We start from the raw sequence: 70367 nt of genomic DNA on the forward strand, positions 1-70367 counted from the left end.
TCCCTTCCCGGGACTGAAAAAAAAGTTTTGTATAGACTTGAGTGTGCACACACAGGCACATGCATGTACATAGACATGTGTGTCCACAGACATCCACATAAGAACACAGACATGTCCACTATGCAAGCAGAGATACCTGCAGAATTGCAACACACACAGATATGCGCATACGCTCAGATGCATATGCAGCTATGCCGACACATTTATATGCAGTCAGCCCCAGAAAGTCCCACACATGAGCAAGTAGGGTATCCCATGGGATTGGGCTCGGTGCCCTCACCCCAGATGGCATCGCCACGAGGTAATCAACGCTGCTAATCGCCACCAGCTGCCCTGGAGCCTGCTTGCCGCTGCCGGGTGGGGCTACCGCAGCCTCCTGGGCCTAGGGTAATGTGCACAGATGTTGGCAAAGCTCAAGGGCCTTTCCATTACCCCAGCTTGCCACTGGGGCTCCCCACCTGGCAGGGACTCCCCACCTGGCAGGGGAACCCCTGGGGCTGGGGGAAGGGTTAAGAGCCAAGATAGAGCTTGGTCCCAGGACAGACCCAGGAGCCCCCAGACATCTAAGCAGAAGTGACCCAGATGTCTTAGGCTTGCTCAGGGATCCTGAGTCACACACGTGCACACCCAGACTTTGGCATAGATGAACACAGATGCATACATGCCCTGAGACATATCACACCTGATGGATTGCTCACGAGAGATCTGCTTCTGCTTCTTCCTCCCAGTAAATGCCACCATAATTCATTTTGATGCTCAGGCAGCAGTCTATAGCTGGGCTCCTGCCTTCCATTCTGCCTCCCCCACCCCTGCCTGTCACCTCTATCCCCACAGTACAGGTCACATCCAACACTTCCACTGATACCACCCTGGCCCAAGCCACTAGCACTTTTTACCAGAGTCAATGCATAAACTTGTGAAGCCTCCAGCCTGATGCTCTCGGCCCACTAACCCTACCCAGGCCCCTAGGCCAGCCAACAAGGAGCTCCTTCCCAGCCTCTATCAGCGGCTGCTCAGCTTCATGAATAAAACCCCAATCTTGGGGGCCGGAAAGAGGACGGCTCAGCAGTTAAGCGCACTGGCTGCCCTCCCAGAGGACCTGGGTTTAATTCCTGGCACCCACATGGTGGCTCACAACCATCAGTAACTATAGTTCCAGGGGATCAAATGTCCTCTTCTGGCCTCCATGGGAACCAGGCAAACAGACATATATGCAGGGAGAACACTCACACACATAAAATAATAATAAATAGTTTTTAGAAAATTAAAGGCCCAGTTTTCCCCTCTAGCTGTTCCAAGTGCTTCATGATGTAGCCTCTACTTCTGGCCCTCCACCTTAACCCACAGGCTGTCTCCCACTTTCTTCTCCAACCATGAACCCCTACATTGGCTTGGCTCAGGGATTTTTATACTGTTGCTCTTTCTTCTTGGAGGGGTCTGCCCTACTCTTTACAGACTGGCCCTTTGATACCCAGGTCTCCACTGAATGCCCTCAGTGTGGAAGAGTCCCAGTGGGACTTTGTCACATGGCCCCTGTGGGAAGCTCTGCAAGGCTTCAGTATATGTCCACATATTATCTTTCTGACTGACCATGTCTGCCATTTCTAGCACACAATGGCTGAACCCAGTGCCTTATAGACACACATGAGTGATTGAATGGGCTATACTTGTACCCTGTCCACCCTGCACTCAGACAGACTGCACTTTCATGAGGCATCACATACACACACAACCACACACACACACATACACGGAGTGTGCCATGTGCTGACACACGCACACACAAATGCACACACACAGCTTCTGAATCAGGGAGAAGAGATTGTGAACAAGACAGGTCTCTAGCCGGGCGTGGTGGCGCACACCTTTAATCCCAGCACTCGGGAGGCAGAGGCAGGCGGATTTCTGAGTTCGAGGCCAGCCTGGTCTACAAAGTGAGTGCCAGGACAGCCAGAGCTACACAGAAACCCTGTCTCAAAAAACCAAAAAAAAAAAAAAAAGACAGGTCTCTTTTCTTTGTCCTCGCATGTCTCTGGTGTCCCTGTCTGTCTCACGGTGTCTGTCATCTCTTTCCCCCTTCACAGTGACTTGGTTCCTGTCTTCCTTCACTGTCACCTCTTCTTCAAACTCTCCCGTGTGCCTCTGCCTTGAGATCTGTGTCTCTGAATCTGCACTTCTCTCTGTCTTTTTCTCATAATCCTGGAGTTTATGTCCCCTCCTGTCCCTGTTGCTGACGTTCATGCTAGTGTTTCTCTGCCTCTTGCGCTCTGTCTGTCTGTCTTTCTCCATCCTGTCTCTCTCACCTTTCATTTCTCTCTAGCACCAATATACCTGTCTGCAGTGTTCTCCCCAAGCCCACCTTCACCAGGGTCTTCCTCTGTAGCCACGCCAATCCTTGAACTCACAATCCTCCTGCCTCAGTCTGCCTACTACCGCACTCCCATGTGCGGCTGTAACTGTTTCTAGGTCTGGCTTTCTATCTTTGACTGTTTTCTGTCTTTCATTCTCCATGCTCCTCCCAGTCCTAAATCAGCAACAGCTCTGCTGTCCCCACAGCTGCCTGCATTCCTGTCTTTCACTGCTGGCTGTCAGCTTTGTTATGGTCCTGGTGGGAGGGCCAGTGCTCTGTGCCCTCCAGCCCTACAAGACCACACCAAACTAAAGTCACCCACCACCCAGGCCTGGCAACTAAGGACTGGTAAAAGTCACCCACCACCAGGGCCTGGTCAGAGCATTGAGCACATGACCATCCTTTTGCTCGATATGGCTACCTTGGATCTTCTGGAAAAGAGAGCCCAGGTCCCAGGAAGCTAAGTTGTAGACATTCTAGCTCGAGCAAGACCCTTGTGGTTGCCTGGGCCCCAGCCCTGCTGGCTCTTTGAGCTCTTCCTACTCCATGAATGAACCACGGAGAAATGGCAGGTGCGAAAATCTCACCTCTACCTTTTCTGCAACTCCAGCCCTAGGCTCCCATTGTAACAGAAGGTAAACTGTTGGTCACACCTTGCCTGGTGTGAAAGCAAGCCACGAGAGAGCTTTACCTAACTGCTCTCAGCCTGTGGGTCCCAGTGGAGGAGGAATTTCACACAGCCCCTCCAGACACACATGGACAATGTATGGAGACATTGCCACAGGAGAAGAAAAAAGCGACACTGGCATCTAGAGTAGAGGCCAGAGCTGTTAGTAAACACGCTCCTGGGTCCAGGACATTCTTCCCAATAAAGACGCGTCTGGCCCCAACGTCACGAGTGGAAAACTATGAAATCCTCCCTGCCTCCCAGGGCTAATGTAGCGCTGCAGAGTCCCATGACCTCCTTTAAACTCTGACCAGGGATGGGAGTCATTAGAAGACCCAAGACTCTAGAAGAGTTTGACCCGACTTCTGCCTTTAATAACCTCCACTAACATTTATTGAACCCATATCAAGCACTGGCTGGTACTGTCTATGGAAAACTCAATTTAGTCTCACAACACCACGGGAAGCCCCAGTGCTATTACCAGCTCCATTCTAAAGGTGAGGAAGCAGGCAGAGAGAAAGAAAGTGATCAGCACAAAGTTTCACAAAGGACACAGACGGAACGTGGATTTGAACTGGTCACTGGGGACAAGTCCAAAGGACAGAGTGCTATCCAAGGAAGAGCCCGTATGACAGGAGTCCCAGCAAATCCTTCCTTCCTTCTACTCCTTCGTCAAAAGGGATGCGGTACATCATTGAGCGCTAAGTACGGTAGTTCTAGGCAGTGTGGTATTACCACCGCTGCTACATCAGGACGGCGGGATTCGGAGATTTAACTCTCAGAGTGAAGAAGGGCTGAGAGCTCACCTTTGCTCACAACTTCTGTGTATCAGGCCATCACAGCCTCTGTGAAGGAGGTGCTGTTGTCACATGGGAAAGGCTGGGTACACAGAGTGCTGGGCTTCTAAGTTCCCAGGTGACATGACCCAGAGAACCACACTGAGCAGCCTGGGTGGGCAGGCAAGATGTCAAGTCTGGGCCTGGGCTTACACTCCGCTCTGTCTCTTCCTGAGTGTAACTTGGGGCTATCGCATGACTCTTCTTCTCAAAGCACAGCCTCGTCTGTCACTCATGGTTACTGTTAAAGGAGGGCAAGATGGCAGGGGCCTGGGCTCCCAGACACTTGGGAGGTGAAGGGGGTCATAAGTTCAAGGCTAGCTTGGGCTACACAGTGAGACTCTGGGTGTTTGTTTGGTTTTGTTTCTTTGTTTAAAAAAGTTTGCTCATGCTGGGCAGTGGTGGTGGCTCACGCCTTTAATCCCAGCACTTGGGAGGCAGGGGCAGGTGGATTTCTGAGTTCGAGGACAGCCTGGTCTACAGAGTGAGTTCCAGGACAGCCAGGACTACACAGAGAAACCCTGTCTCAAAAAAATAAATAAATTAATTAATTAAAAACAAAACAAAACAAAACAAAACCAAAACCAAAAGTTTACTCACCTATAAAAATCAAGTAAGACTTGACCCTGGGATAAATAAGGGTTGGATTCCACCCCTACCATTTATTTATCAATGAGTTTTGACAACGTATTCCCCCCATCATGGAGTGGGTATCCTCCTTTTGTTGGCAAAATAGAATTGTCGTCCACACTTCACAAGAAGGGTTGCTTAGGGAGTGCCCATAAAAGACTGAGTGTAGTTCCTGGAACCCAATAAACATTAGCCATTCCAGACATACAGTGAGTGTTTGCAAGCTCAGCACCACAGTACACATGTGCTCCCGGCTGCCTTCCCTCTCCCTCTTCTGCTTCCCACTCAACATTAACTTTAGATTTGTTTTTCTTCCTTCTCAACTTGTGGATAGGGGAAGAAGGCAATTGGGACTAGTCTCCCAGATGGGTATATCTGAGCAGATGCTTGGAGGAAAGAGGACAAAGAAGAGATCCAGGAGAGATGCCTGGTACCCAGGAAGCAGCCATCACTGATTGGTTAGAGCATCCAGTGTCCTGCTGGACACCAGGCCTAGAAGGACCTGGCTTGGGTACCATTTTCCCAAAGCCAGTGGCAGAGCCTAAGTGTTTTTGTTTGTCTTTATGTAAAGGAGGCCCACCTCCTGCTGAGGACCAGAGTAAACCAGTCAGTGTCTTGGTGAGGTGCAAGAGGATGGGAGGAGCCAGAGACTCTTCCCACATTCTTTCTTCGCATGCGATGGCCTCAGACTGTTGAGACATCGAGTCACAAACTGGTACAATCCTGGAATTTCTGGGTAGAAAGAAGCTCTGGCTGACATTGGCCTTTACCTCCTTCCAATGGCGCCCGCCCATGGCTAGGCTGTGGAGGCCTGACAACTTGGCTAGCAAGGCAAGCTGCAGCAGTGAGGCAGGCAGGCATCCAGCTTTTCCATCAAGAAAGAAAATAAAAGATCAGAAAGGGTCTGCCCCTGGTTCTGCAATTTCCTGGCTTTGTTCTCTAGGCCAGCTGTTCTCACCCTTCCTGATGCTGCAACCCTTTAATACAGCTCCTCCTGTTGTGGGGACCCCAAAACCATAAAGTTAGTTCATTACTACTTCATAACTACAATTTCGCTGCTGTTATGAATCATAAAGTAAAGATCTGATAAACGGGATATCTAATATGCAACCCCGAAGGGCTCATGAGCCACAAGTTGAGAACTGCAGTCCTAGGTTAAATCTTTCAATTCTGTGAGCCACAACCTCCAACTCTGTTGAATGGGATGATCTGTTGAGAGGATTAAATGAGGCCGTTTATGGAGGGGGCTGGTCATGTGCTGAGGACTCCAGTCCTGTACCTCACAGCCAGGGTCATCTGACATCTCCTCTGAGCCCCACTTCTGTCTCACTTTATTATTTACCTGACAGCCTTTATTAAGAAGCCAATGGTATTTCTGACCAGTATGATAGCTTTTTCTGTGGAATGGTCTAAATAACACATAAAGAAATAAAAATTGACTTTGGGGTTTGTTGGCCTTGACCTTCAGTTAAGGCCTGACACCAGCATTTGGGGTCAGAGGAGACAGTGGTTGGAGTGGTAGTGTGTGTTGGGTTCAAGGCTAGGTCGGCTTGGGTACATTTGGCTTTAGGTGGCTCCGTGTTCTTTGGCCAAAAAGGGAAAGCTGAATTTGGGGACTCAGCCTATCCATCTCTGAGTCTGGAATCTTTTTTTTTTAATTCAATCATGTTTGTGTCCAGATTTACTTATTAGTTTTTAAAAGATTTGTTTATTTTATGTATGTGAGTACATTGTCGCTGTCTTCAGACACACCAGAAGAGGGCATAGGATCCCATTGCAGATGGTTGTGAGCCAATATGTGTGTTGCTAGGACTTGAACTCAGGACCTCTGGAAGAGCAAGCAGCCAGCATCAGTGCTCTTAACCGCTGAGCTATCTCTCCAGTCCCCCCCACCCCCACCCCGACTCTCAAGTCTGAAATCTTAAGGTCCCAAACATGTTCACCACTCAGGATGGAGAATGGGCTGAGGACTCAGATCTGTGTGAGTCCCAGCGTTCCTCTACTGTCATTCATTTCCAGGATGAGCCTCAGTGTGCCAGCCACTCCATAGCCATCCAAGGTCTCCACGCCACTGTAGCCCCCGCCACACAGAGGAGAAAAGAGACATAAATGACAGACATGGCAGCTAGCTGGCTGTGCTGCGAGCACACAGAGCTCTGCTCCCAATCTGTCACAGCTACTTAACAATTTTCATTTATTACTGTGTGTGATGGAAGGGCAGATGCTCATAGTTCAGCACTCATAGGAGGTCACAGGACATTGGTTGTGGAGACAGTTCTGCCACTTTGACAGGGGCCTGGGGTTCGAACTCAGGCCGTCAGTCCTGCGCAGCAAGTGCTGTCCCAGCTGAGCCATCTCGCCAGCCCCTACTACTACTTTTTTTAAAAAATTATTTTCAGGAGCAGCATATCCTAAGTAAGTTTTTCCTTGTTCTTCTCTTACAGGTGAACAAGCTGCCAGTCTGTGGTCATCCGCAGAGGGACGCATTACTGGACAGGTCCTACAAGAAGCCAGGCAAGTCATTAGCTGAGAGCAGAACAAAGATTTGAATATCGGGCTATCACTCACTGGTGCTGGTCCCCTCTTGCCCTTGTGACTCAGTTTTCTCATCTGTATAATGGGCAGTGTTTGCTCCAGAACCTCTAAGATCTCAAGTAGGCCATTTGTCTAGACCAGGTCCACACCCAGAATACCAGAACAGCCTAATGAACTTGGGTGGTGAGGGGCAGGTGCAGACGTGACTGTCCAGCCAGGGATGGGCGCATCAGCCAGATGCACAAAAACAACCAAATAAATCAGGCCAAGGAACTCCTAATCCTTCCCAGCTGTGGCTGCTACTGCTCACAGGGCCTGGAAGCAGGGCACTGCTTGGCCAAAAGCAGAGTCTGGCCAAGAGACTCCGAGTGATGCCTGGCCATCAAGACTGACTCTGCTCCCGCGGGGGATGTGAGAAGAGGCCCTCCGGACTGGTGACTCAGACCTCCCTGACCCCCTCCTGGGTGGGCACTTTCCAGCGCCTACGTCTATTTTTAGACCTGGCTCCAGGTCTGAGCACAGAATAGCAGGAAGGAGGACGGAGGAAGCTTGAGACGCCCGCGCCTGAGTAGCTCCTCCTCTAGGGCTCAAGCCTTGAGGCCCTCCAGCTGTCCACCTAGAAATGAATAGAAGCACGAGGGTGAGAGCGTCATCTCCTACGTAGGGGGTGCATCGCAGGCACCCCCTCCCACCAGGCCTGGCAGTTCTAGAGAGCTGGGTGTGGCCTCTGTTAAGTGAAGCCAGGAGCCTCCCGTTGCTGAAGTGTTTGTCTATTGGACTGAAGGCCAGGAGGGGCCCTGACTACTGAGCGGGCGAGATTGAGAGCTGAGAGAGCTGCCAGATTCAGGAATCCAGCTCCCACCTAGCTGTCTGTCACGCCCCCAGGACTCCCTATAGCCACACCCTCACTGACCACGCCCTGAACTACTGTTGCCCTCCTTTATGGAAAGCGAGCCCTCCTCCCCACCCCACCCTACCCCTGTTTCCAACTTTGCCCTGCTCACCCATGACCAACTATCCACACTGTCCCAAGGTTTAGAGGGCCTGGATGTTGGGGCATGGGGCAGATGTGAGAGAATTGAGCACCCACCTTTAACCCCCGCCCCAACCCCTCCTCTCTGGCATTAGATCAGAGAGGAAAGGCATCGGGGGGGGGGGGCTGGGGGATAGGAAGTCAGCAGTGGTGAGGCCTTTGGATACCTAAGGTGTAGGAAGCATCTGCTTGAGGCAGAGAAGCTAGAAGGGCTGAGACAGCTCTGAGCACCGGAACAAGCTTGTAGAGACAGACCCGGGGCCTCACGATGGCTCTTAGGTAGAGAGAGGCCCTTAGGCCAATAACCCACCACTAAGCCCCAGAGGGTGAGGTCACATTTCTGAGGGATGAAGGGAGAGCAACACATGTGGGCTTTTGGGAAGTCCGGGTCGAGGACCATCCTTCTGTGGTGAGGGGCGGATGATGGGAGGTAGAGCCCGTTCTCCCGGCACCCTCTAGTGGGAAGCTGAGGAATTGCGGAGACCAGATGGCGGAGGGGGGGGGGGGACGCTAAGCCTCCTCCCTCTCTCTGTTCCTCCAGGACCTGCACACCACCCTTCTGGGGAATATCCACAGGGTTTCCCTCACTGGAAACAGGAGCCATTCTAGGGGCGATATTCCAGCCCCAAGCCCTGCCTGTCTCTTGTTGCTTAGGATCACTTCCAAGCTGCATTCTGTCTGTCCCAGCCACTGGTCCCTGAAGCACCTGCCAGCTGCTGCTTCCTGTCTTTCTCTTGCCCCATCTATTCCTGATGGACAGGCAGTGTTTCTACAACAGATATCTAGCAGTATAACTCTCATGATTAAAATATCCCCGTAGCGTCTCAGGGTCCAGAGAAACTTCACACTTGGGACTTGAAGTGGTCTCTTCATCATTAGCCTCACCTTCTGTGGACTTCATCCCACTGGAGGCTCCTTCTGTCTTTCCATCCCATTTTGAGCCCTCCCTGACATTGACCTAATCCTTACCATTGGGGGGCGTGGGTAGCTTCCATGGCCCCCAGAACACCTCTACTACGTACAGACCGGTCTCTGCCTAGGACTCTAGCTGCCGGTCGTTCTGCAGGACAGCATATCGAGTTAGTAATTGCTTTCCTCTTCCTCTCTCTCCTCCCATTTCCAAGCCAAGGCCTTTGATTTTCCTAGCCTGGGGGAACTGTGCTGGGTAGCACACAGGAGCTGCTTGAAGTCTGATGGCTCCTGCCTACTTTTGAAAAAAGGAACCTTCTGGAAGCAACTGTGCCAGGTGTTCTCAAGGGAGGAGCTGAATAGGACAAAGGGGGAAGAGGTTGGTGACTGGTTGCTGGGGAGCGGCAGTGGGGGCTACCGAGGGTGGAGACTGTCCTTAATAGATGACAGGCTCCACAGGGGTGGGGGGTGACGCAGCTGGGGAAACCGGAACCTAGGTATTGAGATACTGGCGCTGTCCCCAAGCAACAGAGGAAGAGCTGGCTCGGTGGCTCTCAAGACTCCCATGGGGTCTGCAACCCTATAGATGGAACCACAATATGAACTAACCAGTACCCCCGGAGCTCGTGTCTCTAGCTGCATATGTAGCAGAAGATGGCCTAGTCGGCCATCATTGGGAAGAGAGACCCCTTGGTCGTGCAAACTTTATATGCCCCAGTACAGGAGAATGCCAGGGCCAAGAAGTGAGAGTTGGTGGGTAGGGGAGCAGGGCGGTAGGAGGGTATAGGGGACTTTCTGGATAGCATTTGAAATGTAAATGAAGAAAATATCTAATAAAAGAAAAAAGACTCCCGTGGGGCCCAGCACAGCGGGCCTCTCCCCGGGGGTAAGGTGGACCACGACGGGAGGCAGCTCTTCTATGGTGTAGGAAGGAGCACTGGATCCTTGCATGGAAGAAGAAAGAGTGAGTCCAGGAATGGGTGAGATGGAATTTTCTGCAAACTCACAGCAAAGAGCGTAGAGTGGATCAGATTGGAGGAGGTCTTCAGACACAGGGTCTTTCTTGGGCCAAGATCCCTACCTGCTGCACCAGCCTGTGTGCATCTCAGATACAGAGCTAAGAGCATGCGTTTGTTCCAGAATCACTGCCTCGGGGTCCAGCGTGGGGTCTGGCTCGGAATAAGCGTTCAAAAAATGTTTGCGGGTTTTATTTTTGTTATTGTTGTTGAATTCACTTTTCCTGGAACAGGAGTCAAAAAGTCAAGTCTGTTTCAGCGCTATACACAAGGGCGTCCCTATAGCCTTGCAAATAAACTAACACTTAATCCCCTCTCCTAGCTCACAAAGTTCCCTCACCCTCACAGCCTTGTCTCTGCAACCCACCCTCCGTGTGGGCTCCTCTCCAGCAAACAGCGTTATTTGTAATTCTCCCAAGCTGCCAGGTTGCTTCATGCCTCCATGCCTTTGCTTATGCCGCACCTCCGCCTCTGGTGCCCTTTCCCCTCTCTCTGCCTGCTGAGCTTTCAATTAGTGTAAGTTCAGCGCAAGTCTTCCCTTCCTGGTCTTGTCTGACACTCTCCCCTTCCCTGCGAGGCAGAACAGACCCCTCCTGCTCTAGAACCGATTGCTCCTAGCTACATTTGTCTTCTCCCCAGGCTGTATCCCAGACTCCTCCGGTGTAGCAAGACACCTGTGCCCAGCATCATAAAAATGGCTTTCTGCCCCCCCCCCAACACACACACCTTGGATTAGTGGGTGTGACCTCAGCATTCCTTCCAGCCTCCGTTTCCCTCTCTCTCACAAAGGAGGAATGGAACTCAATGGTCCCCGGGTTCCCTCCTTCTGTCATTGAGTTTGTCAGTGATGGCACATAAAACACAATTCGCCTGTATCCCTGCACACCAACTGAAAACAGTGCATGTTCAGACATGTACATGCTCATGGCAAAGCACACAGCCACCAGGAGCAAGCCCCGGCTAAGCAGTTGCATGTGACCCACACGTAAAAGTGTGTAGCCTTCTGGATGCAGATGCTTGGCCCTCCCAACCCATCCCCAGTCAGCCCCTGGCCTTGACAGTGAAAAATTCAGAAGCAGTCAGGGCTGCCGGTCCAGCATCCAGTTAATATTCAAGGAACGAACCTTCTGCAATATGCATGCCCTGAGGCTGGTGTCCTGTGGGGCTCTCCCTTTCTCAGGCCTGCACAGGCTCAGCCTCCTATCCCACCCACCCCAGCTGTAGGCACAGACACAGCCTGCCTGTAGCAGACCGGCCACCAAGACCCAGACCCTCCGTTCTGTTTGTTTTCTGGGTATTTCCCTCCCAGTGTCTCTTCATCCCTTCATTCGGTATTATCTCTGAAGTCACTATGGTGTGCCAGGCAACCAACATGCATGGCAGTAACGATGACCCTGTTCTGCACTCAGAAGCTCACAAGCCAGTGGCGGAGACATACTAGATATATAATTTCACATAAAAATATATAGCACTATGGAAAGATTAATATGATGTGATTTCAGGAAAAAAATGATTCGGGACCAGTGAAATGGCTCGGTGGGTAAGGCATCCATTACGAAACCTGAATACCTGGTTCAATCCTGGTAACCATATGGGGAAAGAGAGAAATGGCTACCACAAGTTGTTCTCTGACCTCCACATACACATAAATAATATGTGCATGTTCATACATGTGTGTGCATGCTCACACACACAAAACATGTTCTATATATGCATATATATATATATACATATATATATATATATATTGTTTAATGATTCAAAGATGGCAAGATATAACCATGGCCCTTCTGGGGTTCACTATAACAGTCATTAAGAGTAAGTTAGGGAGCTGGGGAAATGGCACAGTAGTTAAGAAAAACATTTTTTGTTTTTGTTTTTGTTTTTTTGAGGCAGGGTTTCTCTATGCAGTCCTGGCCTTTCTGGAACTCACTCTGCAGACCAAGGTAGCCTCAAATTCAGAGATCAACCTGCCTCTGCCTCTGCCTCTGCCTCTGCCTCTGCCTCTGCCTCTGCCTCTGCCTCTGCCTCTGCCTCTGCCTCTGCCTCTGCCTCTGCCTCTCTGCCTCTGCCTCTCTGCCTCTGCCTCTGCCTCTGCCTCTGCCTCTGCCTCTGCCTCTGCCTCTGCCTCTGCCTCTGCCTCTGCCTCTGCCTCTGCCTCTGCCTCTGCCTCTGCCTCTGCCTCTGCCTCTGCCTCTGCCTCTGCCTCTGCCTCTTGATTAAAGGCATTTGCCACTACACCTGGCAACTTATTCTTACAGAGGATCCTGGTTTGGTTCCCAGTACCGCATGGTGGTTCATAACTATCTTTAACTCCAGTTCCAGGGTATCCAGTGCCCTCTTCTGACCTCCGTGTATACCAGGCATGCATATAACACACACACACACAAGCAAAAAAATGATCACATTTCCCTTCCCCCAATTCCTCCCAGATCTCCGCACTTCCCTATCCACCTGACTTATGTTCTTTTTTTCTTTAAAAACAAACAAAAGCAAAACAACAGCAAAATAAAAATAAGAAACCCCAAAAAGACCTGCAAAAAATGAAAATAAAGACAAATAAGCAAGAGACCAATGAGACAATAATGATGATGATGTCTGTAAAAAATACCACAGAGTTTGTTTTGTGTTTGCCAACTACTCTGGGCATGAGGACTGACCAGGAGTGTGGTTGATATACCCACTGAACCTCCACAGGGTATACCCATCAGTGGAAGACACTGTTTCCCTGGAGTCAACCACAACATCACCTCTGGCTTCTGCAAGCTTTTCACCTCCTCTTCCACACAGATCCCAGAGTCTTGAGGGAAGGGCTTTAATGACGACATCCCATTTAGGACCGAGTGCTTCAAAGTCTCTCAGTCTCTGTCCAGTGTCCAGTGACAGGCCTCCATGTTAATCCCCATCTACTGCAGAGGCCGCTTCCCCGATGAGAGCTCAGTGAGGCACTGATTGGTGGGTGTAGCAAAATGTCACCTGGAATAATTTAATTGTTCCATTCCTTTAGCAGAATAACAGCCTTCAGTTTTACCCTGGGCCTAGGACATATCTAGTCTCAGATTCTCAGCCACTTTAGCAGTGTCAGGCATGGGGTCAGTTTCACGGAACAGGCCTTAAAGCCAACCAAAAAGTGGTTGGTTACTCCACCATGTGTGTGCCACTACAGCGCCTGTGTGTCCTGTAGGCAGGTCAGTTATAGACGGGAGGAACTGTGTATACACGAGTATGATGATTAAATTTCTCTTCTGAGAGTACGATGAACACTGGTCAGTCAGGGTGATGCTTCTGGTTAGACACCAGCTTGACTTCTCCATGTTCAATGGCGTGTGTGTGTGTGTGTGTGTGTGTGTGTGTGTGTATGTGTGTGTGTTGTCTTCAGTAACAGGACTTTATCATCAGGTTATAGAGAGTAACCAATAGTCTTGGCCATCATCTGTGATGCTTGAGGTTTTCATGGAGTCCTTTGACCAATGACTCACCAAGAAAGAATTCATTCCTGGCATTGGAAGTTTTACTTGATGGCAAACGATGTCAGGGGGAACATTTTCTGCTCTGTTATTTGATGACTTCATTTAGATTCCTTTCATAGACGCATGTATTTTAGGAACCTGCTACAGCAGTAGAAGTGCATTGTTTCTCAGATGCCCTTCACTGTTAATTGTCCCTCCCCATCCCCTCTCACTTACCATCCTCAGCCTCCCCCTCCCCTACGCAATCCTCCTACTCCAGTTTCCCCTTTGCCTGTCCATGACAATGTAGTCTATCTCCCCTTACTTGGGAGATCTTCTTCTGTAGTTCTTACTGGTAACTAACCTCTTGGTTACTCAAATTATAGGACACCGATGGAAATGCCTGAAAGTTAGCATCCACAGATAAGAGAAAACATTAAAGATTCCTTTTTTTTAGGGTCTTGGTTACCTCACTCAGGACTTTTTCCCTAGTTCTATCCACGTACCTGAGAGTTTCACGATTTCATTTTTCTTCACAGTTGGATAATATTCCATTGTGTTCTAGAGACTGCCATATCCAGGGATCCATCCCATAATCAGCTTCCAAACGCTGACACCATTGCATACACTAGCAAGATTTTGCTGAAAGGACCCAGATATAGCTGTCTCTTGTGAGACTATGCTGGGGCCTAGCAAACACAGAAGTGGATGCTCACAGTCAGCTATCGGATGGATCACAGGGCTCCCAATGGAGAAGCTAGAGAAAGTACCCAAGGAGTTAAAGGGATCTGCAACCCTATAGGGGGAACAACATGATGTACTAACCAGTACCCTGGAGCTCTTGTCTCTAGCTGCATATGTATCGAAAGATGGCCTAGTCGGCCATCACTGGAAAGAGAGGCCCATTGGACTTGCAAACTTTATATGCCCCAATACAGGGGAATGCCAGGGCCAAAAGAATGGGAATGGGTGGGTAGGGAAGTGGGGGGGGGTATGGGGGACTTTTGGGATAGCATTGGAAATGTAATTGAGGAAAATACGTAATAAAAAAATATTGAAAATTAAAAAAAAGAAATAAAAATGCAAAAAAAATATTCCATTGTGTGAGTGTATCACATTTTCATTACCATTCATCAGTTGATGAACTCCTAGGCTGTTTCCAATTTCTGGTTTTTATGAATACAGCAGCAGTGAACGTGATTGGGCAAGTGTCTCTGTGGTAGAACGTAGAACCCTTTGGGTTTATGCCCAAGAGTGGTGGTATGTTGCGGTAATTTCTTACCCCAATAAGCCCATATAAAAACCATACAACCCAGTTACATTTATAAACTCTATGCCTAGATTGGGCAGATCTTATCATTACACTAATTTATTCCCCAGCTATGAGACCCCTTGCTACTTGCAGCTTCTCCAGGCCATGTGGTTCTGCTCCATATTGGCTTCCACCTCATCTTCCTCCATCCTCTCTCCTTCCTCTCCCTCTGACACCTCCAGTCCCACCTTTCCCTTCCACTGCCCAGTCATAGACTCTAGCCTATTTGATGAGTTAGAATGGGAAGACAACCCCTCTTGAGAAGACAGAATTAACATCAAAATACAAACAGCACCAAGGCAACCCACAACAGTGGTATAGCTGGATCTTGAGCTACATCAATTCCCAGCTCCCTAAAAAACTGGTACACTGATTCCCATCGTGGCTGTACCAGACTACACTCCCACCAGCAATAAGCACTCCCCTTTCCCTTCATCCTTGCCAGCATGAACTGTCATTTATTATAGATGTTTTCAAAAGTGACTTGAGCATGGTAATACACACCTGTAATTACAGAATTTGGAGGGGAGGGCTGAGGCAGGAGGATCACGACGGAGTACAAGTCCAGCCAGGGCTATATAGTAGGACCTGTCTCTAAAACCACAACAAACTAGCAGGTACCGGGAAAAGGAGGGCTGGGGAGTCTTTAGAGGAGAGCACAGAGCAAGTTCAAAGGTCCTCGAAGGAGACAAACCCTGGAGCCAGTTTCAGAAGCAATCGAGGTAGCCTCAGCTGAGTCTGAGAACTATAGCAACGGTGGCAACAAAGTGGACAAAGTGGCAACCAGCTTGTGCTGTGTCTCTTGAACCATGAGAGAAGATTTACATTCATTCAAAGAGCCGCCAGAGGCCCCCGGACAAAATATCTATGGCTTTTGCCAGCTTCCCCACCTTGGTAACCTTAGAGACTATATCTTCCTCATTTTCTAGGTATCTCTGCCCCACTTGCAGCCCAGAGAAATGTTTCGCAAATGGCCAAATCATGCTCTCCTAGCCCCAGGTTTGACTCAGAGGCCCAGAGTAGATCATCTGGGTTATCGAGGACCCCTTGGATAGCTCAGGACAGGGGTCATCTGGGCCAGGTGAGCGCATGTAAATGTCCTTTAGGAGAGTCTGCCCTTTCCATTCAGATCCACAATGGAAGCCACACTAGTCCTTGACATGTCACAATTTGCCCATCTAAAATAAAAATAACCTCTTATTTGGAGTTTCAGTATCAACATTCTGGATATGTTGTTCATCAGAGCAGAATTTTATGTACATTGTGGCTGCATGCATGATAGATATATTTCAAGTTGGACATAGACTGCCCACCAAGTCACTCAGAGCTAGGTGTCAGGGCTTGCCCAACAATGCCATCCGTGATACAGCATTGGTCTGAGAGACATAGCACACTGTCTGATCCACAGAATGGACAACAACAAACTGGAGGGGCTGGTAATGCAGCTCAGGTGGCAGAGGGGTCTAGCATGCAAGAAGCCCTGGGTTTGAACCCCCAGCATCACATGGTAGCGCATGCCTATACTCTTACTTTCCAGAGGCAAAGGCAGGAAGATCAGAAGTTCAAGGTCATCTTCTGCTGCTAGGGAACAGACAGGCATGGGCATGAGCAATTAGTTCCAAGGCAGGAGGGGTCTGTGTAGTAAGATCAAAGCCTGTCTGGGCTACATAAAAGCCTGTGTTGGTTAGGAGGTGGGGGGAGACCAGCCCAGCCTCGAAGGGAGCCCTGCCCTTGCCCCAGCCTCCTCCTCCTTCTCCCCCCCCCCTTTTTGCTGCTGGGCTGGGTTCTGAGACTCTACACTCAATACCCCGCCCAGTCTCCCCTCTAGGATCTAGAAAGAGCTTCATTGCAGGATCCTCAACTGGGTTCCACAGCATCTTGTACTCTATACATAGACTCTAAGAGAATTAGACCCAGGCCTCAGCCAGGAGAAGAGTTGACCCTACCCACAATCTTCATCCCCCAAACTCATTGTCCTCTCGGGGAAACTCAGAGCAGAGCTGATTCTCAATGGGGATGAGAAGCAGGGTGTCTCAGAACAGCACTCCTATACAGGCCAGCCTCTCAGAGCAACTCCAAGCTCAACTGTGCCTCCATTGGGTTCGAGCATCCCACCCCAGAACATACTGTGAGTAGGAAGAGGCAAACAAGCCCGAGGAAGTGGGGGTGGAAGGGGGCTGCCGATCGATGGCATTAACATGGTGCCCAAATTAAATATTGACTTTCCTGGTTGACTCTAGGGACTCCTGGATTGATGTCTGGAGCTGTGCAGTGCCACCATAGCAGAAGGGGACATACCAGCCTGGAGCAGGCACTAAGGGACACTGAGAGCTGGGGGGTGGGGGGGAAGGATTTCCCCTGCTCTTGCCTGCTTAGAGGGAGCAGGAGCTGGGGCCGCAAGGTGTTGGACTTCCTTTTTTTCCTCGTGCCTGGGAGCTTTCTCCTGGAGCCCAGCATCCTCCTCCCAGAAACCTTGGACTCTCAGATGTTATCAGATGTCCACCCCCAGAACTCCCTTCCTCTCATCTCCAGGGACTGTCGCTGGCCTACAGCCCAACGAATGAGCTTAAATCGATCTCTGTGATGAGCCCCAATTACTGGTCTCAGGACCCTGCCTCAGCATGGTAGGGCTGCTTATTTCTCATTATATAGGAACTTGGCAGGGAGGAGGTGGGAGTAACCCTCTCCAGAGAATTCACCTTCAGCGTCTACAGCAGGCCCTGAGTTTTCTTTTCAAAGCTTTGTGTCAGAACCTGTCTCCACCACTTTCATTTCTTCCCCTCCCACTTGCTCAACAGCCCCACTCCGATCCAGCTCCCTGCTGCCATGTCGCTGACTCTAGCCAGTTTCCTCCTGAGTTCCAGCCCTGTGTCCAACCGCCTACCTTCTCCCAATGTCTCCCCTTCAGTATCTGAAAGTTAACATGCCCAAAGCCAAATTCACAACTGTCTTTCCCGAAGTAGCTCTTCTGGTGCTAAGCCAACTGCATGGTCATCTCTCCAGGGGGCCAAGAGAGATGCTCAGGGACCACCGCTCTTTTCCTCACGCCAGTCACAGGAAGGGGCAGAGTTCTGCCTGTGCATGCACACAGACCACATTTCTTCTCAGTGAAGGTCCCCACAAAGACTCCTTCCTGTGGATAGCTTCTTTGTTAGTCTCTCCGCAGCTACCCCCCACTCTTTAGTGTCCCCCAACTTATTTCTCAGTCATGCAGAGAAACCCTGTGAATACCAAAATGCCTTCATGCTGAGCCTCTGCTGGCATACACCTCCCCCCCCCCCGACCCCGCCCTTGGCTTCCCACTGACAACCCAAACCCTCAGCTGGGTTGCTCTTGCCCTACACATTTTGTATGTATCTTTGGGGACTAAGGGGTTAATAGTCTTACTGAAGCAGGTGGCCATAAGCGAGTTAAATGAGAAATATGGAGGCACTGAAGAATGGCTTCAGCACACCCTAACATGGCCCCCATGAAGTGGAGAGTGTGGGCATGAGGAAGCCCAGAGCAAAGTGAGTCCTGAGGCAGAAGTCAGCAGTGACTGCCACAGGTCTTCCCTCAGGCCACCTAATTCCTTTTTAATTGGTACCTAATGAAAGAAAATTAAACCCAATTGAGTTTTAATGTGTGCGTTCACACACCAGCCCCAACTTGATTTCATTCTTTCAGGGTCTGGGGTTCCAGAAGAAAGAAGATAGGACAGTCATACACCAGCCTTTTCCCTCAGGTATCCTCAGGACTTTTTCCTACTTTCCCACACCACCTCTGTCCCTACCAGGGTCCCCAAGACAGCAGATGCCATGAGAAACTTGGGACCGCCTCTATACTGGCACTGTGTTAGGAACTTATCCTACACCACTCCCTGGGACCCTCCCTGGTCCTAGTGGGACATGTCACAGTGAGGTTTCTCCTTTTCAAAGGACACTGTGTGGACTTGCCAGGAGATGCTGCCGCTGATCTACCTAAGTTGGGCTGTGCCACGGGAGCTCCAGCCATGAGCACACTGAGCTGTGGGACACATACACATGAGAATTTAGGTGGGAAAAATAATACCTGAGGCAGAGGATCGTGAATTCAAGGTCAGTCTGAGTTACTTGCAAGACCCTGCTGTGATAGATAGATAGATAGATAGATAGATAGATAGATAGATAGATAGATAGATAGATGATAGATAGATAGATAAAAGCTTTCTTGACAATTTTTATATTGATCATACATTTAAAAAATAACCATGTTTATGCAAGTTATAGAGGCATGTACCTGTAGTTCTAGCACTTGGAAGATGGAGACAGAAGAATTAGGAGTTCAAAGCCAGTCTCAGCCTGGCTAAAATTTTAGCAATTTTAAGGCCAGCCTAGCCAGCTACCTGAAATCATGTTTCAAAAAATTATAATTTAAATATATTGTGTTACATATATAGTTACAGTTAATCTCAACTTCTTAAATGTTGTATTTTCAGATAGAGTCTCCCTTTTTATTCCAGGCTGGCCTGGAACTATGTAGCCTAGGTTGGTCTCAAACTCATAGCAATCTTGTCTCAGCCTCCTCTGTGAGCCACCATGCCTGGTTTAACTTTATAAATCATTTGAAAAAAAAAAAAGCTATCTGAAAATTGTCAACAGGATGTATAATTTCCAGGTGCTTCCCTCAGTGGAGGAAAGCCTGGTGTGCCCATCCAAGGAGCACCACACCTGCAAGGCCAGGGGAGTGGCAGGTGAGCTCAATGGTCATGGAGTCGCGTTTGTTGTGTCCTGGCATAGGGAATCCTTTCAGCACCACGGGCAGCACCCGACTTGGGTAGATCCTACAGAGGCCCCTGGACAGCTACAGAAGCACCTATTGCCTACAAGCCCTTCCCCACCGCTACCTCCCACCACTCACCACTGAGCTACAGCCCCAGCTGGGTAGAATGCCTGCCTAGTATACACGGGCTTTGGGTTTAATCCCGTTCAAAAACTGTAGGAATTATTTTTACCTACCCTGCGGTGCAAAGGAGGAAACCAAGGCTCACCAAACTATAAATTCTCTTTGGTTGGTTGGTTTTGATTCTTTTGGTTTTGAAGACAGGGTTTCTCTGCATAGCTGTGCATGTCTTAGACCTTACTCTGTAGACCAGGCTGGCCTCTTAGAAGTCTGCTGAGGTCTGCTTTCTGCTCCCTGATTGAGCGCACATGCCTGGACCAGGTGGATGTACATGGCAGCCATTCTGTATGATCATGCAACCGTTGACGATGCACCCAGGCTGGAGAGACCCAGTGAGTGCTACCTGCTGAGCCAGAGGCTCAGGAACAGCATCACAAACACGGCTTCCTAAGCTGCAAGAACATTATTCGCCAATTTCAATGGGCAAGAATATAGATGGAAAGAAAGGCACGGAGGTGAGAGAAAGGTCAGGAGAGGCAGACAGCCATGTCCCTGAAGGTCTTGCCTTCTAGACTGATCCTCAACCACACATGGCATGTGCTCTGGGCAATGGGCTAACCGATTGGTGATTTAGAAAGATCATATATGGGCCATGTATGTGAAGAGCTGGGGACCAGAGACAAAGAACATGAGGCTAATGAAGGGATGTTCAAGCCTAGGAAAGAAATGCAGGGTGTTAGAAATCAGTGCACACAGAATGGCTATCAGGTCAAGGATGGAAGCCCAAGTCTGGCTGAGCAATTGGTTGAGTGGCGACCTGCTTAAAAGCTTTGGGGTTGATCTCCAAGCTCTCTCTTCATTCAAAACAAATGAAATTAAGGTCAGACAATGTCCAGTGACCTGCCCAAGATCATGAGGCAGGTGAGTGAGTGCCTATGAAAGTAGGAACTGGGGGTCAGGCAGGGGCACAAACCTGCCCTAGCAAAGCTCAGCCCCTCACCATGGACCTGATAGATCTCAAAGCTGTCAGGAGGAGCCTCTGCTGTGAGCAGCAGCTGCCGGCTGCCTGCCTAGGGAGCAGAGTCAGCAAGGTGGACCCAATTTCCATGAGAAGAAAGTGGGGGCAGGGTAGGGAGGATTCTACCTCAAAGCTCAGCCCCAGAGAGCCCACAAGGGGTGCAGCCCAGGGCTGGAAAGGAACAGGAGTAGGGAAAAAGGCAGTAAGAAATCCATTAAAGATGCAGGGGCAGCTCTGAGGGAGACCTGGCAAGGATGGGCAGTGGGGTCTGCTGGCACCCAAGCAGGGATTTGTTTGTGCAACCCATCACCCCCTCCTAGGAATAGAATAAGCACCCCCTCCCTGTGACTTTGAGACTGGTTTCCCTCACCAGGACTCCTAAAGAGGCTGCCAATCACAGAGCTGGGGACCAATCAGGATTTTCCCTTCCTTGGACATTTTCTAATTGGAATTCAAGAGAAAAAATGTCGTCCCCTTTGGGGCCAAGGCAGAGTGATGGCAGGGGAGCCTTGTTTGGCCCAGGAGGTAAGGAAGGCTGCCTAGCAGAATGTAGCAAGCAGGGAGGGAATGAGACACTTTGAGACTCAGCCCATCACCCACGGCCAGCCGCATACACCCACGTCTGTCCTTGCCCTGGGTGTGCATTCCTGAGTGAGCAAAGTTCCCCTGTGCTTGCCGGCTGTTACCAGGTTCTGCCTCCTCTCCAAACACGGCCCAATTAGTCACTCACAAGCTATGAGAGATTGGTTCCTTCTTCTTCTTCCTCCTCCTCCTCTTCCTCCTCCCACCTCCCATGGTGGCCAGGGGTCAGACCCTGTGCCCCTCATACACTAGGGGAGTTGGGTAAAGTCACATCCCTCCCCTGGGTCTCAATTTCTTCATCTGTAAAACAAGGGACTTAAATACACGCCTGGAACTTGATAAATCAGTGTCCCAGTAAACACTGTATAACTAAACACTAGGGAGTGGGCGGAATACATAGGCTGGGAGCACAGTCCTGGGAGGACTCTAATCTACTCTAACCAGGACCCACCTCAGGCAGGATTGCAATGGGACTGAGAAGCCTGTGCCAAAGGCTGCAGAATAAATAAATTTAAAAAACAAAAAACAAACACCCGGCCCACGCCCTTCTTCCAGCCAGCCTGAGCCTGTCATCAGCTGTGACAGCCCGCCCTAGTGGCCTGTCCCTTCTTCTATTCCCATTCCTCAGCAGCTCCCTCAAGGGCCTGGATTTGTGTCTCCAGAGTCCCTGCAGGTCCAGAGATGGTCGTGTTACTAAATGACCAGGCTAGCAAGCGATGCCTGTGGCGGCTGCTGCATCTCTAGCTCCTGCCTGCTTGGAAGAACTACAGCACGCACCACGAGACCTTCCACAGGCCGCTCCCATGCCCCCTTGTCCTGGTGCCCAGGAACTCAGACGTGTGAAGAATACAAGCCAGCAAAGAGCCCTGCCCTCCAACACAGAGCCAGCTTTGCCTCTCCACCCTCAGCCCCATACTACACCAGAGGCTCCACCACAATCCAGCAGCTCCTCACCTGATGAAGGTCAGGTTCCAGAGGGCTGAGCTGAAACGCTTAGCTACCTCCACCGAGCCTGGGTGTGTGAACCCAGGCCCTGCCTTTGACCATGGCCCTGATCGCCTCACTTTCAATCTCTGTAACCACAAAATGTGGAATTTCCCAGCACGGATGCTGTGAGGAATTGGAGTGATGTGTAGTGTTCCTAACACTCACCTGAGATCCTGTTCCCTGACAGCAACTCAGCGTAAGCGACCCGGGCCCATGCCCTGGTGAAGGGTAGCCATGACCAGGATAGTCACAGGACGTCCTACCTCACATTTCCAGCTTCTTATCCCAGCCCAGATCATGTAAGGGGTATATACTAAGGGGGTCAGGACCAAAGACAGGGTCAGCATGCAGCTAGGCCCTTTCAGTCAGGCTTGGCCTGACGCCATTATACAACTAAGGAGCTAGAGGAACAGAACTGGGGTCCCAGGGCTGGGCTCTGCCTAGGGGCAGCAAACAATCCGGCAGCCAAATCCACAGAGTGAAGTTTATTCCCAACAAAGTTTCCCTCCCCCCTCCCCAGCCCAGGACAGGGACAGACAGGCTGGGGCAAAGATGAGGCTCTGGTGGGTGGCTAAGGGACCTCTGAGAACAAGGAGGGGCCCTGGCCCCCAGGCCCTGCCAGTCTGGCTGCCCCCAGCCAGGCTGAGTCCTCTGCACCTCCTGCCCAGCCTCGGGAGGGGGAGGGGCGCTGGCTCCTGGTAGTTCCAAAGTGGAGTGTGAAAATAGATATATATTTCTGTGCAGTGGGCAGTCCGGCGTGGCACTCACACCTCTGTCTGGAAGTCGCCGTCTGGCGGTTCTGTGGGCTCCCAGGCTGCTGTCCGGTGCAGGGCCAGCCGTTCTCGGGGCTTGGGGGGCAGTGAGCCCAGTGTCATAGATTTGAAGGTGCTCCAGCTTTGATGCCTCCTGTGCTGGGACAAGCCAGGGCGTCCCCCGGGGGGGCTGGGTTTCTCCTGTGAAAGGAGCAGGGCGAGCCTGTGGCACCCTCTCATCCACCGTACAGAGCAAACCAAGGATGTCCCAGGAGGGTCAAGACTGCCCAGTGTCCGTGAATGATCAGGCATGAGGCACAGTCGAATACAGTTAATTTGCCAGACCCTTATTGACAGCTACTGCAGTGGTGACCCCTGAGGTCATGTCTCCTGTCTGCCCGCCCTTCTTCCTGTTAGTGTCTGTGCTCTGGGGCACCTTCCTACCCCCCATGCAACCCTGAAACTGCTGTTCATGCAGGCAGGCCCTTGGTGAGGCTGAAGTTATCCAGGCAAGTGAACTGAGCAGGAGGAGGACAGGCGGTCCTCAGAGCCTCATCCAGGAGGACCTCAGGAATATATGCACCACACTACCCACATCTCCAAGTGAGAGGGCCACCCCTCAGGTACCATGCACATGGTGGGGTGGTCCGGGGCAGCAACAGAAGAGCCCTCACCTTGGCTGAGGACTGGCTACGGTAGCGGTCGAAAGTGTGGAACTTCTGGTTGAGTTCGTGGTAGAGTTCCGAGTGCCGTTTCCGAGTGTGCATCACCTTCTAGGGGCCACTTGGGTGTCAGAGGAGTGCTCCCTGCCCTCTGCCATGCGCCTGTTGATTCCCCCTGGGGCAAGGCTTGGGCTTCTCTTGCTCTCCTCTGCTAGCCTCCCCCTCCATCCTCTCTCTGTCTCTGTCTCTCTCACTCCCCGCCTCTATCTCTGCCTCACAGTAATGGGTGTGAACCAGACAGTTGGGGAGATCCCAGGGAATCCAGAGGCTTGGTGGCCCAGGACTGGGCTCTGCAATAGGGCTTGGGATAATTTTAGGAATTGACCTTGTAGAACATACCCTCCCGGTACCGGCACTCACCTCAAAGTCCAAGTCCGAATACCGAAGCTTCTTTCGCTATGGAGCAACAAGCAGGCCATGAGAGAGGAGCTTGTCACAGGCAACCTTGGCCTCAGGACTCTATGGCACCTGCCCCCACCCAGACCCTGGAGTTGAGAATCCTTATCTTATGGGCTAGCCCTTGGGGTCACAGCACAGTAGCTGAGGTCTGCCATGCATATATGTGGATGCAGACACGGCTCAGCTGTGAAGAGGCAGGGTTCCCACCATGTCGGATCATACAGCCCATGCTTATTCACTGTGCCCTGGATTCTAGCATCCTCCCCTGCTCCATGCTCCCCCTCCAGCCCCCCACCCACCATCTCCCTGGAATCCTGCACTTGCCCTGAAAAACAAATTGGGGCTTTTCACACCTAGCCTATGTGTCCCCACCTTGCCACTTTTGACTGCCTGCTTCTTTGTGCTCTTCTGACCCTCGCCTGGCCAAGGTCACCTTCAAGGCCCCAACAAGCTCAGTGACATCCAATGCCACTCAAGGAGACTTCAGTCTTAGAACGCTGGCATGGAGAGAACTCACAAGACCAAGGCCACCTGTCCCATCTAGGTGGGGAAACTGAGACCCAGGGAGGGAAGGAGAAGGGACTTGCCACTTGGCCCCAGGCCCGCAGAGGTGATGTTAAGAGCATGTGCGTGGATTTTGTTAAGACCCAACCTGACTCCACTCTCTCGGTTCTCCTTCTGCCTTCCAGCCTGGTCTGCCTCTAGACTTCTTTCCCATCACTACGCTTTGCCCATCCCTAACTTCGTCTCTATTTTCTACAGGCAACACTGTGGCCATTCTTACCCATTAGTGTTCAGGGGCTCAGCAGATCCACACCTGTGCCTCCACTGCGCCTGTCCTATTCTAGACACTATCCTTGACCCCTCAGGCTTCTGCCATTGATGACTACTTCCCACACAAGAAGCCAAGCACTGGCCCCTCCCCTGTGGTCTGGCCACGGGCAGGTGCCACAGAACCAAGCCTACCCCGACGCTAAGCACACTGCCTCCCCGTCACTGACGCCATCTCTGTCTCTGTCGTCTTTTCTGTCTTTGGGGACGCCTCTCTGTTTTATTGCCATCTGTGTGGCAGGAGCAGGCACCAAATGTTCGAGGAACATTTTAGGCACAAAGCTAAACTGTGTGACCTCTCTAGCTGCTAACTTAATTGTCTTTGTGCAGAGAACAGGGGGCAACTTTTCCAGGCTAGACACAAGCAGCTAATTGTGTAGACGCTGGGACTCCCAACCTCTTTCCTTAACCACATCCCCCTCATCCCTCCAATTAGATTTCTAGAATACCCTGGAGTTCTACTTTGGGCTTCTACTAATCTATGTGTCCCCAGCAATGATCTGTAAGGGACAGGACAGAGGAGACAGAGGGGCTTCCATTTTCCCACCGGAGGCCAAGGGCATCACCCTGAGTCAATATCTGTGATAATGGCATCTTCCAATTTTCTGGCACTGTCTACTTATTCCACACAGGAATCAAAGGCCTATATCACCCCGTTCTGCAGGCTATTCCCACTTACACACAAGGAAGCCGAGGCTCAGAGAGACGGTGCAGTGTGGTCAGCAGCTCATTGCTGGTCAGAAACTCCAGACCTGACTCAGAGCCACAGGCTGCAGAGGCTGAAGAGGCTCCGCCTCTTCCTTATCAACTGGGCACCTGAGCCATGGTTGCAGTAATGGAGGACTCACCCTGACCAGTCACCCCAGAGTGGGTACCAGAACTCTAAGTGAATGGACTCATGAGGCTTCACTCATTTGAAGCATTCAGACAATCCAGACTTTCCTGGGAGCTGAGCTCTGTGAGCCCCGGCAGAAGGAAGGATACACACTGGTATGAGAGCCCCCAGCACTGCTCTGGGGGAGACTGATAGCCGTCCCTTCCTGACTGCAGCCCACGACTTAGACATGATGTCAGGTACACAGTAGGTAGATTCCCCTCCCTACTTTCCATAGCCCCTCACCTCAAGGGAGCCCAGCTTCATGGTGGAACCAGGCACTGTACGGGGCATGGTCCGGCTACGTTCTCCTGGCTCTGGTACTTGGCGGGCGCTGGGTGTTGGTGGTGGCGGTTGGAAGGTCATTCCATACGGGTTCTGGAGAGACCCATAGGCAGGGCCCAGCCCTAGACCCGAGTGCTCCACAGACAGGAAGCTAGGGTAGCCTTCAGTGTGGGCCACTGTTTTGGCAGCCCGCCGGGGGGTGCCCTCAGGCCGGGCCCTTGGGGCCTCCTCACTCCCTGTACCCCCACCGCCAGGCTGCAGGCTCAAAGTCCGCCGGGGCAGAACCATGTAGTCCCCCTCAGAGCCTGGTTCACTCTGCCGTATCCATGTAAGGTCCAACTGCCGCAGGCCACCCTCCCCACACATGTACACAGGGTTGGTCTCCTGGGGTGGTGGTGGCTCCCCTAGACCTGGTGAGGCTGCCATGGGTACCAGGATGTTCCCAGGCAGTGGTGAGAAGCTGAGGCCACCCTCAGGACCCACGAGACAGGACTTGGGCTCCTCGTCCTCATCCAGAGACAGGCGGGACAGAGTGCCGGTGATGGTGGATGGGTTGCAGGTGTTGACCTCCTTGAACAGAACTGGGGACAGAAGTGGGAGGAAAGGGTAAGCCCTAAGGAAGGGAGACCCTGTGGTGAGACTCTCTTGTCCAGGTTTGACTGGGGCCTTAGCTTCTGAGCTTGGGCAGTGAGGGAAACAGTTCTGAGGAGGTGGTTGGTACTCTTCCCATATACCAAAGGGACCAGAAAGACAACTGGCTCATGGCTCCAAAAGATGCAGAGTAGGAAAACCAAAGCTCAGCCCTGGTACACGTCCTAACTTCTTCCCCACAGTCCTGAGACTATGGAAGGAAGCACTGCTGCTCTCTGTTCCCTAGGGAAGGATATACCTTAGAGAAAAGATGGCAGGCAACACCTGAAAAGTGAAAACCTCTGGACTGATGGAAGAATGCAGCAGTCAACATACACCGAGGCCCCTGCTGTAAACTCTATGTCTACTAATTTATGTTAGCCCTGGGCCTCCCTCCTGACCCGAGACGATGCTATTTTCTCCCTTACAGGTGGGTAGCTGAGGCTTAGAGAGGGATTTTTTTTTTGCCCGGAGGCAAGTGATAATTGGCCTTCCCAGATGTAAATCTAACCTGTTCCTGTCTAATGTCAAGACAGGACACTAGCAGTCTGGTCCCCATCAGGGTTACTATGACAGCGTACGGGGCGTCTTGTCTTGCCCACGCCTACAGCTTCTTAAATCAGTCCAACAGACTCACCTGTCTGACAAGCCAGATCCACGTCCTTTTCAAAGTCTGACTATAGGTCGAGAGGGAGAGAGCAGGTTGGCAGAGGGAGGAGAGATGTGTCAGGGTGGGAAAGGCTTAGGTTCTTCCTCCCCAGCCCCTCAGTTCTCCCACCTGAGAGGTAGCACCCAACATGGCCTCACACTGTAGGGAGGAAACTGAATGGGGCGAGCCTTTGCCCAGAGCCTCCCCGCAGTCAGAAGCTGAGCAACTTGAACCCAGTCTCTGTCTCAGATGGGATGGGGGAAGGTAAGAACTTATGGCAGAAGGGATCTGCTTGGGCCTCCTCGCTCACCAGGATCTGCAACTGCCCGTTCTTGCACGAGTCTGGGGAGTCTTCACTCTCATCAGCCCGACACACACCCATCTGACACTTTACCACATCCTGGACCTAGGGGCAGGAAATGCCAGCTGAGCCTGAAGCCCCCATAGTACCACCACAATAGTGGGCAGGGTTTCCCACCCTAGGTGTCCAGACTAGAGGTAGAAGGAGAGACAGGGATAGGCTGGGATGTCAGGCAGGAGGAGCTGAAGGAGACCCAGGCCTTGAGGGCTATCTGATCAATAAGCGCCCTCACCAAGAGCCTGAAGCACCCTGGTCACCCTGTACCACACAGTGGGGGAGAAGCCAGAGCCCAGCATGGCGAGGGGGGGGAGGGTGTGGCAAACAAGAAGAGCCTAGCCACCTCTCGGCGCAGGAAGCAGTGCACAGCGGTGATGACAAAGCCTTGCGCAGAGTTGAAAACGGCAAAGAGTGCCTGGAAGAGGACGGAGCGGCGATCTGTCATGGCCAGGACGGCAGACATCCAGGTAAGCGCCAGGAGAGGCAGTACCACGCAGGAACTCCAGAGTGAAGCCCTGAGAGGGACAGCAGCAGAAGGTCTGTCAGCGGGACACTCTGTGGGACAGGATGGTGGGAGCCTGGGTCTCCACTCAGCTTGGGGACTGGCAGGGCCCCAGACTCGAGGACCTCAGGAGTGTTTCCAAGCAGAGAGAGGCCAAGGAACTTGGGGGTGGGGGGTGGGAGGAAACAGAGGACAAAGATGGAACTACAGGGCCAGAGCAGGGGCCATGAGAGGTAGGAGGGGTGGACACACAGACACAGTGGGACTCGGCAGGCACAGATGTGACACTGGGACGCAGAGGTGAGGAAGGCGGAAACAGGAGGGAAGCAAGGGCAGACAGTAGCAAACGGGGGTGTGGGGGGGGAACGTCAGGCCCAACGTGCACCTTGGAAGCTTTGGAAAAAGACACAGTTCAGAGCCATATCCCCAGAGATTCCAAGACAGTAGGCTGGGAAGAGAAGGAGCAGTAGACCAAAGAAAGATGACCACCACAGTAAGAGGAGCATGAGACAGACAGACGCCCCAGACAGCAAGACCGAACAGGCAGAGCATGTGGAGAACACCACAGCACAAATCCTTGCAGAGAAGATGGGGCCAAGCCCAGCCAGGTGGAGGCGTGGAGGAGCCGCTGGCTCCTGATGGTTGCTCAGAACCCAGGGCAAAAGGGTCGTAGCCGGGGTCAGAACCAAGCCCACGAATCCCTGGCCTCCTTACAGAGAAAAAAAGGCAGGCAGGCAGTGGCCAACAGACTGGTCTCCATCCCCAGCAACTACTATAGCCCACGAGGAACAGGAGATAGAAGGAGCCACACCCAGCCCACTCTACCACACCCGAAGCACCCCCTGTGGAGAGTCAGGCACAGCTCCAGACAGGGCAGGGTGGCACCATTCTGCAGAGACAGCCAGAGGCTGAGGCAGAAAGATGGGCGGGCAGGGGGCCAAGGCCTGTCCTGTGAAGAGAGGTTCAGGGCTGTTGAGCCAGGCAAGGTTGGGGTGGAGGAGGCACAGTGTCTGTCAAGCCCTGGAGGCGGAGCCAAGAACCAGAGATGCTCTAATCACAGTAATAAGAGTTGCCATTGATTAACCAGCAATTCTCTGCCAGGCCCTCCACTGAACACTTTACATAGATTATTTCAAATTGTGATCAAAACAACTCCAACAAACAGGCCGGGGGACCAGTATCCCAAATGACAGATGAGGAGACTGGAGTGTGCCCAGCTGGACGGGGAGAGGAGAGCTGGGACCAAAATCCAGCTTGGCAGCAGACTCTGAGGCCCACTCTTTGATCTGCTAGTTCAGCAGACTGGGCATAGGGATGTGGTAGCCCAAAGGAGAGGGATGTCACGCTCCGTGAGCATCACGGAGCTCCACAGCACTAGACGCCTCCACAGGACCCCTGGGGAGTGGGACAAAGGTGTCCCCCACTGGTTGGGGTGACTCAGGTGGACTTCCAGCCCTGGTAGGAGGAGTGAACCTTTGTAATCATCTTGCATAGCTGAGGTTTTAAGATTCTTAGCTGCTAGGTTGGGGTGTCTCAGTGAAATGATTGTCTCCCTCTGTGATTCTGCCTGTGATTGTGAGGGCCGAGGCCTCTGAAATTCAAGTCAGATTCTATGACAGATAAGTGTGTTTCAGTCATTCGAACACTCTGAAGTGTCTGATTGTCTTAGTCGAAGATTCTCCCGTTCTAATTTGAAAGTTTTAATAGCTCAAAAATTCTAAGGGACTATGATTCTCAGGGCCTTGAGGTTGGTGGGAGGAGGAGGGGTCTGCAGCTGTGCCTGTGTAGTAAGTAAATTAAGCCAGAGCCGGGGCAGGGACCAGAGGGGAGGGTGAGCAGGGCACCACAGTGCCCTATGGAGGCGGGGGGGGGGGGTCCCATTGTCCTCAGCCACCTCATCCCTGAGCTCCAGGGAGCATACAGCAGTTCGGGGGGCAGGGGCAAGGCAAGCTCTCCAAGGCACCGGGCTGATGATATGCCTCCCAATCCCCACCATGGGCACTGCCCTCCCATTCCTTAGCCCCTGCCCGCCCCCACCGCCCCCCAGGGGGCACAACTAACATGGCATTCCTGGCCGAGGCTGAGCTGAGCAGGGGGCTGGGGACCGCTCCACACGCTGAGCAGGGAAGGAGCAGGCTGGCCCAGGGGCACCGCTCCGACCTCGGGGGGCGGCACAGACACGGGAGAAGGGGGAAACACATGGGAAGCCGGGAGATGGGGCAGAATGAGCCCCGAGAAGGGTGGGAGGGGAGGGCAGACGAGAGAGAGAGAGCTGGGTTAGGGTGGGCGAGGGTCTGCCGCCGAGCACTCCGGGTGCCCACCTTGCCTGCACCCTTGATGTCCCAAGGTTGGGGAGCCTGGGTTGGCATCAGCAAGCCCTGAGTCTCCGAGGTGTCCTCGGCTCCCCCTCCCCACACGCCGCCCAGGAAGGCTGAGTGACTGAGACCCTCCCCTTACCCGGCCCTCTGCTTCTTAGATTTGTCTGAGACGCCATCTCGAGCCATGAGCTTGTTGAAGACGATAATCCCGATGAGCATGTTCACCTGGGGGTCCGGGGGAGGCAAAAGGGAAAGACGGTCACCAGGTGCCCTCAGGGCAAGCACACCCGCAGGGGGAGCTGGAAGTTGGGGAGAAGGCAAAAGGAGACGATGACCTTCTGGGGCCACATCCCTCCCTGGATGCTGAAAGGAGCATGCACATACCAGGACGATGACTGCTGCTGGACCCACGAAGGCATAGAGCAGGCCACCCTCTAGGGACAGCCAGCAGCTGGAGTAGGGGAGAAAAGAAGAAATCAGACTCCCAGCAAGTCCTTCCTCCCTGCATCCTCACTCCCTGGACAGCCATGCCCACATCACCAGTAGACACTAAGCCTCTGGGCGTGGAGAAACACAGCCATGTCTTGATAAGTCTGTTTCCTCTCCCACAGAGATTCACATCGGGCCCCCACAGAAATACAAGTGGGCTGACCCCTAAGTGCAGTGATGCTTAGAAATGACCAAATCCCAACATGTCCTTTTACAGCCAGGGAAACTGAGGCTCAGTGCGAAGGGAGTTTACCCAAAGATCTGCCACAATAAGTATAGGTGAAGACCTCAGCCTGAGAAGACCTAAAGCCCAGTTCAATTCCGCCCAACAGACCCACAAACCTCTCCACCCCCACCCTCACCAATGGAGGCGCACGTACTAGCTGGATGTACCATATCCTTTGGTGCGAGTAAAGCCAACAGACACAGCCACCACCAGGGCAGGTAGACCTGGGGACAGAGTTACAGGTGAGAAGGCTGCAGGTGCTCAGGTGACACCTCCCTATCATTCTCCAACCCAACTGACCCCCATCCCCAGAGAGCTGGGCCAGAGTCCAGGCAGCACATCATGGCTTTCCCTGCCACTCCAGGCCCAACAGCAGAGTTCAGCACTGGCCTTGCTCACCCCAGCCCAGGCAGAGGAAGCGCTTGCGAACCAGGCGGGTGCGCATCCGCCCGATGACAGCCAGATAGGATTGCCAGGCCTCTGTAAGCACCCAGCAAAAGGAGGACAGAAAGAAGAAGTGTAGGAAGGCAGCCGTCATGGTGCATACGCCCTGCAGGGAGAGGTAATAGGAGGGAGTGGCCCTGAGCAGTGGCCAGGGTGGAAGCTGTCAGCTTCCCACAATGACTGCTAGGCCTAGGCACTGCATGGCCAGCCGCCTACCTGAGTCCCCCTCCCCCACCAGAGCCCTGCCAGGCACCCCCACCTTCCTGCACCCACACACAGCACGACACAGGCCTGGTGACATGCATACAGCACTAGGCATCCGGGGAGGCGGGCAGGCAGGCCACCCACGCACAGACAGGAGCACTTGCTACGTCATGGCCGAGCAGAACCCCACACCTGGCTCTCACAGTGCTCAAACTGTGCAGGGAAGGCCAAATCAGGTAGGAGGGACAGTCAGCATGGAGCATCCACAGGCAGATGGAGAACTCACAGACAAGAGGTGGCATCCGATGCCTCCCGCCAAACACACATGCACCTAGGCACTCATGCACACACTAACTGATGTATACAAACACTCATTACTCAGCACACACACACACACACACACACACACACACACACACACACACAGAGCAACACCTTCAAGTACGCCTGCACCTGACTTCACACACGCCTTCTCCACCATAGGGTCTGAATGAAAGCCTGCAAACATCTACTCGCAGGATAGCTCAGTGGTTAAGAGAGAGCACTGGCTGCTCTTCTAGAGGACTCAGGTTCAATTCCCAGCACCCATGGCAGCTCACAACTGTCTGCAAGTTCAGTCGCAGGGGAACTGATTCCCTCATACAGACATGCATGCAGGCAAGACACCAATGCACATAAAATGAAAAGAAAAATAATTAAAAAATAATAACCACCTCCCCTCACTTGCAGGCACCCTCCTCCTCCTCCCCTTCCTCCCCCTCCTCTTTCTCCTCCTCCTCCTCCCCCTCCTCCCTTTTAGGCCCCTTCCCACACACCCCCAGGAGCCTGCACCTGCCTTGCTCAGCACCCGGGACTGGCCCACCAGGATCAGAATGTTGGAAGCCAGGATGGACAGGCAGAAGTTCAGCAAGATGATGGAGCGTTCTGATTTTATAAACCTGACAGGGCACAGTGGGCAGAGGCAGAGGCATTGGCTGCCTGCCTAACCCTGGAGAGCCAGCCACCTCCCATCCTGCTCAGCTTCCAACTTACCTCCAGAAGGCTGCATAGATGGCCAGCAGTGTGAGCAGAGCCATGCAGGACACCGCACAGCCGATCACCAGGGGGACAGAGGGAGCACCTGCCAGCTCCAGGGTCTGTGGGAGACGGGTTGCTGGGAGAGGGTAAAGGTTGGGCACCCAGTCTCCCTGTCGGATGCAAGCAGGCATGCTCCTCACGTGCAGGAGGGCACACATACACAGATGTATTTACACTCATTCATCCACACGCTTCCAGACACAACCAGCTGCACACATGTGCACACAAGCTCACACTCACCTACTGCCACATGCTCTGGAGCAGGTGTCATAACTTCGAGCAACTGCCCCCCCCCTCCCATGTGCAGGCCCAGGTACATCTGTCCAGGGCTGCATTTGGGGTCACCCGGATGCCTCGAGCAGCCCAGGCCTCTCTCCCACTCACCAGGTCCTTGGGTGGCTGGGCCAGGACGGCAAAGGTGGACAGGTGCTGGCACTGGCAGCGGGTGTGAGCCGCCTGGGTCTCCAAGGTCTGGCAGCTCTCAGTGTTCCAGTCCCCCGAGTTGGTATCTCTTGGAGGAGGGAGAGGTGGCATGAACCCAGAGCCCAGCTCTGTAATCCCAAAGCTACAGCAGGGAGCCCCAAGATGTGCTCTTGACCCCCTCAGACCAAGGATGGCACCGAGGAACCCTTTGACCTTCTAGATGGGAGACCATTTCTGATGAGAGGGTCTAGGGTTGCCCCAACTCACGCTCTGGAGTAGTCCCAGCTGGCACAGTGGGGATCAGTGGTGCCCTGGAGAACAAAGAGATGCGTGCATACCATCCCCGGCCATCATCAGGCTCGCCACAGCAGCTCTCACACAAGCCACGCCCACCGTCCAACACAGACCACCTCCCTGAGATAGGCCTCACGGCCTGTGTGGGCAGATAGCTCGGGTCCCCATCCGGGCCCTCACTCACATTGATGATGTACGAGAGTTCCACTGTAATGAGGGGCTCAGCTGGAGGCTGGGTGGGGGGACGCACAGTCACTGTCATCACCCGGGAGGTGACAGCAAGTGGAGGCCTGGGGGGACAGATACTGAGGTCAGCTCCTGACAGCAGGTGCCCAGACTTAGAAACTTTAACTGTCATAGCTGGGGACTGCCAGGGCCATGGTCCGAGGATGGGCACAGCCTCTGGGAACTACCTAGGTGTTTTGGCTTTGTGGATCTGTGTCTGCACACACATGTGCATATATGCAAGTGCATATACATGTGTGTTCATGAAGACTACCTTAGCTGTCCTTCCTCAGGCACCGTCCAGCTTTTTAAGACAGCCTCTCTTATTGGCCTACAACTTTCAAAGCCGGCTAGGCTGACTAGCCTGTAAGCCCCAGGGAGCTACCTCAGTCTCCTTCCTAGCAGCAAAAAAATGCAAATACATTGCAAACAAGCCAGGTTGGTGTGTATGGGTTCGTGGTTCTCAACCTGTGGGTCTCGACCCCCAAGCCCATTGGTTATATTACGACTCATAACCACAGCAGGATTACAGTTCTGAAGTAGCAACAAAAAAAAGATTTTATGGCTGGGGCGTGGGGTGGTCACTGCAACGTAAGAAGCTGTATTAAAAGGTCGCACGCAGCATTAGGAAGGTCGAGAACCGCTGACATTGGTCCTGGGGTCCTCATGCTTGTCTCTCATGGTTCTGAGAAGTGACTATGTCCACAGCCAGACAAGGGGCCTCCAGGTATACGGCTGCAGGAGGAGACGCTCTTTGGTGGACTCACCTGGGGGGTGGCAGGATGAGGCCAAGGGTGCGGTAGAGCACAGCACCGATCACAAAGTAGGAGGAGGACTCTTCGGGGTCAGCTGGGAGAAGGCGCTGGTGGGCGTGGCCTGGGCCAGGGGGCACCGTTCCTGGGCCCCTCCCCCTGCCCGGGCTGCCTGCTGTGGCTGCCCCAGGTGTGGCTGGCTTCCCTGGGGAGGACAGGCTGAGCACCTCCTTGGGTAGAAAGAGGCGATCCTCTGAGTGTCGCACCCAGTCCTTCATGCCCCTGCGGCCCCGCATGGGAAACGTGATGTCACTGGACACGGCGGAGATAGGCTCTCTCTGAATGCTGATCACTGCAGCAGAGGGAGGGCGGGCAGGGAGTGCCAAAGACAGATGCAGGGAGATGCAGACCGGGGAAGACACACGGGACACGGGACGTCGGAAGCAACGCAGAACACAGAGCCGGTGGAGGGAGACACACAGACAGACAGAAGCATGGGGTTAAGCGGAGGGAAAGACAAAACTTGTAAATGAAAGAGCAAACCCAAAGTGTCCCTCAGGACTATCCCTCACCCAGGGAAGTGGGGTGCTAATGTTCTAGTCGGATCCAGCACCCCCTCCCCCGCCTGCATCCTTTTACCCAGATTGTCCGTGACGATGAGAGAGCTCTGGAAGGCCTTGAGAGCGTCGCCCACGAGATGAATGAAATCTTCCACAACACGCAGCAGGTGCACAGAGCCGGGTGACACCTAGGAGCAGAGAGGGTGTGAGGGAGGGTCTGAGGCAGAATCTGAGGTGGGTCCTGAGAGGAGATGGCTGGAGGCTGAGCCCTCACCCAGGGTGACCCCTCACCTGCTGAGCATCATCCCATTTGTCCTTGTTTTCTGAATCCACCATGAAGCTCACCACCTGGAAGAAACGCTGGGGAAAGAGGGATGGGTGAGGAGGTGTGAGCCTCCACGCTGCCCCAGCAGACCCCGCTGCTGTGGAGCAGTACCTGCACGTCATCGGCAGAAGGGACATAGGTGGCCCTCTTGAAGGTGTCAGTGACGTTCCTTAGGATGTCCACAGAGAAGAGGAGGTCCCCGCTGTAGTAAGTGCGCCGTGCCAGGAGCTCCTGCAGGCTCCGCACCACCTGTGACATGCCCTCACCTGCCAGCATGCGCTGGCCCTTAGCCAGGTGTTCCCGAAGCTGCGGGTGACAGGTGTGGCCCTGTCATTGTAGCATCAGAAACTGGGAGCAGCCCTTGGCCTGGCCTCCCCTCTACCCGCTACGCGCATCCAGGAAGAGAGAAGGCATACAGGATCAAAGAGAGGCTCCCCGGAGACACAGTCTGAGAAGGAGGCAGAGGTGATTTTGGAGACAGAAGGATTCAGATGTCCAAATGCAGAATAATATGCTGATTTGGGGACTGTGCACTTCCCTGTCCCTAAGTGGCTTTGAACATTCTGAAGCAACACACACACAGGGTCTCTCAAATGCAAGCTTTTAGTGCAAGCACAACAGCAATGCCCACTTTGGTCAAAAGCATGTACACACGGCCACGTTTGTTGACACCGCCCTTACCCCCATGCAAGCCCTGGGCTGGGAACTAGGGACTCAAAGATAAAGTCAACGTTTTCCCTGCCTTCAAAGAGCTCCCAGTGTTGCAGAGAACACTTAAATGCATTCTTTGTTTGTGTTTTGGTTTCCTGAGACAGGGTCTCTCTATGTAGCTGATAGTCCTAAAGCTTGCTATGGAGACCAGGCTGGTCTCGAACTCAAGAGACTGACTCTGCCCCTCCAATGCTGGGTTAAAGGTGTATGCCCATGTCCAGCTTTAAGGCATCCATAACTCTCCATATCTAAGAAGTTCAGGATGGGGCATTGTGGGTAGGAACACAGAGGTATGTACCAGACATAGAGGAAGATACCTAAGAGGCCCTGACGCAGGAGTAGGAGTTTGCCAGACAAAGATACACAGTTTATACCAAGGCATGTGGGAATGAATGAGCCTTAAGCTCCTGCCAGGGCTTGAGACACACCGTATGCCCCGCCCCACACCCAACCATGCACACTCACTGACAGGTACAGGTAGCGGTATTCATGGGATATGCAACGAGCAAAGCTGGGCAGTCCCCAGTATGCCACGCCCTGGGCACTGAGGAGACAGCGGCGGCTAGCAGAACCTGCAGAGATAAAACAGTGACAGGCATTAGGGCTGAGATCTAGCCTACTCCCCCTCCACATCTTGGGATGCAGACCCAGGGCTTGGGCCCAGAGGCGGGCAGCAGGGATGGTGGGGGAAGGGTCTGTGGGCACAGCCACCTGCCCTTACCCGAGGCATTAGGGGGACACTTGTTGTAAATGATCTCGCCAGCTGCCGCCCTCTTCCATGTCATCAACATCACGTACTCATCCCTGCACATCTCATGGAAGGCTGTTGGGATAGGGCGGGGGCGGGTGGGGGAGGGGTTTAGCTGGGCTCATATCCGGCCCCCAGCCCCCAGCCCCCAGCCCCCAGCCCCCAGCCCCAGGGTTGTATAAGCAATACCTGGACACCTCTTCTCACTGCAGGGTTTCACTTCCTCTCCTGTGCCCTCGCAAGGGTAGCCCTGTGTGCCAGAAGCCTGGCACATGCGGAAGCGGCGTTGCCAGCCCGTGTCACACGTCTTGGAGCACAGGCTCCATGCGTTCCACGGCCCCCACTTGCCGTCAGTGGCTATGAGAGAAGGGAAGTGTGAGAGGCCACACAAGTCTCCAAGGCCAGGGCTACCCCCTGCTACCCTCACACCAAGCACTCACCCGGGCAATCGAGATTGCTGCACTCACGGGTATCCGTGAGGGCACCGGCGCACGTGGCCCAGGCTGGACCCGCCACACTGCATTTCCGGCTGCGCTGCTGGGTCCCATTGGCACAAGATGATGAGCATGGGCCCCAGGGACCCCATTCTAGCCACTGGCCTTCCACTGCATGGGGAGACACAAGCGGGGGTGGCCGTTGAGCAGAACGTGGGTGAGCTAGTGTGTGTGTGGGCGGGAGGGGGAAGTTCCACAGGGAGATGGCAGAACCTGTTGGCCACTTAGACCTGCGCCAGGCCAGACCATCTGAGCTGGGCATATGAAAGGGTCTGAAGAGAGTGGGTGGTGACTGGGCCGCTTTCTGCCTGCCCCTCACCAGCTCCATGATACCTCTCCACGCAGCACCAAGGGCAAACCCCAGCGGTGAGAGGTTTTTTTGTTTGTGTGAGGATGTAGGTTGTAATGGCACCTTCTGATCTTTGCCTACACGTAAGCCCAGCTTTGTGTCCGTGGTGCCATGGACACCAAAGTGCTATTTACAGCAAGGGCAGCTGAGGGCATCGAGGAATGGGCACCGGAAAGCAGGTCCCTTCTGATGGGGTCACAGTACACCAACTAACTCCAAGACAGGGCTGGGTTTCACCTCCCATTGATTGCTGGCAGCTATACTTCTCCAGTCTCCCCATGCGTGGTCAAAGCTATAGGAACCCACCCCTCCAAGGACAGGGCACGGAACCTGACTGTCTCCCCTAGGTCTTCCGATTCCCCCCACCCGGCTGGGCAGCGCCTGCCTAGAAGCCCCTTGGCGCTACTGACCCGGGCAGGCGGCCATACTGCAGAGTTTAGTCTGCAGCTCGGGACCCTCGCAGGCCTTGCCGCCGTGCTGGGGGGGCACGCAGGTCCGCATCCGGCTCCGAGACCCCCGCCCGCAGCTGCGGGAGCACAGGCTCCAGGACCCCCACTCCTCCCACACGCCGTGCACTGCAAGGAAGCACGTGGCCGGTGGCTGGGCGGCACCTTGGCTCCGCCCACAGCCAGCGCCTACCCATCCGCCCACCAATCAGGAGTTCCGCAATTTTACGACCACTCCTTATTGGCTCTTCCCTGGATTCTGTTGCCAGGGCAAGAAGGTTTAGGGTCCCAGGATAGCCACCCTTTGTGGGGATGTGGTCCCAAATCATACAGGACAGGTTCTGTGGACACCAAGATAAGGTGACCAGGACCAGCCTGAGGAGCCATGGTCTTCCTTTCCTGAGGGGCACAGGAAAACCCAGGAAAGGATCCAAGATCCATCCTTCTCGCCCCTTCCCACCCCCAGGCCCAGGGCCTGAATTCAACAGGGCAAGCCTGGGGCAACAGAAGTGCCCCCTCCCAGCCCCAATCGCAGAGACACACAGACAGACATGAACCTCTACATAGACGCTGACAGACACAATGAACTCACAAGAGAGAACAAAGCTTTGTCCCTGTGCTCCACAATGTCCTGCTACACCCCCAAGCTCAGAGAGCCTCCCCCAGTAGGCCCTAATCTAAATCTGCTGCCAGCACTTCACCCCAGGGGAAACAAAGAGCAGAACTGGTTGACACTGGCCTTTCTCTCAGTCACCAACTGACCCAAGCAGACACATGCATTTCCTCGGTACCTGCGTGCAGTTCCTGCCTGCTCAACTGCTTTAAGCATAATGGTCTCTCAAGGGAGGCAATCAAGGGAGTGGAAGGGGAGCCCAGAGCAAAGTGGGGACCCTAAGGGAGGGTATCATTTTAAAATAGAGTGGTCTACATCTTAGATCTAAGGGCGGGCTGAATATTTTAGCCAGTGTGGGGGAGGGGAGGAGCAAGAATAAGCAAATGCAGAGAGCTGAGATGCCGCAAGGGGTGCTGGTGAGGTCAGGACTATGGGGGGAAAGGGGCGGGGCGATGTGCAGAGAACAGCCTTGACTACCAAGATGGAGGCACCTGGGGTGTGACGTGCCCAAAGTGGGCCCCAGATGTATGTTCGGATTCTATCGTAACCGGAGTGATTCATGCCAGGCTGGCGTAGTGCCTGGGTAAAGTATATGGAGGACAGGCAAATTTGCTGAGGGATGAGGTAACCAATCATTGGGGGTTGTGGGGGAGCTGTGTTATGTCCTGTCACAAACAGGACCTGACTCTGCTGGCAGATAGGGCAGGAAGGAGGACGCCTACCTGGGCAGGTGGCTGAATTGTTGCAAGGCCGGGTCTCCCGAAGGGGCCCGCTGCACAGGGTCCCATAGGGGGAGGACACGCAGGAGCGGGTCCGCACCTGCAGACCCTGCCCACACGTCAGGGAACACACGCTCCACGGGGACCACTCCTCAGCTGCTGGGTCGCCTACGAGAGAGGGACAGCGTCGCGGCAAGGGACACCTCCCAGAGAGTTGCATGGGAGCATGGAAGGACCAGAAAGATGGGGGCGTAGGCACCAAAGGGGCCCTCCTACCCTGACCCCGAGTGGCAGGCTCTTTAAAAGGCAACCCATCCCTGCCCACAGTCCTCACGTGGCAACATAACTGAGCTCCAGGACATAGACACAGACAGGCACACGCCAGCACACATGCCACCAGACGCCACAGTCGGGCCCCCGCCACGGGAAGAGAGGCGGGCCCGAGTTACCTGTCTGCGCCATGTATAGCCCAGGCTCATCTGCAGACCTTGGCCACTGGGTTTTCACCTTCGGTTCCTCTTCCGGCTCCTCACCTGGAACACGGAGGTGGTGGCAAGGGGCTTAGCAAAAGCCAGCTGAGCGCTGCCACAGTGATACAGAGGGCGGCCTCTGGTCCTTGGCCCAAGGGCCTGGAACCAACTGTGGGTGATGCAGAGAGAGCATCGTATTCTGCCCCCTACCCCACCACCACCATTTTACAGATAAGGAAACTGAGGCTCAGAAGGCCATCTGGGACTCATAGCCACCTTGTCCACCTTTTGCCTCAGCCGGGTGGGACTGGAGGGCAATGGTCAACATGTTGAGCTCTGAGGAGGTGTCTGTACTATCCCAAGCCATGCCTAACACCTATCACCTTTAACCCGCTCTCTGGCTGTCATCTCTGTTGAGGCGCGAAGCTAAATGACTTATCCAGAAGCGCACAACCCATCGAGCCTGCCGCTTGGCTCTTTCTCCTCCTAAATGATACACAAAGGAGCCTGCGACCCCAGACCCGCTCCTGGGTCATGATTTGCATGGGGTGAACCACAGTGGTCTTGAGCTTCAACGTAAAACAGTAACAGACCATGCTGGTCTGAGCCCCAGGGGAAGGGAGCCCAGACCCCTATACCCAACCGACCCTCCCCGCACTGAGTCTGGAAGCTTGGACCCGCCCTGCTGCAGACAGCACTTCCTACAGCTGCAGAGTCCTCCAAAGGCCTGTGTGTTTAAGGTTTTGTCCTCAGTTCGGCCCTACTGGGAGGTGGCACTATTGGGCAGAGCTTAGTAGGTCTTGTGGTTACTGAAGACAGGCAGAGGATAGGCAGACCTTGTCCTTTCTTTGTCTCCTTTTCATTCCTAGATGAGATGGCTTCCTGATATATATTTCACACTGCTGGGTTCTCTCACAGGAGCAACCTCCAAGCTGTGAGCGAAATAACCTTTCCCACATAGTAAGTACATAACCTTTCTGCTTTATAAGCTGACCGCTCAGGCCTTTGTTACAGTAAAGGCAAAGCTAACAGCCTCAAACTGGGTGATCGGGTGAGGACAAGCAAGATTGCACACGGGAAGGAGGCCACACCCATAGTGGGGTCATGGGGCAGATGAATGGAAGAGCATTTAAGGGCAGGGCTCCTTCTCCCCTAGATCTCTCTCCTCTGGTTCAAAAAGCTGGGTCAGCACCAAGCTGGGGCCACCAAGGACTGTGTTCCTTTACCCCCACCCCCCACTACTCAGTCAAGCCTCTGCACCTGAGGAAAGCTGCCAACCAAGCCAGTAGCCAACTCCAGAGAACCTACTGCCCAGGTCTGAACTGCCCCCTGCACAGTATCCAGGGCTTGCCATCTCCATCAGCCTCAAGGCCTGCACCACTTCCTGTAATTTCCACTCGACATTAGAAGCTTGGACACCACCCGGCATCACTGGGCCTCCCCTGGAACACGGGCCCTGGGGGCCAACACTAGCCAGCTATGTAGCTCTGGGCAGCCCCTTCCTATCTCCGATCCTGGCGTCTCTGGAGAACAGCGCTCATAACATCCCATCCTCGGGACTATTAACCTTAAGATCCCCGAGGGAAGACAACAGGAATTATGTGAAATGTCTTCTCTCCTGCCACCCTTCAGCCTCTGTGCTTCCTTGAGCCCACGCACAGTCTCGGCCGATGCTGGTTGGTTTTGGTCACCTTAACATAAGCCTCCCAGATACAGAAGAGGAAACCTTAACTGAGAAAACGTCCTCATCAGATGGGCCCGTAGGCAAGTCTACAGTGCATTTTTTTTATTAATAATTGATATGGGAGGGCCAGGGCCCTGCCCATTGTGGGTGCACCTGGTTGATAAGAAAGCAGGCTGAAGGCGGATTTCTGAGTTTGAGGCCAGTCTGGTCTACAAAGTGAGTTCCAGGACAGCCAGGGCAATACAGAGAAACCCTGTCTCAAAAAACCAAAAGAAAGAAAGAAAGAAAGAAAGAAAGAAAGAAAGAAAGAAAGAAAGAAAGAAAGAAAGAAAGAAAGCAGGCTGAGCTGGGCGAGGCCATGCATGCCTTTAATCCCAGCACTTGGGAGACAGAGGCAGGAGGATCTCTATGAGTTCTAAGAGAGTCTGGTCTACATAATGAGTTCCAGACCAGCCAGGGAGATGCAGAGAGATCCTGTCTCAAAAAGAAAGAGGGGGTGGGGAGGGAGGGAGGGAGGGAGGGAGAGAGAGAGAAAGAGAGAGAGAGAAGGGAGAGGAAGGAGGGGAGGGGAGGGGAGGGGAGGGGAGGGGAGGGGAGGGGAGGGGAGGGGAGGGGAGCAGGATGAGTAAGGCATGAGTAGGCGCACACCAGTACAGTAAGCAGTGCTTCTCCACGGCCTGTGCCTGAGTTCCTGCCTTCAGTTCCTGGCTTCCTTGGTTGATGGACAAACTGTAAGATGAAATAACCCCTTTACTCCTTGAGTTGATTTTGGCCATGAGGTTTTACCACAGCGACAGAAACACTAACTAAGACAGGTCCCTAGCAGACCTCAGATGTTGGAGCCCGGCCAGCAGCTCTCCTCAGCCCCCTTCACCCAGCTCTTCTGTCACGCCTGCTCAGCCATCCCAGCCTAGAGCCGTGTGACAGCCACTTTCTCCACACCCACTCCCAGGCTGCTGAAGGCCCTAGAGCGAAGCCAGCTGGCCCTGTGACAGGCTGGGGGCTCTGTGTCTGCTAGGCACCCATGTTTCTCAGAGGCCTTTGTGGGCTTCATTCCTCCTCCTAACCCCCTCTGTGGACCCACTGGCCCTTACCTGCTCCTCAAGCCTACCTCACCCACTCCTGTAGCTGAAACCTCCTTTCCAGCAAAGGGCGAAGCTAGGGTCTCCTTCTCTCAAGCCCTGACTTGTGGCCACCCCTCGTCCATTTTCCCAGAAGGCCCCATCCATCCTGTCCTCTTTCTGAGAGCATTCCCTCAGCAGCCCCTCCTGTAGCCAGTGACTGACCTAGGCTTCCTCTGTTCTGGGGTGCTCTCCCTGCCCACCCCCCACACACATACTTCCTCCTGGCGCTGTTGCCCTTGGCTTCCATCCAATACCACTGAATGGTCCTCAGCTGACACTCCACTTTCTCACCTGCCACTCACTTCCTGGCTGGAATGTCACCTCCCCCGTTGATCCACTGCAGTCTCGCGGCTGCCCCCATCTTTCTCCTGAAACTGGTCCTGACAAAGCCATCAGCTCTCGCTCTCTCTCTCTCTCTCTCTCTCTCTCTCTCTCTCTCTCTCTCTCTTCTTCTGCTGCTGCTGCTAAAACCTGGGGACACTTTGCAGGTCTCATCTCACTTGACCGTCAACATCGTTGGTCCTGTGAATCTTTCCTGACTGCTGCCTCCTTCTGCCTTTCTAAAGGGGTTCCTGCCTCCCTTGACAGTCTACCTACCTGTCCCTTCTACAGCTTAATAAATCCCTTGAGCCAGCCCTCCAATTATCCTGCCCAGACCCTGCCTGTCCCATGTGCCACAGCTAGGTGACCTCCTGAACAGGTGCCCATCAGACCCTATTCAACACATCACCTCAAACCTCTCCTCTTGGGTCCTCACCTCCTTTACCTAGAAAACTCCTACTCAACCTTAAACGCCCATCTCCAATAACCTCTCATCTCATTGGCCATTCCCAGGCCGGAGCTGCTCCCTTTCCTATGTCCCTTTCATTATAGATGGATCCGTTTCCTTTTTTTAATAATTTATTTTTATGTATATGGGTATTTTGCCTGTATATATGTCTGAACACTGTGTGCATGCAGTGCCTCTGGAGGCTAGACAAGGTTGTCAGGTCCCCTGATACTGGAGTTTAAGACAACTGTGAGTGGCCACGTGGGTGCTAGGAAGCAAACCCAGGTCTTCTGGAAAAGCAGCCAGTGCTCTTAGACACTGATATGTCTCAAGCCCCTGGTTCTACCTTCTGGCTGCAATGCTGGCCTCTCCCATTGAGTGCTTTGAAGTTGTTTGTAATACATACACACACACACACACACACACACACACACACACACACACACACGCACCCTGAGCCTCCAGAACACCAACCCCACCCTTAAGCCCAGCATCAATCACAGTTCACATTCTGGAGACACTGAGCAATGGTTCCTAAGTGCAGTAGATGCTCTGGGTGCTGCTCTGATTAGACCGTGTACACATCCCTCGGTCTGGAGGGCATCCTCCCAGCCCGGCATGCAGTAAACCACAACTCAGGACAAGTCAGAGACCATCTGACCTGTGTGCATATTGTGGGCTTGCCTTGCTCCCTGTAGACCTCACATCCTCTAACCAAGCCCTGTGCAGGCTAGCCTCATAGTATAATCAGAAGACTTCCCAAGCCTGGCTTTGGGGGTCCCCCCCTCAGTCTCCTGAGCTGGACCAGGTGGAGGAACAAGCCTGAAGCTGCACAGCTGGGACCCACTCCCGCAGCCTCCCTCATCTCCGCACCCCCCCCACACCCCCTCAGGAGTAAGCAGCAATTCACATCCTCACTTGGGAAAGCCAGTTGTCCCTGAAGGGGACGAGACAGATAAGGCCACCTGGCATTCACTACCAGGAACATTTATTCAGTATGCATGCACTGCCCTGAATAAGGCACGCCTATGGTGAGGCTAAGGCAGATGGCTTCCAAGAGGACAAAGAGGACCCAGGAAGGGAGTGAGTGTCCCCTATAATTCCCAAGTGCCCTACCTATGTAAGTGTGCGTATGTGTGTGTGTGTGTGTGTGTGTGTGCGCACATGCGCGTGCATGTTGGCATGTGTGAGTGTGGGTCTGTGCATGCCACAGCACACATGTGGAGGTCAGAAGACAACCAACCACAAGTGTAAGCCCTCACCTTCCACCTTGCTTGAGACAGAGACAGTATCTCTTTCCGGTGTTCACCACCGGAAAGGCCAGGCTAGCTGACCAGCAAGCTTCTGGAATCTTCTAGATCACAGGAATCACAGACATGTACTACCATGTCAGCTTTTACACAGATTCTCGGGAGCTGGACTCCGATGGAAAACACTCTCCCCACTGGGCCATCTCCCCAGCCCTAAGATGTCATCTATTAAACAGCTCTGAGTGCTCAGTATCATGGACTCTCCAGGACCTCAGTCCCCTTGGGTCAGTTCGCCCTGCCTGACTCGGATTTCCTCTACAGAACTGCACTGCTCTGACAGGATGGAGCTTAGCCAGAGCCTTCTCGGATGTCTCTTACTGACGCCCATGGGGGCCTCCCACAAACGCTGGTCCTTACCTGTTACTCGGATCACGCTGCCTAATCGTCCCCACCCCACCCCTGTACCTCTGCTTCCCTTCCCAACACTGCCTCCTGCCACCATACGGGCCTAGCTCTCCTCTGTGGCCTCCAGTGATCCTTTGGGAGCCCAGCTCTGGCCATGCGACTCCCCTCCTAAGGGGGCCACACACACACACACACACACACACACTATTATAACTGCACTGTCCCGCTCTGCTCTCCCCTTCCCATCAGAAAGTTAAACATACAGCAAGACTGCCATGGTTCCAGAGCTGAACCGGTAATGGGTGTGACTTCCAGCTCTGCCACCATCTTGCTGTATGCTCTCAGCCAAGGAACCTGAACTGCTCTGAGCTTCAACGTCTTTAACTGGAAGTGAAGGGTCACGCCTACCACGTGTCTCCATAGCAGGAATAGGGCTATGGACTGTCTGGAGCATGATAAAAGGGGGGGGGCTGTACCCCTCCTCATCACTCAGTCAGACAGACATTTTATTCTCTCGATGTTTTCTGTTCCCCTCTTGCAGAACTCCCTTCCCTCTGCCAAGTACACGGTAAATGTGGCTTCTTCCAAGAAGCCCTCCTAGACTGGCTACACAAGAATTTGAGAGTGATGACCCCCTCTCTCTGTGGCCTCATTCTTAGATCAAATCTTACACTAGCTGTCAGTCTCCTGCTCCCACAGCTCCCATGACACCATCAGTCCTCCGTGTCCTGTGGCACCCAGAAAGCCAGGTTCAAGAAGATCATCCAGTAACAGGGAAATAAGGAAATAGGCCAGATCATCCTAGGGTCCCTCCACCCCAGTCACCAGGGACTGCCCTCTGCCTCTAGTCCATAACTGCAGATACCTGCCATACTTGCTCCCTAAATCCTGGACGGTTCAGCATCCAAGACCTCTATGTCACGAATGTGCTAAGGACAGCCACAACAATCACCCTTTCCTGTGACTTCCAAAGCAACTGTCCTCCCCAGGGGTCTCTGTGCCCTTCCTCACACTGGCCCTAGAGCCCTCCACTGTGCTCTTCCATGCCTTCCTGACTCCAGCAGTGCATGCAAATTTCAGGGGTGCAGAGAGAGAAGCAGCTCTTGTAAACTTCAGGCTCTCCTCTGCAGTCCGGTGTATCTAGCCCCTAAAACACCAAGAGCCAGGATGCCAGATTCCCTTAGGAATTCCCTTCCTATCAGCCTACCAACCTGGCCTTCCACCTGAGTTTGATCCCTGTTGCTTCCTCATGTGGCCATATCCTCCAAGAAAGCCAGGACCACCGCTGACTCTGCCCACCTCCTCCACAATGTCCCACTTCTTGCTCCCACCAAGCCACCGGCTAACAGGATGAAGTTCCCAAGCAAGGCATGCATCTTGTTGGGACAGCAGTCAGAGCCCTGGCCCTGTCTCCCTTCACAGCCAGCAGCTCTCCTCCTTTTAGCTCCTTCCTCCACGTGATATTTCACACTTGCCGCCCTTGCGCAGGCTGTTCCCTAGGCTAACAAGGCCCTTCCTCAGGCTTCCACCGAGTGCCAACGGATGACTGTGGTGGCTGGCTCTGAAAGAGCGAGGACGGGAAGTCGCCCTTTTACAGGTCTCTTCTTGTTGGGAGCAATCCTGTTGGTGCCTGTTGTCCTGCTGAAACAGGGCACAACTTCTCCCCAGTACCGTCAAATGCCCTGAGAAAGCAAACGTCACACGAGCCCCAGACTTTCACACAAACCCACCCGGTGCTAATTTCTCTTTCTGACAAATGGCGAAGCCGGAGAGCAGCAGGCTGAAGTGTAATGCCGCAGCTTTGTTTTCTCGGAGCTTGTTGCCTTTGTTATCGTCTATTTCAGATAAGTGATAACTCTTTCCATTTATGATACTAAGTCTCCTTTTAATATATTAAATTTAAAAGGCAATTCAACTTAAGGAGAAATTTCACAGGCTAGTGAATTCCTATTCATTCCTCAAAACCCACCTCAGTCACCTCCTTCCCGCTCCTTCACAGTTCAATCCCCCACTCTCCCTCCTCGCCCTCTGTGACACGCAGAACACTACACTATGATAACACACCAAGTGTTTATTGTCCAGCACTGCAGTTTAGACATGGCTTCAGTGTGGGTCCCAAGGATTCCTATATAGGAATTTAATCCCCATGGTGAGATATGAAGAGAGTAGAAATTTGGGGTCAGGTATGTTGACCTAATCCTGTAATCCTGGGGAGATGAAAGCAGGAGGATCAGAAGTTCAAAGTCAGCCCCAGCTACATTGAGAGTCTGAGGCCAGCCTGGGCTACATGAGACCCTGATTTAAAAAAAAAAAAAAAAAAAAAAAAAAAACGACAAAAAAATGGTGCTTAGGAATGTAACTAAGTTGGTAGAGTACTTTCCCAGCATGCATGAAGCCCTGACTTCAATCCCCGGCAGTGCATAAAACTGGACATAGTAAGGCCAAAGCTCAGGCAACAGAGGCAGGAAGACTGGAAGTTCAAGGTCTTGATCAGCTACTTAGCAAGTTTGAAGCCAGCCTGGTATATTAGAAAGAGTGGGGAGGAGAGAAGGAGGAGGAAGAGGAGGAGGAGGAGGAGAAGGAGGAGAGGAAGAGGAAGAGGAAGAAACTTGGATATAGGAAGAAGCTAGGGGGTGGGGCATGGTGACATGACTTTAATCCCAGCAGACAGCCTGGTCTACAGAGCAAGTTCCAGAACAGCCAGGGCTATATACTGAGAAAGGAAGGAAAGAAAGGAAAGGAAAGGAAAGGAAAGGAAAGGAAAGGAAAGGAAAGGAAAGGAAAAGGAAAAGGAAAAGGAAAAGGAAAAGGAAAAGGAAAAGGAAAAGGAAAAGGAAAGGGAAAGGGAAAGGGAAAGGGAAAAGGAAAAGGAAAAGGAAAAGGAAAAGGAAAAGGAAAAGGAAAAGGAAAAGGAAAAGGAAAAGGAAAAGGAAAAGGAAAAGGAAAAGGAAAAAAGGAAAGGAAAGGAAAGGAAAGACGCATGTACACATGGTCTCTCTTGCCGTGTGATAGATACTATACACCACCTAGGAACATTGCCAGCAAGGAGGTCATCACCAGACACAGGCCCTTGACTTTGGAGCAGAATCATGAGGCAAAGTCAGCCTCTTTTCTTGAGAACATACCCAGGCTGTGGTACTGTGATGTTGCTAACAGGAAAGCTGCTTAACATGGTTGGGTACCACAGTGAGCCCTCAGAGTACTGCAGGGCCCAGCTCTCCTGGCCTCTCTTCAGGGATGACAAGATAGCTGTGAAGTCGTTTGTCCTCGGTCACATGGCTCAGGGCTGAGTGACTTCAGCCTATGGCCCTGACTATCCCTGTATACCAGCAGTCACTCGGAGATTCAAGAGTACTGAAAGTGTCCCTCACTCTCCCCTGGTCTCACTCAGAGCTGGACCAAGGTTTGGGAAGAACTCCGAAGATAAAGACACAGTAATGTGTCTGAGGGGGACTGGCAGGCCATGCTGAGAGGCCTGAAAATTCTATACTGACAGGACCCCAGGGAACACTGTGGGCTAAGTCTCTCCCACTTTGCAGAGAGAGAGAGAGGAACTGCCTCCTTACCATGGGGCCTTGGGGAAGTAGATGAGGCACCATTTCCTGCCATCAGAAGGTTGACCAACACAGAAGACCTGGGCTTGAGCCAGAGGGAGAAAACTTACTCTCAGGCCCAGGTGGGGCTGTTCTTCCTAGCAGCTACAGGGTGGTAGCATACATGTCTATGAGGCTTAGAAGAATAGGAGGGTTCTGGTCACCCAGGGTGAAAGGCATCCCTAGGAAGGAAAAAGCCCTAGCAGGGGCAGAAAGCAGGGGCTCTAAGGTCAACGAGGGGCGTCAGTGGGCAGGCAGGAGGGAGATGGAGTGGAGGTGGTAGAGTAGACAGCTGTGCCCAGGAGAGGGTCCCAAGTACACCAGGATAGGGTGCTCTGGTAGAGCTATGGGCTCATGCACTGAGTTGGGAGTGTGACACACAGAGATCTTGGGTCCCTGAGGCATTCCAGGAGAGACTGGCAACTTATCCAAGTGACACGGTGGCAGGGGCAGCCTCCCCCGATGGCTATGCCTCAGACATGGAGGGCAGATGAAGGGGAGAGGAGACTGAGAACATCTGGCCCTTGAGAGAAAGGGCCCTGAGGGGAAGAGAGTCGGGAAGCAAAGAAGAGAGGAAGCCGGCCTGGAAAGGGAGCTCTCCAGGTATCACGAGACACAGCCATTTCTGTGCACAGTGCCCCCTAGCTCAGGGGGATTAGTGGGCAGGGGCCGGACCCATCCTCAGTGCTGCAGTGGGCACCACTTCTGTGACTCACCTCCCAGCTCTGGCCTCAGCCAGCCTCTGTGCCAGTCTTCTGAGAGCTCCTTCCTGCCTGCCTTCTCTTTCTTCCTCTCCCCACACTTAACAGATTGCGGCAGCAAGATGGCACAAATTTATGGCTCAACTCACCAAAAATAACAAGAGATCTATCAAAGGCAGTTTGCGTGAAATTAACAGGCGCCTGTACCCTCTTGTCAAACGCACTCAGCTCTGAGGAGGGCCAAGGCACCCCACTGCCCCTGGCCTCCTTATCGTCTGGTATCATCCTGGGTCCATCCTGCTTTGTCTTCTGCTGACTTCTCTCAAGGATGCCCCAAAGTGGGTGAACCTAGCTCCCTGACCTGCCCCAGTTCCTGGCAAAGGATCCCTTCCTGCTTGTCCCCACCCCCCACAAACCTTGCCCTCTGTCTGGTAGCTCGGTGCCAGCCTATTCTTTATTCTAGGGTGTGGCACGGAGAGTGGTGTGGAGGAAGCCCAAGGTCTTGGTGAGAAGAGCAGTGTGTTCTGGGCCCTGTCAATGCCTCTGGCCAACAGATACACCCTACCCTGATACATGAAATGAACTGAGTCAGGTACCCGCCGTCTCTCACATCAGAAAGGCTGGGCAGGAGGGAGGAGGTGGCAGAGCCTCCTGCCTGCTTGGGGGAGAGGAAGGGGTTGTGCCAGCCAGTTCTGGATGCCAGTGTGCTGGGTAGGTTCAGCTTGCTTATGTCAGCTGATACCACATCCCTCGTACCAGCTCCCAACAGGAGTCCTCCCTACAGAGCATCCACAAGAAGGAGTGCTAGACTGAAAGGGGGCAGCATAAAGGTCATGCCTGAAGATGGCCAGGCCCTTTAGCTCAGTGATCTCTGCTCCAAGAACCACAAGAACAACCAGCCACCCAACCACCATCTGTCTCACACTCAAGGGCCCTCCTGCAGGCTCTGACAATAGTACTCTTCCGGTCACCGGCCCTCTCTGACTCCTGAAGATGCTCTAGCTACCAACCAGATCCCGCTTCCGGCTTCAACCAACCCCAGCTGGCTGCTTCTGGCTCTGCGCTCCACATGGCAGCCTGCCCAGCCAGTGCCCATCCAGGAGGGCAAAGCTTGCTCCATCTACTCAAAACCACTGGGGCTGGTGGACCTCGGGGAAAGCCAAACAAAAGAACTTGCCCTTAGCTGAGCAGAATAGGGGAGGTCCTACAGAGAGACAGTACTGGCGGCCACTGAGGAAGAGCCATAAACCTCCTGATATACGCCTGGCGCTCTCCGCTGATGTTCGACAAAGAAGCGAAATTCAATTTCTTCCTGCAGGCACTAAATCCCAGGCCAGCCTCCAGGGCCCGTAACCTGCCCACGGCCTGGCTGTCATATGGACGGCTTCATCGACCGTGGTTAGAGGCCAAGCTGGCTTGGGAGAGAGGCCACAGCAAGGCCACTGGGTGCTCACTGTGCACACTGTGGGCATGATGCCAGATGTTTCATGGGGGAGGGCAAAAAATTCCCCCTGCATTGGGAGAGGCCAGTGCCATAACTCCCCTTCAGACTAATTCAGGGACACCTCCCAGTTTCAGAGAAACCGTGTCCTTTGTTAATGACACAAATTCTCAAAGACAGCACCCAGCTCCTGCCTGGGCTCTAGTCTTCAAAACAGGAAGAGGGAAAGGTTCTGCCCTCTTCTAGTCCCTCCGGTGCCCTCACGTGAGCCTCCTTGACTCTTTGTAAACACGCGACGAGACCTAAATGCATCCCCTCTCCGGGGTAGGCCAGCATTTGGGGAAACTGAGGCCCAGAGAAGCAAAGGGCCTCCCAATCCATGGGCCAGCTCCCAGAACCTGCTCTCTCTCCCATCTATCTCTGGTGTCTCATCCCGCTGGCCCCTAAGTCGGTTCTTTGGCTCAGCATGGTCACCAAGCATGGAGGGTCCAGCTGGCGGGTGAGAGCTGGGACTAGAAGCTACAGGAAGCGGGTCAGTGGAAGGTGGCCATGACTGTGAAGCCGGGGTGGGTGTGGGAGCAGGCAGGCGCAAGGACTCGAAGAGCTTTTGCCCAGTCAGCAAGAAGTGCCAGCAGCTGGCAGCCTGGGTCCCAGAAGACATGGGCCCAGTGGGGGAGATGGGACGCTGGGAGCTGAGCCAGCCTAGGCCTCAGCGGCATCCTCAGAGCTCAGGCCTCTCCACCCAGGCACACTCTCCCTCACCCCCTTCTGCCCTGACCCTGGGGTCCTGCCAAAAGTCATTGACCTGTGTGGGCAGGAATCCATCTCAGCGCCCTGTCTACTGCAGCTTCCAGGCAAATCTGTCAGCTCACAGCGCCAGGGTCTGCCACGGCCACTCGCTCCAGCTTTGGGCTTCAGTGCCCTTTAGCTCCATCTGCCTGAGATGCCCTCCTGGCTCCTGGGCTCTGTCTCCTTCCCACCTGTTCTGCAGGTCTGTGCTCCCACACCCTTCTCTTCAGGAAGCTCCACTGGCCATTGAAAGGTCCCCTGCCCAGATATCGACCTCACTCTGAACTCCCTCATCTGCATCCCGCTCAAGTGAGATCTGATTTTGATGACCTTTCCATCCGGACAAGGCTGAGCGCAGAGGCGACATCTGTGAATGACTCTGCAAATGGCAGGGACCGGCCAGGATGGACACCAGCACACACCGGCAATCCCCTTGATGCCCCGCCCCCATCTGGCCTCGCTCAGACTCACCATATCTCATCTCGGTGGTGAACAGGTCATTGCTGCTCCCCGAGTGCAAGTCAGCCTCAGCAGGAGGGGCTGGGCCCCCAGGCACCAGGGCATTGGACAGGGTGTGGGCAACCGGAGGCCCCGGAGATGTGGTGGTGGCGGGGTTGGCCCCTGCCTCCCCAGGACAGCTACACCCTGGCTGTGCAAAGCCACAAGCCCTGCCTGCAGCCCGGCCACACTCCTCACTCCAGCGGCAGAGCACGCCGCAGGTGAACTGGCTGGAGTTGTTGTTGTTGATCAGCAAGACCTCCACAAAACGGAAGGCCAGGGCAGCAGGCGCTAGCAGACGAGGGGCCTCAGAGGGCTCAGCCGACAGGCACAGCTGCACAAAGTTCTTGTCGAAGTGCAGAAAGGTAAAGGGGCCTGAGCCACCACACAACTCCAACCCCGATGCTGCCGCTGCCGCCTCCTCTTCCTCCTCCTCCGGCTGTCCCACCTCCGACTCAGTCCGGGCTGTGGCTTCCTCTGGACCAGGCCGCAGGCAGGTAAAGTTGACCAGGTAGTGGTCCAGGGGCAGCAGGCGTGGGGCAAAGTGTGTGCAAACCTGCTCCTGCCGGTTGAAGCGCAGGTAGAGGGAGTACTTGGTGGGGTCTGGGTTCTCCAGGGTCCAGGAGCAGCCCGAGGCAATGGTGGGAAAGAGGTCCTGCAGCGAGAAGGCCCCGTAGAGCACGCCCGAGGCCAGGGCAGAGCAGGCACTGGGGGCAGGGTCGAAGGCCGTGGCCAGGCGCAGGGACAGAATCACAGACAGTAAGAGGGGACAGGCTGGGGTCATCCTATGTCCCTTGCCCTGTGGGGGGGAAAAAAACAGAAGTCAATGGGACTCTAGGTCAGACAGCAAGTGCTCTGGGGCTTCAGTGACCAGTCGAAAGTAGTGGAACCTGTGGTTGTGACCATGCTCTTTTAAGTCACTTGGGCCTGTCTGTGACCTTACACCAGGCAGATGACCTCTCTCTGACTTGGTTTTTCTTCCTGTAAAATAGCTGGAGCTATCTCATGGTATCCTATAAAATTTACCTTTCTCATCTCTCCTACAAGGACAAAATGAGATAACTTAGAGGAAAGTTTCAGGAGGAGGCTTGGATGCTGGTGTTTTCTGGGAATCTTAGTTATCAATACCATGTACAGCTCCTCCTGCTCAGCATGCCGGCCAGAGGTGTCTGGGCCTGACATACACATCGAGTGCCGTCCCTACACCCCTTGATCCTCCAAAGACACCGCTCTCAGTCACAGCGTGTCGTGATCAGCCATGAGGAGTGCCGTGTGTAATCCAGCAGCCAAAGTGGCGGTGTTTGACAACCATTTGCTTTTTTATAAATCAGCGAGATTCAAGGTTATTCCCGGAACAATGTTCTCACTCTCTCCCTTCACTGAGCAAGAAAGGAAGGGGTGGAGTCACTGCCAGGTGCCAGGAACTGTGCCCAACCCAGCAGTTGCCTGTGGAAGACAGGATATTGCCAATGTGAATGCCATGGGTACCGCTGCTGTGGGAACGAGGAGGGAGGTACCAGGCTTCGGCCCAGCTCAGCTAGCCACTTGCTGGGTGGGTGAGCCTCATGAACCTTGATTTTCTGATCTACAAAATGGGCACAGTCATTCCCACCAAAGCCTGTCTTCTCCACAGGATTAGCTTCCAAGGCCGGGAAAAGGGCCTGCGGCTCGCTCTTATTGTGTTCTCTCAAAGTCTGAAGAGTGAAGGCCAGTTTCTTGACTTCCTTCCCTCAAAGTGCTATGCTCAGCTGATCAGCCAGCAAGAGCAAACTCACTCCAGGCAGGGCACATAAGACCCAAGACCCACCCTGCAAGGCAAGGCAGAAGGCTGCAGCTACCTTCCCATCCATCAGACCACCAGGGAAACACTGACCACTCCCACCCAGCCTTTATCCCACTGCCTCAAAACAGCCTGGTGCAAATCTAGATCTGCCTCACTTCCTTCCAGTCCAGTTCTAACATGGCCACACAGCCTCCATCCTCTCTGCCACCACAAAGCCCACGGGACTGCACGGATCCTTAAGATTCAGCGCTTCCATGTTAGAGAAGAATACAAGGCCACCTGCCCAAGATCACATGAAAGTGAACTAGTTAGAATTGTAATTCAGGACCTCAGGCCAGGCCCACAATCAGCCCCCCCATCCCCCACCCCCTCGACCCCCATCCCCTACCCCCACCCCAGGACTTCTTGCTTGTGCTCTCCCTTAGCTTGTTGCTTGGGATTTGGGCCAAGTGGACAAGTGACACGCTGCAGGACAGCCCACAGGTGTGGCTAGGTTTTCCTAAGATACAGCTGTCCCCTAGGGACAAATTTCCCCAGGACTGTTCTAAATAGTTCCAGGAGCAGGGGACAGAAATTAGAGCCCTAGTAGTCCAAGCCCGCTGCAGCGTGCACAGAGTTCTAAATGCTACTTTCCCACATGGGGCACCTCTGAGCCAGGCCTGAGCCCCGTCATAGACATGCACTGTCCTTCCCCAACCATCCCGGAAAGGAAGGAGGCCAGGCAGCACTAGGCTCACTCACTCAAGAGGAGCTGCCCTACCTTCCTCCAAAGACCAACAGAAGCCAGAACAGGCTGTCTCTGCCCTACTCTCCTCTGCAAAGCTGAAAAAGATGCCGGAGCCCTGGCCTTCCCTCCTGCAATCATGCCTGTCCCAAAGTGTTCAGCCCACCCAGGCTGCTGCACCCAGGCTGCTGCCGAAACCAGCCAAGCTGGCAGAGGGTGATGAGTGACAACCAATCCCCCCTGCTGCCCCCAATTATTTTTAAGCAGGCTGCAAAATTCAGGCCATGGCTGCAGCTCAGCAGAGGGGAGGTGGGGGCTCATTATAACTGACCTCCCCTCCCCCACCTAGAGCAAGGCAGGGAACCTCTTTCCGTGTACATACACCTCAACAGACCTGGGCTTCAACAGGCTTGGGCCCAGAGACATATACATACGCAAAAGCATGCATGCACAGATGGATAGAGAGAGAAAGAGAGAGAGAGAGAGAGAGAGAGAGATACACACATATATATGCATTTACAGTGTTCTCCATATGAAGAGGCACACATGCATGCAGATCTGTGACAAGCACAGCATTATGACCTCATATATACATGGGTGTGCACACACCACACTAAACACAATGAAGTCAGACCACCACATACATGCAGAGATGCATCTATTCCCATGTGTAGACACACACATGTGCTTGGCCCTGTGACTCTGTCTATGACAAGCTAACTGGGTTGGGCTGTCCTTGTGGGAGACTACCCATTGCTCCCTCCCCGTGTCTTTAAAGCTGGGGCATCACAGAGCCCTGGTCCCATCTCCTGGACCTCTGCTGCTCCCAGCCCATCAAGAAACGCTAAATCCAAACTGGTCCTTGCCAAGGTCTGGCTTCTCCAGAAAGGAGCCACCTGCACACACTGGCCCGTTCCCACATCCACTTAGTCTCCTTCAGACACCTCATCCCAGTCCAGGATTTTACCCCGCCCTCAGGGTATAGCCTTCATTGCTTCATAGCTCCTGCTTCAAAGAGAGACTGAGAGAAGGTATTTTACCTTCCTACCCTTCACAGTAAGATAAAGACTCAACTGGAGCTGGAATCACAGCCATGGCCTTACTCGACATCTTCCTGAAATGTGCGGTGGTGGCCTGTCCTCCTAGAGACATTGACCCAGAGCCCATATCCAAGAAAAAGACTTGGAAGACCCCAAGTGATTACTACCCCATGCATAACTACCCGGACCTCAGTTTCCCTCTCTGGGGAATACAATGTCATCACTACCCTTGGAATGGCACATGCCTTCTCCATCAGCCTCCCTAACACATAGCCTGACTCACCACAAACCTATGAGCTCTCTGTTCGTGGTCTCTTAGAACTGGGCTGACACTCCCCTCGCCTAAGGTCCAGGTTCTTGTACCAGGGATTGCCCTTTGGGTTAATCCAAGAGTAGCTTTGCCACCTCAGAGTCGAAGAAGACCACAGACCCTCCCAAGGTACAAGTTCTAGAAAGTAGAGAGGCCAAAGTCAGCTCTAAGGCAGAACTTCCTGGGTCTAATAAGGTTGGTGGAGATGGTCAAAAGGCTTCAGGACTTTCCTTAACTGAGATGGGAGAGGAGCTGCCTAGAGTAACCTTTCTCAGGAACACAGACCTCAGTCAAGCACCCCCAGAATTCCCGGGAGTTCCTCTCTGTCTAGGTTCAGAGAGAATGGGGATCCTGGAAGACCCCACAGACCTGCCCAGCCTCAGGCTTCCATTCTGCACCAAAGAAGGATCCTAAGGCAGCTGGAGTAGAAGGTGAAGAGCAGAGGGGGTGGGGCACCTCCGAGCCCGCTATCCGGAGTGTCCCCTGGATCAGATCGACTCTTGTCTAGAGGGAGACCAGATGTAAGCTTGGACACTGGGCAGGGAGTGGAAAGCCCTGGCCTTGGGCGGGGGAGGGGCGACTAGCGGGGAAGGGGGCGCGGCGACGCGCACATCCGTCGCGTTTATCCACCTGGCAGCTCCAATTCACGCGCCCGTCACTCATCCTCAGCTTCATCGGTGCCTGCCACGGGGCCTCCGGGTCTCCCGCCCGTGCTTCGAGCTGGGGGCAGGGTGCTCGGGGACCCCTTTCCAAGAGCTCTGGCACCCAGGGAGGCGCACACCCTCCATCCAGCCTCTCGAGCTAGGGGGCGGGACCGAAGGAGCGGGCGACCCGGGCGAGGCCTTCCCGGACCGAGGACAGAGAGGGTTGCTCCGGAGGCCTGCGGCAGACACCGAGAGAAAGGCTGGCCGAGCCGACTGGGATGAGGGGCGGCCCCCGGGGGCGGGGGCGTGCGGGTGGCAGGGGAGGGGGCGGTGACTCAGCCGCCCTCCGCCCGCCTCCCCGGAACTTTGCAGCAGCTGGAGCGGTTGCTACAGGAACCGAAAGCTTTTGTTCCCCAGTGTCAGGGCTGCCCCGGCGGGAGGATAGCTCAGAGGCTGCCACTCCCCGCTAGAACCCCAGTCTAGCCGCACCGCCAGAAGACGAATAACCGACCAGAGAGCATCACGGGTTCGTGGCTCTTTCCTCCTTCTACCAGCCCTTCACTGAAGCACTCACGTCAGTGTTAGGCTCCTCCAAACTCCACAGCTCTCAGGCCAGGTTGCCCCTAACTCTGACCTGCAGCGCTAAGAAACCTGGAAAGTTCCTGACAATATCTGATCTCCAATGGTTGGGAAGAAGGAAAGGCTCTGTATGTCAGAGTGACTGGTTTTCCATGCGGGCCACCTCTAACGGACTGCCTACTTTTGGGCACCTTGACTCGCGTCTCTATACTGATTCCGCTCCCCTGGCCTGTATACTTTAATCTAGACCTCAGAGCCCTTGGCTTGGCCTTCACTGTTGCCCCTGTGGTCAGGGAGGATCCAGATGTTGCAGAACCAGGGAAAAAGAGTCAAAAACTAACAGTCACAGGCTTCCTGGACCCCTTGGGGGCTAGAGGGGTGAAGGTACTTTCTGTCTTTATTATTCTGAAGGTTAAAGTGAAGAAAATAGAACTCCTTTTATGTTCCTCCTTGGACTCGGCAGTCGGCAGGGACCTGACCTTGGCTTTGATGGGCAGCAGCAAAAGGCATCATCATGAGTATTGATGGGTGTCAGACACTTCACAGTGCAATCTGATTCCATTTCCCAACAACTACATGGGGCAGTGGCCACTGACCCATTTTATAGAGGGTCAACTGAGGCTCAGGAAGGTTACTTAGATAGTGTGGCCAGATCACCCGCTCAAAGGCTGAGTCTCAGCTACTTACCTTCAAAGGCTGAGGGTTGGGAGGGAGGGAGGGAGGCGAGCTGAGACTAACTAGAACCTCCCTTTGTGTTACAGAAATACCCACCACTGACACACACCCTAAACGAGACCTGCCCCTTTCTGAAGAGAAAGAGGGGAGGAGACAGGACAAGGTAGTGAGGAGGGAGGCAGAAGAGGAAGAACCGAGAGGAAGAACAACCTCTGTCAGTCTTGGTTCCTGCCCTCCCCCAAAACATCACCAGGGTGTCTCTGCTGAACCCCACTCTTCAGGTGTCTGCTCTGTCCCTGGGTCAGGTGGGTTTGTTCATAGCCTTCTCTATGCCCAAACCAGAAGGAGTCCCTCTCTTGTAAGGCTGTAATGGGGGGGGCAGAAACTCCCAAGGGATACCTACTCAAGCCCAAGAAGCAACCAGACCATTCCAAAAAGCAGGTTCAGTCGAGCTGTGCCTGGTACTCAAAGGGTTCCTGACTTGCTGTTGGGATGAGCCGTCCCTCGTCCCTTGTACACCATCCCTCCTCAAAGCACATAGCCTTACAACCAGGAGTGTTTGGGCACCTGGCCTCACCCACCAACCTCATCTCCCCAGGGACTTCCCAGCGTCAGTCCCGCAGACACCTAGACACCTAACGAACGCTTGGGTTGCGGAAACCCAGGGTTGTCCGCGCGAGAAGGGGCGGTGGGTCTCGGGCTGCGGGCAGGGGGCGCCAGAGGACGCCCAGGGGCCGGGCAGGCAGCTGGCAAGGCGGGCAGGCGGGCGGCATCTCTCGGTCCGGGCGCCCCTCCCCCCGCGGGCAACAGACTGGTCGCCCGTTCTGCACTAGCCGTGGCGCGGAGGATTTCCCGCGGCTGTGCCCTCGGACCCAGCCGACTGCAGGAGTGGCCGCCAACTTCACAGCCTCCAGTCCCCCAAATCATGCCAGCCCCCGGGGGTGCAGGAGAGTGCGTCTGGTGCCTGGCTCTGAGACCGGTGGTGGGAGGATAAGGATGCGGGGGGAGGGGGGCGGGTGTCCGGCCAAAGACGAACGCGGGAGTCGGATGCGGGTTCGATGGAGATCTCGGCCTGGGGAAAGGGGCTTGGAGGAGCAAGGGGGACACGGCCCCAATTCCAGGCTGAGGGGGAGGGGACTTGCATCAGAGATTGGAAAGGGAAGGCGGGACTCTGGGCAGATATGGGGGAAGGGGCACTCGGGGCAGAAATAGAGGGGAAGCATGGTCGCCGTGCAGGCGCGGGGGAGGGCACTAGCAGACACAGTTGGGGACCGAAACGACTCCAGGCAGAGTGGAGGAGAGGTCCAGAGTCCCGCGGCCAGACTAGGAGGGGAGATGGGGGAGGGGGGACAGTCGAGCTGCAGGTTGGAGAGGGGGTTCAAATCAAGACCGGGGGCGCACTGCTGGGATCTTGGCCGAGACAGGGCAAGACTCGCGACAGCGGTGTGGCAGTCTGGGTCAGGATTCTAAAGGTGGGGGACTTTGACATAGACGGCAAGGGGTCGGTCCAGGCTGGGGGAGGGGGTAGCAAAGGGGTTCGCGGGAGACTAAGGGGGCTTCGGCCCGGGCCTCGGGAGTCCCTCTTAAGACGGGGGTTGGGTGAGCGCTGGACAGACTCTGTTCGGGCCGGAGGAGAATTAAGCAAGACCGGCTCACGGAGCACCCCGAGTGCGGGCACTCGGGACCGCGCGCGAGGGTTCGGTGCGGGGCCGGCCGGGGTCTGGGGCCGAGCACTCACCTGGGCGCCGTCAGCAGCAGGAGCGGGGGCCGGCGCTGGTGGAGGCGGCCGCGGGGCGCAAGTTTGCCATCCCTAAGGCGGGGGCCGGGCTGGGCGCAGGGCAGCTCGCCGCAGCCACGCCGAGGCCCGAGGCTCCCGCTCCGCCGAGCGGCGGGTGCAGAGCAAGCACCGCGGAGCTGCACGGGGCGGGCGGGCGGGCGCCGGGCCGGGCGCGGGCTCCTGCCGCCGCCGCCGCCGCCGCCTCCTCGCCGCGCCGCCCCCCGCTCCCCGCCCCGAGCACCGCCCGCGCCGCGCGCCGCCTCCTATTCGCGGGTGGCGGCCGCAGCCCCAGCCTCTGATCGCCGGTGCCGCATCCTCCTCTCTGCCTCCCAGCGCCGCCGCTGCCACCGAACCGGATTCCTCCGGCCGCTCCGGCCGCTGCCCGCAGCGCGCGCCGGGCCGAGTGACGGCCGAGGCGGGACGCGGCGCCTGCGCGGGCCGGGCCCGGGAGGGGGCGCGCGCCGGGCCGGGCGCGAGGAGCCGCGGGAGAAGGGGCGGGGGGGCGGGGGCGACGCGCGCCGCCTCCTGTTAAAGGGGGAGCAGCGCCAGCCGAGCCAAGCGCGCCCTCCCCCTCCCCACCCTGGGCCCCAGGCGCCGGCGCGGGAGAAGCCCAGGGTAAGCCCCCACCCCGCCTGTGACCGCCTGGACTGCAGAGTGAGCCTCCCAGTGATACCCCTCCAGCGAAACCCCAGGCCAGTGGCGTCTAGCGCAGCCAGGGTCTCCCGAGCTGTGGAGGCTAAAGCGTTTTCTCCCCCTCCCCAGTATGCAGTGCATATTGCATTGCGTGTCCCTGTGCATGCAGGTGACACTCGGAGCACTGAACTTTACATATGCATACAGGTGCCCTGCGTGTGCACTGCAATATAGCCTGGCTGGGTGCATGCAAATGCTGCACATATGCATTGACATGCGCTCAGGTCCTGAATGCATGCTGCTTTTTCCATGTGCCTTAAGAATTATGTGTAGAAGCTCACAGGTGCCACATGTGTGTAGCATGCTATGGGTAACTCGTATGTAGAAGCAACACACATAACCCCCGCAGCGTGGCATGTTTACTGCATATTCTGGTGTTCATCGCTGTGATATTGTATGTCCCTAGGCACGGGGATGCTACACGTGTGCAGTATGTTACATGTTTTCCTAAGTCTCTTCTCCCACAAGTGCCTTTCTCTGTGCCAGGGGCGCCCCCATGTTGCATCTGTTTGTGTAGAAGCCACAGAGATGCACAGACCCACCCCATCCTGGCACTGTGCCAAGGAACAGTTGGGTGGAGCCTAAGCCCACACGGCTCAGGCGGTATCCTGAGAGATGTCCATGGCTCAGGGCTCTGGTCAGGCTGTTTGTGGCCTGGGCATGTTGCCATCAGGAAGGTGGGCCGACTGGGGACACACCACAGCAGCCAAAACAAGTAGGTTAATCCGATGACTCTGGGCAGAGAAGCCAGCAGGGGGCAGCTTTGCAACGAGGGTGGAATGACTTTGGGACATACTTGGGAAGGTTCACACACGTGGAGGGACCAGTCCTGTAAGGACAAAGTGGTCCACGGCCCATTCATTGCTAACTCCCCCCCACCCTCCCTATAACTCGACTTTTGTCACCTACAGACTGTGGCAAGATGAGAAAAACCCACCTCTTCCCAGAGGAGTTACCAAAAAGAGGCAAAGAGAACTTCTCCTGTCTCTTCCCTCTGTCCCTCCCCCCTAAAGCTGTCCTGGTGACATTTGTTGTGAGTGATTGGGAGAGATTATCGACTTTAATGGAAGGAGGTAATAAGGGGCGATGAAGGAATCTCACCTGTCACCTTAAGGGAATTTATGAAGCTGTGTGAAACAGGGAGGTGGTCTGGGCTTACACCTCCCCTTTTCCTGTGGGAGCCCTGAGAAGGCCAATGCCTTGGGCCTCGCCCTGGCAGGCAGAGCTCCTGGATTCTTGATAAGCATCTTCAAACATACCCTGGCATAGTTAGAAGGCTCAACTACCAGAGTGAGAGTTGAGCCAGGCAGGCTTTGCCATCTGCAAGGCAATGACAGCCACCAGACGCAGTGGGAAATCCTGGGCTCCTTCTTTTCTTGCCTACTGTGAGAAGCAACGGAGTTGCGGAGTTGGGAGCTTTGAGGAGGCAGACAAAAGTGGGGAGCGTGATTAGGACACGGACGGCTCTCACAAGGGTGCAAAGACCGATCTCTGGAAGTCCCTGCAACGTTTGTTCTCCAGAGCTCCAGCCCCTTCCTCTCCCTATAGGGAGCCCGCCTCCCTCTTTATGAATATTCATGATCGTTTGCATGCTAGAGACCTAGCACCAAGAGAAAGGCAGGCAGGTCTCTTACAGATGTGAGGCAGCTGGATCTCTAAAGCCACCCTCTTCCTCGGCTCTCAGAGATCCAGCTGGGTAAGGGGTGACGGGAGGGGCCAGGGAAGTTATTTATCTGTTTCTCTTAGTTGGCTCCTGACTTCTTGACCTCCCGCCCTATGGAAATGGTGGTGGGTGTTGAGGGACTCACGGGGCAGCCCTGGAAGGAGAAGCTAGGTAAACTGGGTAGAGACAGCAGGAGTTGTCAGGGGTTGTACAGCTGTCTGGACTAGGGCAGATGTTGGGAAGCCCCCCCATATGAGGGCTTCCCCCACCTGCTTTCCCAGGAGCCCCTGCCCTTCCAGACTCACTCTGGTGATAATGCCACCCGCCTGCCTGCCTGCCTGCTTGCTTGCCCGCCCAGGAGGACTTGGAGTAATTACAAATTGTTTCCATATTCAAATCCAGCTGGTTGAAGAGAAATTACTTCTCTGAACAGCCCAGGCGGGGGTGAGAAAAATGCATCTTAGCCCCAGGAGGGACCCCCACCCCCCTCCAGGGAGCCTGAGGCTGAGATAACCTAGGAAGAGACACCATCCAGAGCTCAATCACAGAAGGCTTGAGCAGAGTCAAGAGCCACCCCCTGCATCCTTACACTCTGGGCAAAGGACAGTGACCTCAGCTCTGTGTCCCATGAGAGTCTGCTCTGGAACCTCTGAGATGAAGGGGACCAAATGCATACATATAGGCAGCAAGGGGGCCTCCTACTCTGACCTACTGTTATGCTGGGTGACCTTGAGAAGATGCCTTCTGCTTCCTGGGCCTCTGCTTCCTCCTGTATGGAATGGTATAAAAAGCATAAGCAGGCTCAGCCTGGAGTCCGGGAAGGTCCAAGGTATGGATTAGCAAGTGCTAGGCCCTGAGGAGGGGCCTTTGACAATAATGATCTTATTTGCAACTAATTAATATTTTTTGTTAAGAATAACTACCACCAATATCCCAGCTGGGAGGCAGCACACCGTCAAAGACAGGGCCAGCGGGGCAGCTCATGAGAGAATGAGGGTCAAGCAAGGGAGCTTCCTGGCCTCACCCGCCTGGCCTCAGCCTCGCCTCCCGCTGGGCCAGAGCTGCTATGCTTCGTTGCCCTTTAAACAGATGAGAAAATGTTCTTCTTCCCTTCCCAATGATTTATTTGGCCCAGAGCCTAGGCAGGTTTCCTTTCAGCCGATGAGACCCGGCGTGCCCCCTACTCAGCTCCTGCTCGCCTGCCACTGCCAGCCAGCCGGGCATTCCAGGGCACCAAAGTCTTTCCAATCCCACAACCACCTGGGACACCAAAAGGAGCTCACATCATGTTCCCCAAAATACCCAAATCCATTCAATAATCTCCACAGCAAGGTCTGCCTCAGTGCTCCCAGGCATGGCACCCTCATGCTGGGGGGAGGGGGTCATAGGTCCGGGAGGGCTCTGCTGTAAAAGGCTCCTGCAGGACGTCCTGTGTGTCTAAAGGGGTTGAGAGGCCTTGGGTAATCTGGGTTGGGTGTTTTCCATTTTCTTGGAGTTGGGGAGAAAAGGGGGGATTAGATATCCCCTCACCAAATCCTCCCAGAGGATCGAATCCTGGTTCTGTGCAGTCCGTTTGAGCAGTGTGTGAATAGACAGACAATTGTAGAGAAGTCCCTTAGGGGCCGGGCAGTCATCATGCTTGCTTCACACTAGACAGTGCACGTGAGTGATCGAGAGCCTGGTACCAAGAAGGCTTCTTTATAAAGTAGTCATCCAACAGGTATGTTTGGAGTGTCTGCTCTCTTCTAGGCACTGGGACTCAGTCTATTGGCAAGTTCATGGCTTCCTCTACCCACCCCCCAAAAGTATCCCCAACGCACCTACTCTTCACAGCCTCTCTGCCACTAACAAAGTCCAAGTGTGCAGACTCTCAGACCTCACCTCTGCCTTCCTACTCCTACCTCTCTGACGCCAGGACACTCTCCTGAAGCGAACTGAACCGTTTCTTCTATGTAAACACAATTGCTTCTTCTTATAGTCCCAAGCTATGCATGTCCCCTGCCCTGTCAGCTTCTCCGCACCTGTCATGTCCCCTCACCCCACATACTCTGGGCCTTAACTCGTCCCATTATCTCCTCACTGTTCATGAAAACCTCCAGCCTATGTCCCAAAGTTCTCATGGTTCACCACTTCTAGCCCAGCTTTCCACATTACCCTCCCGGCTACACCTCTGAGGTCCCCCCTCCCCCACTGCTTCATGCCACGCCTCAGTTGATCTTCCTTGGTGGCACTCATCACTCTGAAGACGAGCTTTCTTTTTCTTATGTACGCACATCCCCGGTCTCCCTGCATACCGACTGGGAGCTGTGAATTCCATGAAGACAGGACCTTGTCTGTCTATTCACAGCTGGTCCCCTGGCACCCGGCACGACAACAGGCACAGGTGGGTCCTCAGTCAGCACTGACTGAGTGGCTGCATGAAAAGAGAGCCAAGACAACTGGCTCCACCAGAGCTTTTGAGCTATGACCCTTGACCCAGACATACAACATCTCCCTTTCTCATAGGATAAAATGGAAGAGTCTGGGGTCATAAGAAGCCTCCCATCCATCATGAACGGTGTGGATTTTAGACAGAGTTTAGATTTTAGAGCCTTTCTAAGGCTCGTTCTTTTCCTTCTGTAAAATAGAAATAATTACTTGGCCTTCCCAGAGCCATAGAGACGACAGACACAAGGTGCCTAGGATGTTGCTGTGCCCAGGTTGGCTCATCTGTGGGACTGAAGGTTCCTTTCAGATTTCCTCAAGACCCAGGGCTTTAGATTCTGGGGACATAGAGCTGACTCAGAATTCAGGTCCTGAAATTGACCCCATCCCAGTGCCCTTCACAATGGAAAGACCTAGTCTTGGACTGGACCTCTATTGGCTGAGACCATAGAGAGAAGGGCCCAATGAAACCCATGTCATGTGGGAGCTGCCAGTGTGGTTGTATTCTGGACCGTGTGCGTGCGTACATACGCATGTGTGTGTGTGTGTGTGTGTGTGTGTGTGTGTGTTATGGCATCTCAATGTGGATCCTCTTCCCTGCAGAACACCCCTCTCAATCCTTTCCCCACCATATCTGTGCTAACTTACATGCCTGTGACTACACAGGCAGGTGACCCTCATCTGTGCTAACAGACATGCCTATGACTACACAGGCAGGTGGCTCTCATTCACACACTGCCAAACTCAGGGATTCACAGTTTCATCATATGCTACTACATATACAACACAGGATGCAATCCCCCAACCTCATTTTTCTGGTCTAGAGGGCACCCATCTACTTATCTATGCCCTCACCCATAGCTCTAGGCTGGGGTCAGGGATCAGACACAGTTCCTCAAAGGAGACAACCCAAACGTTGCCTCAATGACTTTCCCCCTAGTCTAATCCCACGATTGCTGGCTTCAGGCCTTAGGGATTGGTCCTGGCAACTGTTTCAGGCTCGTGCCAAATCCAAGGAAATACCTTGTCCATCTGCACACAACACCAGTTACACACGACCCTGCCCTGTCCACATAGATTACATTCATCCAGACACTGGCGTTGTACACATATGCTCTATACCACATATAATCACAAACATAAAATGAGTTATGCATGGAAATACTATCCACCGTGCAGAACACACACACACACACACAGAGAGAGAGAGAGAAAGAAAGCAGAGATCTCAGAGCAACATCCAAGCTCCTGACGTACAAAGCCTAGGCAGACACATACAAAGACTGCACCCAGGCACACCATACACACACAGACTCTCTCCCCACACACTGACGCACACAACCACCCACTCATGTACCCAAAGCCCCACTCCCACTCTGATATGCAGATTAGCCAGGCACTCTGAGCCCCACCCCCTCGGACCATAACCTCCAGGAATCTCTTTTCCCTGCTGACTTCTTCCAGAGGCCTTACCCCCAGCCTGGAGCAGACTATATCATCCATGGTGGTGAGGTAGAAGGCTCACTCCTTCACCCAGCCATGACAGCTATACTCCAAGGGATGGCTGTCCTCCTGGGGTGTGTGGGTGGGGTATGTTCTCTGCAATCCTTACCAGCTCTGGTCACCTGTCTTAAACTCCAGTGGCCAGCTTCTTCTGGCAGGATCCAGGGCCAGGAGTCAAGCTCTCCAAGTCTGTCACCCTGAGGGAGCAGGTCTTCTTGGGAAGATCAACTCTAATCCTGAAATAAATCGTTTTCCACAGCTGGCGCTTGGTCTGTCCCCTCGGGGAGGTGACAGGGAGGATGAGGACAGGGCAGGGCTGAAGCAAGGTCTTGCAGGAACCCTGGATAAGGCAGAGACATGGGTCTTGTCTGACTCTGTCAGTCGCTCATCTGTGAAATGGGGTGGCCATAGAGATTTTAGGGAAGGCCTGAGGGCTCTTTTTAACAATACATGAAAAGCACCTGCTATAGTGGCTGGCCCCAGAGGGGCTCGGCAGCATAAGCTGGTGCCCTAGGTGTCCCCACACTCCCGCTTCTGCCCATTATGTCCTTCTTGGCACAAGGCCATTTGGCAGGATCCAGGTGGTACAAAGCCCAGAGGGAAAGACCCAGGGCAGCCAAGATGAATAGATGCACCAGCCCTCCAGGCCTGCCTAGAGTCCTTATCCTTCTGGAAAGAGTCTCTGTTCCTTTCTGGACCAGAATCTGTGAGCCCCTTCACAGGCATCATCTCCATCTCCTCTGATGCTCACAGCCTCTTCCTGCCTTCTCTCTCTCTCTCTCTCTCTCTCTCTCTCTCTCTCTCTCTCTCTCTCTCACTCTTGTGTATGTGGGGGGTGCACATGCACATGTGCTTTCTTGTATGAAAACAGTGTTATCAGGTCTTTGTGTATTCAGTCTTTGGTGAGTCAGGGTGTGGCCAGGATCTGATGTATGCAATGGATTCTCTATATGTCTGTCCCCACCTAGTTGTTTGTGCTTTAAGGTGCCTTGTGCTTTAAGGTGCCAGCAAGTCTCCAGCTTCCAGTGAGGTCCCTATATGTTGCTATTGGGTATGTGCCTGCAGGTGCCTAGTTTGGGGATGTAAGTGTATGTGTGTCAGCAGATACGAAGGGTAGACCTGTGATTCTCACCTTCAGGGACCTGTGGAACAATTCTCTGGGCAGCACCCTCCCTCCTCCAGGGCTGAAACCACCATGCCTGGCATTACCAGCCTGCATTGCTAGCTCTGAGCCTGCCTTCCCAGAGGTCCCTTTTCTGTGGTAACTCTGAGGCAACTGGCCACCAGATTGGGTCAAGGTCATACCTTGGGGAAGATTGACACCGTTACCTCTTCCTGTTTATAAAGGGACCCACCCCTGAGGCTGACAGCACCCCATGCAGGACTAGATCTACCCTGGAATAAATTTTCATTTCCACACACTCAAGGCCAACAGACCCAGTGAGCTCTGAGCTGCTGGTTGGGTTGGCAGCAGGGTGCTGGGGCTGCCAGCAAGGCCACAGGGTGGAGACTGGGTGTGGGGATTTGAATTTCAAAGGCAGCTTGGGCTTCAAGCACAGCTGGGTGGGCGTGGCTTCTCCACTGGTGTTCTCACAAATGTGTACCTGCAGATGTGTTATGTGTTTGGATGAAACCGTGCTTTGTGGCTGTTCCTCTGTGACCCTATGTCAGTGTTTGCATGGGGCAATGTGTCAATGCAGTAAGATTTAGAGCTCGTGATTGTTGCCAAATTAATGCTCCTGAAAGCTTGTCTGGTGTCATTGGTACTCCTGGGCATCTGTCTATATGAGCGTGTCAGTCTTTGTGTGTTTCTATTTCAGGTCCTGAGTTTGTGCTGGCACATATCTGTAGAATGTGTATGAATGAGTCCCTATTCCAGTGTGTTTGTTCTCTGTGTCATGAGATATCTTCAAGTGTTTGTGCCAGTGAGTGTGTGAGTGTGTGCTGGGGTCAAAGGCCATGGAAGTACAAGAACAAGATAGAGAAGCAGCCAGTGCCACACTCTCCACTGCCCTCTCTAGCTACTGAATGGAAACCAACCCTGGGCCCAGCCCTCCTCCAGGGGCTGGGCAACGACCCATGTGTACTCAATAGGCTTTTGGGAGGCAACAGCCGGAGAGGATGGGCCGTTAGTGGGAGGGGCACCTGAGCTAGTTTCTCCACCTTGCTGGCTGAGGGCATGGGGGCAGCTCATCTGTCTTAGGCAATGGGCCTTCGCTGCTGCGAGATCTTTGCTGACTCTGGCTGTGCTGGAGATTCTGCATAGAGAACGCAGGAAGGACCACTCGAACCAGAAGCAGCAGTGTCCCTGAACACCTGCATACACGTACCCAGAGTACATAGTCCCCAAGCAGCTTGGGTATCTTCTCAGAAATCTAAGATACTCAAAAGTGTACGCACGCGCACGTGCATGCACACGCACACACATACACATGTGTGTGCACACACACACACCAGAGGACTCAGGCAAATCTATGTATACACTCCAATCATTTGACCCTCCCCATCCCAAATCTGAGTCTCTGAGGAAGAAGAGGACCAAGGCTCAAAGTCCCAGGGAATAGGGCAGCCTTGGTGGCTCCTCTATTCAATCATGCTCTATGCTGAACCTTGAGGACCCCAAACAAGAGACAGAAGCAAGGGCAGACTCCAAATCTAGCCATTTCTATAGGGTACGAATCCACAGCTAGTCTCAAGCTAAGGACAGGGGCTGCCTCCTGCTTCTATGTAGGAGTCCCCAAGAGACCTGGATGGACCCAAAGTAGGGACATGAGTATAATGTGTGTTGTGACTCCTTTGGCAAGCATCTACCTTCAAAAAATATTTACATTATAATTCATAACAGTAGCAAAATTACAGTTACAAAGTAGCAACAAAAATAATTCTATGGTTGGAGGTCACCACAACATGAAGAACTGTACTAAAGGGTTGCAGCGTTAGGAAGGCTGAGAACCAGCTGGCCTAAATGAAGGAAAGACTTGAAAATGCAGGGCCGCAGAAGTGAGAGAGCACTGATCAAAAGGCTGTGTGTGTGTGTGTGTGTGTGTGTGTGTACTCGGAAGAGTCTAGAAATACATCAGGGAGAGCCTTGTGAGCAAAACCCAAGGTCGGTTTTATTCTGAAAGCAAAGGAGAGCTATGAATGGTTTTGTACAGGACAGAATCGCAGTCAAATCTGTTTAAGCGATGGCTCAGTAAATGAAACACTGGCAAATGTGAGGGCGAGAATTCAGATCTCCATCACCCAGGCAAATGTCCGGTGGGCAAGGGAGCCTGCCTGGGATTATGGCTCAGGGAAGACAGAGACACAAGCTCCCCAGGGGAAGCTAGCTAAGCACACTAGCCTTCAGTCAGCTTGGGTTTGGGTGAGAGAACTTGTTTGCTTCAATGACTGAGGGCGAGAGTGGTTAAAGAAGACACCCAACGTCAGCTCAGGTTTCTCCATGCATACAAATGCACATGTATCCAGGAGCGCATGCATGTCTTCCCACACATGCATGAACATGCATACACATACGTCACATGCGTAGACACATTGAAAAAAAATGTGTTAAGAAACAAGTAGGAGCTGAGTATGGTGGTGCCCGAGTTTAATCCCAGCATTCGGGAGGCAGAGGCAGGCAGAGCTCTTTGAGTTCTGTGCCTGCTTGGTCTACATAGAGTCTAAGCCATACAGAGAAACATAGTGAGGCTGTCTCAAAACAAAACACTGAGGGGGGCTGAAAGTCGGCTCAGGAAAGAGCTGGCTCGTGGAGAGAGCGTGTGTGACATGGACAAAGGCAAAGAATACGGCAGGTTGAGGGGGCAGGGGTGATGGAGCACAGGGGGCTGCTTGGGAAAGGTTTCTAAGGAAGCTGTCGCTGAGAAGGTGACATCTAAGCAGACACCTGGGGGAGGAGAGGGAGGAAGAGCTGTCCAAATAGGGGAGATTGCAGGTGCAAAGGCCCTGGGGAAGAGTGTGCCATTTACTCAAATGGGGAGAGGCTGGGGGAAGCCAATCTTTCTATTTTGGACTTGCTGCATTGAGGCACCTTCGGGACATCGAAGAGACAGTGACCAGGAAATGGCCGAGATAGGAGAGACAGCAGTTAAAGAGGAAGGACTCCTGGGCACCGATGCAGAGAACTTTGGGCACAGGAGTGACTGGAAGCAGGAGAGTCAGCTGTGAGGAGACTGGTTGCTCGGGTAGGGACACTGTAACCCAAGTGCTAGGACCAGCCCTGCCT

General features: G+C 53.8%; 1 protein-coding gene across 7 annotated transcripts; it reads right to left on the reverse strand.

Annotated features, from left to right (window-relative positions):
* Window positions 1-22661: 22661 nt before the first annotated feature.
* Adgrb2 (adhesion G protein-coupled receptor B2) lies at window positions 22662-60004 on the reverse strand. 7 transcript variants are annotated; one of them, XM_021159275.3, is made up of 30 exons: window positions 59821-60004; window positions 52301-53126; window positions 40053-40136; window positions 39607-39771; window positions 38236-38400; window positions 37423-37587; window positions 37172-37339; window positions 36956-37057; window positions 36700-36806; window positions 35635-35829; window positions 35490-35558; window positions 35278-35386; window positions 34654-34990; window positions 33846-33951; window positions 33635-33678; window positions 33329-33455; window positions 32900-33003; window positions 32703-32805; window positions 31619-31769; window positions 31374-31443; window positions 30889-30955; window positions 30644-30729; window positions 30248-30346; window positions 28028-28199; window positions 27637-27732; window positions 27315-27354; window positions 26009-26628; window positions 24019-24054; window positions 23611-23706; window positions 22662-23137 (listed from the first exon to the last, which is right to left on the reverse strand). In XM_021159275.3, the coding sequence occupies exons 2-30, from the start codon at window positions 53109-53111 to the stop codon at window positions 22949-22951; spliced, it is 4683 nt and encodes a 1560-aa protein (XP_021014934.1). In that variant the 5' UTR covers window positions 53112-53126; window positions 59821-60004; the 3' UTR covers window positions 22662-22948. The 7 variants fall into 7 exon arrangements, with proteins under 7 accessions (XP_021014934.1, XP_029332430.1, XP_021014932.1 ...); XM_029476570.2 differs by having other exon boundaries at window positions 23611-23709; XM_021159273.2 differs by lacking the exon at window positions 39607-39771 and having other exon boundaries at window positions 23611-23709; window positions 59821-60003.
* Window positions 60005-70367: the final 10363 nt, after the last annotated feature.

This window comes from Mus caroli, unplaced genomic scaffold (assembly GCF_978045245.1).
Source record: "Mus caroli unplaced genomic scaffold, Mus_caroli_1 scaffold_6, whole genome shotgun sequence".
NCBI lineage: Eukaryota > Metazoa > Chordata > Mammalia > Rodentia > Muridae > Mus > Mus caroli.

Bases quoted from the DNA above. Each gene is read 5' to 3' on its own strand.
- Adgrb2 (XM_029476570.2), bottom strand. From the start codon at position 53,111: ATGACCCCAGCCTGTCCCCTCTTACTGTCTGTGATTCTGTCCCTGCGC. The intron at 39,772-40,052 runs GTAACTCGGGCC...CCTCTCTCGTAG, and splicing joins GCTATACATGGCGCAGACAG to GCGACCCAGCAGCTGAGGAG. The intron at 32,806-32,899 runs GTAAGTTGGAAG...GTGCCCTGTCAG, and splicing joins ATCTATGCAGCCTTCTGGAG to GTTTATAAAATCAGAACGCT.